Source organism: Tenrec ecaudatus, chromosome 14 (assembly GCF_050624435.1).
Source record: "Tenrec ecaudatus isolate mTenEca1 chromosome 14, mTenEca1.hap1, whole genome shotgun sequence".
In the NCBI taxonomy this organism is placed as follows: domain Eukaryota; kingdom Metazoa; phylum Chordata; class Mammalia; order Afrosoricida; family Tenrecidae; genus Tenrec; species Tenrec ecaudatus.
The window spans coordinates 119,386,405-119,458,493 of record NC_134543.1 but is presented as its reverse complement, the minus strand read 5'-3'; the positions used below and the strand labels follow the sequence as shown (position 1 = coordinate 119,458,493).

Sequence of the window (72,089 nt, the reverse complement as noted above, 5' to 3'; positions counted from 1 at the left end):
GATTGGGGGTGTACTTGGGACAAGATGGACGGATTCTAGATTTAGAATGGCAGCCTAACCTTAGTCATCCTCAGGCAGGTTTGACCTCTCTGGGGTCTCCTACAAGGAAACAGACAACTACTATCCTTATCAGAAGGGAGTGGACTCTACTTGTGGGATTAACAGTGATGTCTTCTTGCTCTAGATGGCTGATAGCTCTTAGGGAGAATAACCCCTGACCTACTTCTGATGACCTCTAAGTGTATAGTCATTCGCAAGCAACTAAGTTTGGCATATATTTGGGAGAGACAGCTTGGGAGAAATTCTTCTGTATCCCACAGCTAGGAATTTTGAATCCACCAAACTGGAACCATGAAAGGAAGTCTAAGCCATCTGATTCCATAAGGATCACAGGCAAGGAAATCTGTGGGGCCATTCTAATGGCCCCATAGCACATGGTGTCACTATTGCCATGATCTGGAATCCGTTCAAGAGCAATGGGACTGGGTTTGGTAAGTATCCTAGCTTCATGGTAAATATAAAGCAGAACCCCAATCTAACAACGCAGACTGCACTGAAGAAGGGTTTCTAGGGGTGGCCTTTGTTGGGAACATAGTGGGGTTCATCACATAGAGGGGTCTCTTGCATTCCTACTGTAAGGTCTCTCTCTCCGGCCTAAATTCCAACCTCAGTCCTTGGCTCCGCACGAGAAAGATTTCACGCCGAAGCCGGGCTCGTGATCCAAGTGAATTTAATGAGAGTTAAAAGAAGCTTCAGGTTTTACGCGGCACCCATAGGATTTCTTTGACTATGCAGCCTGGCAGAGACTGCCCCAGGTCACGCAAGGATCTCTCCTCTCTGAGACTACCAGACCAGCCAAGCAAGACCCTCTCCCTCTCGGTTCCTGCCTTTTTAAGGGTTCCCGGGGGAGGCGTGGTGAACGACCCCAGGTCGATCCCATTGGCTGAATTGCAGTCACCTGGCCCAGGTGGGCTGCTCCAGGTGTAATGGCCATCTGCTCCCACCAGTGGGAAAATCCAGCTTTTGTCCTTTGCTGGCTCTCCTGGGCATGCATGCGTAAATGGACTTCCCAATTCCCTAAGATAAGCTGCCTAACACTACCTGAGGGGAAGGAGTGAAGACTTCAGAGCAGAGTCTGAAGGGGTTTCTCAGGCTTTCAGTGCTAAACCCAGGATAGGCTTGAGCCAGGTGGAGTAGCTGACCACTGCACAACCCTCCCCGCTCCCACCCTTTAAACCCCCGCTTTCTTTTCGTCCTTGTGCTCGCTGAGAGGGCTGGCTGGGAGCGAGAGCGGGGCTCTGGAGGAATTCAGCTGTGGTAGTCTTGTCAAACGCAGCCCAGCAGACGTGGGAGTCCGCACCGTTTCCTGGAAGGTACTTACGAGGAAACACAAGGAAGCCTGTGTTTCTCGTTTATAAAGGCTCTCCAAATAGCCCAGTAGAATCCTGGTTTAGGCTGGCTTACATTTTTTATATATATTTCCCTCAATGTTTGTACCAAGTAAGAAATAGAAAACGAGTGACTATAAATCGCTGGAGTTTGAACCCAGGACCACAATCTGTAAGTCTCCTAAATCCTCTGCCTGGTGGGTCAGGCTTCCCAGACCATGGCACTCTACCTCCACCTGGTGGCAGTGTGCCTAAATTAAGACCCACTTCCCCCAGCCCCCCACCCCGCCCCCACTTCCACTGTGTGTGTGTGTGTGTGTGTGTGTGTGTGTGCGTGCCCGCGCAACAGCGCACTCCCACGTGCTGAGAGACACGTTTGGGAGGGAATGAAATCACATATATGTAGCTTTTATGTCAATGTGATGGTGCCTGTGTGGATGATGCCTCTTTAAGGGTGGGGCCTTTTAATAAGAGAGACGCTGGGAATCTCTCTTTCTAGTCCTTCTTTGACTTCCTGCTTCTGCCGATGGCACGTCTGGCTCTGCGGTTGGCAGTCCACGCGGCCTCCTCACCCTGGGAGCAGTGGTACCTGCCATGTACCTGTGGACCTTGGATCCACACCATTCTGTATCCACCAGTCTGGTCTCCAGCTTCCTACTGTGCCTCTCACTTCATCCCTTGGCAGTTGAGTGAGTCTGGAGGGGGCTCCAGCTAGCACCAGACCCACGGACTGGACTGGGCTGCCTTCCTGATTGAAAGTTCTTTCTGATACGTATATGAGTGCCATTGCTTTGGGTTCTCTAGAAAAGACAAATTTGTCTCGCATGCTAACATTGTCCTTATTGGAAATCCAGGGTCAATGTGGGGCAAACACTACCCACTGTCATCAAGTCCCCTGGGACTCAGGAACCTATATAGGTTTTCTGAGGCTGTAACTCTTTACAGGAGCTGAAACCTCATCTTTATCCGAAGAAGTGGTTGGTGGGTTTGAACTGGCAGCCTTTCCATGAGCAGTCCAATCCTAATCTAACAGTTCCACCTATAATTGTATGGAGCCTATGTAACCTTGATTGCCTTAATTTCTTACAGAAATACGAGAATATTGTGAGCAGACAATGTGAGGAGAATGCTTTGTAAAAATATCATAAGCTCATATAGATCTTATTAGATTAACCAAATAAGACTTGAAGGTGATTTATCCACCAGACACCGTTCCTCATATCCATTATCACATTCAATTCCAGTTATTAGACACAACAATTAGAAGTTCACATCAGGGGATATAATTGAAATTGTTTTTCCAAAAGCAAATCTTTCTGTTCCATATTCTCTCTTTATTTTGTTAATTCCCCAGCATCTTGAATAAGTGCTCAAGATTCATAGTTGTTTTGTTTTCAGAAAATTTTAGAAGCAGAAGATTCAACCCCACTTCTGCATTTTGCTACTTTTTGAGGGGAGGCCATTCCCTACAGCTCAGTGTCCAGCTCTGTAAAATTGGGATAATGCCGTGAAACCCAGGAAAGCTGGCACTCACGTGGACCACCTTGTTTGTCTGGGTCTCTCCCAACTTCCCCCCTTTGATGGGGGGCAGTCAGACCAGCGTTTTTCTTTCATTCTCATTTAGTGGAAAATGTTGAGCTTTCCTTCTCTGACAGGTTTCTGGCATACACACATTGTGGCGTTTGTAGGCTTTAGTGCAATTGTGTGTGCCACTGAAGAGATGGTATATGGACCAAACGAAACACAATGTGCACATGAAGAATGAGGTGGCGCTTGGCTCCCACTACCGAGCTCCCATTACGGAGCCAAAGGGCCACATTAGAAGGTCCTGGGGAGAGTGGGAGAAGAATGTGGACCACACGCACAATCATAACAAAGCAAAAATAAAAACCACAGTCTTACTGGTTACATAGAGACGGCTGGAACCCCTTGAGACCCTGACCTTCAGTCACCTCTCAGACCTACAACTGCACCGTGCAATTTTCAGTCAAGTGATAAGCAGTCCCATGAGCTGAGCAATAACCTTAGGTACGCGTATCTTAGAACAAAAGGGAGACATCACCCAAGAACAAGCTTCAGAAGGCAGGAGGAAGGGTTAAGAAAGGAGGAATGGAAATGGGAACCACAGGGAAGAAGTGGGTGAATGATGCTCTGCGGACTGCAATCCAGGCATGAGACAAAATGTGTATGGATTGTCGGATGGAAAACGGATTTGCTCCGTAATTTAAAAAGCAGCATTGCCATTTTATGTTCTTCATCTGCTTCATTCATTGTCTACCTTTCATATGCATATGAGGCAATTAAAAACCCATGGCTCCGATGAGGTGCACCTTCCTTCTCAAAATGAGTTCCTTGCGCTTTAACTCTTTAAAGAGATCTTCTGCAGCAGATATGCCCAATAGACTACATCCTCATACCCTCAGCATCCTCTTAAAGTTTGGTCCGTTTTCCACTTTCTGTTGCTGATTGTTCTGCACTCTGCCCGGAACTGTTCAGTCCTACCCTATAACCCAAAACGCATCAAAAGTCCGCTCTCACTTACTGACCGTCTTTCACAGAAATCGCATGATCTCAGAGAAGATCCAGTACACTTCCTGGCGTTTTGCCAGTACACGTCCCTCAGGCTGGCAGTGCACCAGAGGTCCACGTTGAAGCTGGAATGTTCAAAGACTTTACGGATTGGGACACAGAGGTACCCTTGAAAAGGTATATCTCAAAATTTTATATATAACGCATGTCAAATCTAACTGGTTTCTAATTACCTATATTCCCCCTTCTCTCTGTTAAGACACAGACTACAGAACTGTGTGTGCATGTGTGTATGTGTGTACAGGCACACATACACACTTTCCAATTTAAAGTAAATCCTGTCCTGTCCTTCACGTCATTTCTTCTTCTTTTTTAATTTTAAGAAATCATTTTATGGGGGTTCTTACAGCTCTTATAACAGGCTATGTATCAATTGTATCTAGCACATTTGTACATATGTTGCCATCATCATTTCCAAAATATTTTCTTTCTACTTGAGTCCTTGGTATCAGCTCCTGGTGGGAGGGAGAGGGGAAAAAAGAGGAACTGATACCAAGCACTGACTTTTTATTCAAAACAATTTTATTAAAAAGCTAAAAGTAATAAATGAAGAGAAACCAAGGGCGGGGTGGAAAGGGGGGACTTTTTACAAGAATCTGCATATAACCTCCTCCCTAGGGGATGGATAGCAGAAAAGTGGGTGAAGGGAGATGTATGATATGACAAAGTAATAATGATTTATAAATTATCAAGGGTTCATGAGGGAGGGGCCAATAGCGAGGAAAGGGGGAAATGAGGAGCTGATACCAAGGACTCAAGCAGAAAGCAAATGTTCTAAGAATGATGATGGCAACAAATATACAAATGCACTTGACACAAGGGCTGTATGCATGGATTGTTATAAGAGTTGTATGAGCCCCAAATAAAGTAATTTTTAAGAAAAGAAGAAGAGAAACCTGGAGTGTGTGGGTGCTCTGTTACTATCACAGGCAGATGGGAACTTGCCGGGGTCTCACTCCCTGACCCTCGCTGCCTCTTGCTCTCTCTTCAGATCCCATGGTAGAGTATCCCTGGGAGATACCCATGAAATCGATTTCCCTTTCGACCCCTAAGTCCTCCTCCCTGACAGGGCCTCTCCCCCCCCCTCCACCAGGTGAAGGCACGGGCCTGTCGCGGTGTGTGTGATGGGTGGGATGCAGGGCTTCTTGCTCAGGTGTCCCTACCGAGAGAGGAAGAAGAGTCCAGGGAGATGAGTGGGAGACGAAGAGTGTGACCCTCCCCACCTCAAGTGTCCTGGCCTAATGGTGCCGGGAGGTCCAGTCTTAGGTGCTATCGAATTCTAGGACAATCCCTTTTCTCAAGATTTCCTCCTCGCCTCCATTCTCCCACCAAAGTAAAGGGACAGGGGCCATACACACACGCCGTCTCTTCTACCTGCTCGGCTAATGTGTGATGTTCCTTTCATAGGCGAAGCCGCTCTCCCTTCGCTGGATTGAAGGGCTGAGAAATGTTTGGGGGTTGGCAGTTAGAGGTGGGGGTGGGGGAGGTGCCTTGTGGAGGGGTTGCTGGGTGGAGGACGCTACCCCAAGGGAAAGCATCAAGAGAGTGGGTGAGGTCCGAGCTGCGTCCCGTCCATCTGTTGGGCAGTGGAGGGTGAGCAAACATGGCCCTTGCGAAGAAGAGCGCAGCCCACCAGGCCTGGCACCAGGTTTACCCGCGCTGGGCAAGCCTCTTGTTTACCCCTTATCCTAGCCCCTCTCCCCCTTGGCACAGAGGCATGCTCAGGGGGGCCATGGTTAAAGGATTGTTGAACAATGGTTAAAGCAGGGGTCCTCAAACTTTTTAAACAAGGGACCAGTTCACTGTCCCTCAGACCATTGGAGGGCTGGACTATAGTTTGTTTTTGTTTTTAAAAACTATGAACAAATTCCTATGTACACTGCACATTTTTTTTTAAGGGTGGAAACCGACCCAGTCATGGACAGGGCGGCCTGCTGGGTCTCCTTGCTTTATTAGTTTCCAGGCGTTCCGTTCAGAAAGTTGGAGAGGGTGAGGCAGGAGAGGGTGAGGCTGCCACCAGGAGCTCTGGACGGACTCTCCTGGGGGCAGACTGGGCAGGTACAGACTGTGGGACAAGACCTCCCAGGCCCCACCGGGGACTGGTAGGAAGACCATGGATCAGTGGCTGCTCCCCCACACAGATGGAGACCAGGGACTCAGGGGCTGTGCCATGGGCCTGCATGCCTCAGCAGGTCACAGACCGTCAGTGTCCTGGTGAGCCTGGAAGGATTTGACCAGAGCGATTCATGCAGTGACCGGGCTGGAGCCGCTGACTGGGACTTGGCCTTGTAGTGGTTGCATCTGCTCACACAATTTAGGGGTCAGCACAGGCCCTGGTGAGGGCTGGAGCCCCTTTGGGAATTGGGGCTCATAGGGATGAGACCAGACAGGCAGGGAGGGGCCCCCAAGCTGAGGAGAGAAGCCAAGGGTGCTATGTCTTTCAAGACACAGACACCCTAAGACCGGAGTCCCAGCCTTGAGCCTCCGAGACCAAGATGAACCAGCCCTTGGCCCCGTCCTGGCACAGGGGGTAGGGTCATCAGGAAACACCGCCCCCCCCCCATCCAGCCCTCCCCGCCTGAAGGACAGTAGGCTGTAGTTCTAAAGGGGGGTGACCAATGCCTGTGGCTGATTGGGGTTGGGCTGCCCGCTTACCTCCCCTGGGAGGCAGATGTGCTGCCTTTAGGGATGAACTTCAGGGAGGTGCTGAATATTCAGAAGGGGGAATGCCTCCGCTTGGGGGGCCTTCATTGAGGAACTCGTGGCCAAGCCCGGTGCCGCATTTACCGCAGGACACCTAAAAGGCATCAGGCTGATTGCGCTCAGGCGCTTGGCCACGCGATCATCGTGGAGGGTCTCCGTGAAGGCTGGCGACGAGTGCTGTACTTGGAGCGGCTGGACCACAGCTCACAGCCGCACTTGGCACACACGTAAACAGCGGGTTCAAAGGGACTCTGGAAAGCCTCGCCCCCAGGGAAGCTGCAGAAAGACCAGTGCTACCAGGTTCCCATCCCGCTCTCACACTCGGACAGCTCCCAGTGCACCGACCCCACTGCATATATCTTATTTTGAAGTAAAAAACCAAAATGGACAAAAACACCCGGCGGGCCGGATAAATGTCCTCTGCTGGCCACAAGTGGCCCACGGACCCTAGTTTGAGGACCCCTAGGTTAAAGGCTCCCCAGCTAGTGTAAAGGTCGGCAGTTTGAACTCACCGGGCCAGCAGCTCCCTCTGGAGACCGAACTGGAGATAAGTTTACAGCCAAGAAAACCCATGGGAGGGGGGTGGGGGGGACCATGGGCGGGGCTTGGCAGTTACTTCTGTCACATGAACTCAATGGTCTAATGGCAACAAAAACCCAATGTTCACTGGATTTTGTGACGTGCATTTCTAAAATTCATTTTATTTTACTGGTTTAACCTTATTGCTGCCTTCGTCTTATAATGGATAGGGATATTGGGGGGTGGGGTCGGGGTGGGGGTGAGAAGGAGAAGGTTCAACTCTTCCCGCGGGGGGGGGGGGGGGGGTGGGGTGGGGGGGGGGAGTTGGGCTTCCATCATGGTGACCGACCGTGTTTATAAGCATTCAAAGTCAACGCTGTTGTTGTGCTCTAACGGCCTCCCTCCTCCTCTCTAGAATCGCACAGCATAGAATTTACTTCTTTGCTCCAACGCCATTCTCATCCTTGGAAAAGCGAGTCTAACACGGTGCCAGGATATGGGAACGCTGTCCCCCAGGCCACGGAGGCCCCATCGGGGTACAGTTCGAACAGGTTCTGAGCTACTGAGCCAGAAAAAGGACAAAGCAATCAGTCTCTTCGGCTGTGGACATTGCTCCTGCTGCGGAGGCCCCTGCTGCAGCCTGGGCAGGCACAAACTCACCTTCCTGGACAGCAGGCCTGGCTGCCCCTCCTGTTGGAATTCTGAAGCTTAAACTGCCGCTGCACTTGGCCACACTGGCTGGTAGCACCGCAGGACCACTTAGAAGAAATGTTCATACGTTCATGGGGCATAGCCCCAATCAAACTTGGCGTTAACCAAAAGACATATTGGAGAGAGTGGGCTCCCAGAGGCCTCCACAGAGCATGCGTTCGAGTCTCCAGGTCGCACCTGTCTTTGCTCTGCATCCTGACGAGCTCATGCACCTGGGCCACCTGCAGTGAGGCTGGCAGACACATGGCTAAGGTACAGTTTTTATTTCAGACATTTTTTTCACGTGTAGTTAAATCATTTTAGAGACATTTCCCTGTCTTTAAAACCATACGGTTGGCACTATTGTCTCATCCCACACCCTTCATGAAAGTCTAAATGGAAATTTGTCCCATGAAATTAGTGCCAGAAAATATTTTGTCTCTATAGATCAAATTCTGATGAGAAAAATCATATAATTCATCCCATTTTCCTCCAAGTCAGTTTAGAGTTAAATTCATTGTCCAAATTCTCAGGGCAGGTACTTGAGACATATTTAACTTCAGTTCCTTTGCAATGTGGGGTTGGGGCAGAGAGAGGTGGCTGGTTGCTTTTTAAAACTATCTATTTATCTATCATCTATTTATCTATCTGTGGTGGCATAGTGATTACATGTTGGGCTGAGATCTACAAGGCTGGCAGTTTGAAACCAGCAGGCTGCTCTTGGAAAATCAAAAAGAGGCAGTTCTGCCCTGTCCCGTAGGGTCACTATGAGTCAGCATAGATTTGACAACAGTGAGGTTATCTGTAAATCAGTCGATTGGTTGGTCTATCTATCAATCAATAAATCTACCGATCAATTGATTGCCCCCACCATTTGTCTGTCAATTGGTTGTCGTGTGGAAGCTTGTGTGCTGCTGTGAGCTGGAAGATACACAACCAGAATTTCAAATGCCCGCTGGGTCATCCGTGTTGAACGTATTTCAGTAAAGCTTCAGCAGACTAAGACAGATGAAAAAGAAAGACCTGGCGATCTACTTCTGAAAATCAGCCCCGGAAAACACTATGGACTGCAAGAGGATATTATCTGGAAAAAAAAAAGATCTGATATAGTAATAGAAGACTTTTGGCAAATAACAATAACAACTATATATCTATCATCCATATATATACATATATATTTGTCTCCATTCACCCCCCCATCCATTGCTATCCATTTATATGTATTTACACACACACACACACCACGTTTTACTCTAGAAGATCCACATTTTCAACAGAATAAGTTAGTTTAAACTTAGAAGTCCTTCCTCAGGTTGTGGAAGGAACAACGACTTCAAACTTCCAGCACTTTCTTTGCATGGTAACATGCACACATTTTCCAAACATTAGGTTGAGGTAGTTAGTCTATTGTGCCAAACTGGCAGATAAGCACATGTGGGGTTAATTGAAGGACGGAGAGATAAATGGCTCAGTGAGCCTCGCCTTTCTAGTTCTTGGGTCTCTTGTTTTCTCATGGTTGAGTCAGGGTGCAGCTGCCTTAGCCAGTTCCTGCTTCAGCTGGCAAGGCTCACTTCCTGCAAGACATCCCTGACGAGAAGCCACATGGACCTACCCTGATGCAGCCCTGGGTGCAGCCGTGTGGAAACCCCTGCCAGTGCTGAGATGCTTACACGTTCACTGACTCGGCTTTGCTCCTGCAGTCAGCATCATTGTATGTGTTTTGTAAGATGGAGGAGGACTTTGTGGACTGGTGTCAGACATATGGGTTAATGTTGGACTTGTGGGCTTGGGCAGCACTGGGTTGGGATGTTTTCTTGATGTGCACTTAACCTTTATATAAAACTCTCTCTTATACATGAGTTTCTGTGGGTTTGTTTCTCTAAAGTACCCAGATTCACACAGGTAACGAAGCCACGGGCTCCAGAAAGGCAGACTGTGACCATGTTCCACTTTCTTTAGAGTTGCCCTCGGAGGGTGGAGTCTCAGAGTTGTTCCAACCCAGGCTCCAACCTGACTCTGTTTGGGTGGAATCCCCCACTGTGAAGACTGCTGGGGCACCCAGGCCCACCACCCACTGGGGGTGGGGGGCTTCCTCTCCCCCTCCTGGAGCACTGAATCCTGAAGTAGTGCGTGTCAGCTGCGGCATTTGATGCGCCAGTTTGGTGGCAATATCTTGTCTGTGGTTCCTGTTGCCTGTATCCCAGCTCACATTGCAGGGTCTGCTCTGTGACTTTGTTGATGGTTCTATGAGTTTCCTGGTAGCTTGCTTGTGGATTTTGTTTCTGCTCAAGTTGGTCATATTGAATAACTATTACTTGCAACCAAGAGCTCTGAGTCATCTATCCTATAAATTAATTATTCCAATGGTCCATTGACTCAGCTACCATTTCCTGAGAAACACACTGTGTGAAGTTGGAATATTTTGATGTTTTATGGATGTGAAGAATTGAAGCTCAGGGAATTTAAATTTCAAAAATAACCCAATGTTTGATATTTAAAGTATTTTTTTTTTGCTTCTTTATGGTCCCCTAGCAGGCAGCAATGAGTCAACATTTTAATCTTTCTTGAGAATGTTGAAGTCTCCTTATTGGGAAAATGCCCATGCTCAACATCCTGGAAGTAGCCCACACAATTGAAGATGACGTTGAAATTTTTGCTCAGCAAGAATCTGGCTAGGACGGCCAAAGATGCGTTCACCAGGATGAGGAGGCGGATGTGAATGACATCCTGGGAGACTCTAAGGGGTGTTGGCTATCAAAAATCAAATACAAGGGGGCTTCAAAAAGTCAATGGGAAAGTTTCATCATCTCTAACTCCAGTTTTCCACAAAGTTTTTGTTGCCCCCTTGTGGAGTCTTTACTGGAGCAAGTGATTCTACTGAGAATCCAAAGGAGCCCTGGTGGCAGAATGGGCCATGCATTGAACTGTTCCGGTAAAGATTTAAAGTCTCAGAAACACAAGGGGGCAGTTCTACCCTGTCCTGTAGGCTCTTTGTGGTCATAATTGACTCCGTGGTAGTTGTGGATGCTGGTGGAACATCCAAAAGAGAAATACTTTTGCATCATAATTCCCTTGAAGCCAAGGAACTTAAGACCCGACTGAAACCTTTTCATGCCCTTCAAGAAAAAGAGTAAGACAGTGTCTGTAGCTGGTAAAAGATAAAGGCTCCAGTTCTCAAAGCTCTAGGGCAGATTAGTTGACATTCATTGATTGTTGAATGACATTGACCATACCCACGAGTCACTTACCAACATGGCTAGATTCCAAAGATGAAGTCATGATGCAAGAATTGGTGTGATGTGAAAATGGAGGATGACTACATCAGATCACAAAATGAAAGATGACTACATCATTACAGAGCTGTCGACTTGTGTCATTACATAACTTCCAGATTATCTACCTCCCAACATAATGTCCACTCTAATTGCTTCTCTGTTTGATTGAAATGCACCACTCTTGCTTCCTGGGCAACATCATTTTAGCGGTCACGTTCCTGAATATTGTTGGGTATTTGTTTAGTTAAACAAAAAGATTCTTTGCATTATTGAAAAAAACTTGTAATATCGCTAAGGCAGCAGAATCATATCTTGACCGTGTTGATTGAAAACCTCATTGTTTTAAATGCAGGGCTATGTCCAGGACAGAGCTTTAGATGTAAGAATGATTAGGTGTTCCGTTGTTGACAGAGAGCCTCGTGGTTTTAAGCCACCCAGAATCTCCTGGGGAAACAAGCTTCCAAAAGGTCACAGACTGGGAGCAGACTGGGACCCCTGCACCTGGGGTCATCATGAGTCAGAATGGAAATGACAGTTTATGACAACTGTATATCCAGGGCAGCAAACCCCCCAACTCCAAAAAGGTGGGCCCCTCCTCCGGAAGAGTAGCTTCAAACACACCAGCCTATGAATTAACCATCACTTGGAGTTTGCAGAAGACTGTTTTTCAAGCTCGAGAAACAATGAAGAGTGAACCTGTTTCATCACCAGCCCTTCTTCTCATAAAGAATGGGGGGTGGGGGGTGTCCACAACGGACACGCACTAGCATTAAGTCAAGGTCAGCCTCCCTCGGCCCAGAAGTGAAAACAACTCAAAAGTCTTTAAGAAGTTTGGATGAAAGCATTCTACTTCCTGCCCCGCCACTTTTTCTCACCTAACATTGTGTTTCCTCTTTTCTATTCCGACGAGTCTACCGTTGATTTCTCTCCTTCATCTGGAACAAAGCAATTTTTATTCTAAATATGTTGCAAGTTTGGTACAAGACATTCTAGACATCAGCTCCTTTTCTCCCCACCTATTTTTTGCTGACAATGAACCTCTTTTCAATGAATATCTTATGAAGGTAGCTCTTAAATAAAAGCGAATGTTATATAAAAAAGGCAAAATGTTATTTTCTACCTTGTAAAGAAAAATGTATCAGGGTGGAATGTGTTATTTATAGCCCAGCTGGAAGACCATGGCGATATAAATGACACTGGGCAGAGGGGAGCCAGAAAAGCTAAAGCCATCAAGTCAGGCTGGAGGGTAGTCTTTGTTGGCTTGTTGGTTTTCTCTTGTTGTTCTCTTGTCCTGGGGTTTGCTGGCTCACCCCTCCCTTTCCCCTCCCGCCCCCTTGGCCTCCTTGAAGAGTCTTTCTCCTCGGGATTGTTTATTAGACAAGAATAGAAGAAGAAGAAGAAAAACTAAAGGGCCTATAAATAGTTCCAGGTCTGTCTGCCAACCTTTATGTATGTTTTCTGATTGAGTCTGATGAGGTGTGAAGCCCTGCCCTCTGAGTCTGCAGTCTATTTTCGGGATTCCTTGGGGACTTTGTTGTTTTGCAACCTTGTTGTGCTGCTCTGTTGTGCCCCTTAGTGTTTTGCCCCAGTGTGGGTGGAGCAGGGGAGGGGGAGGTTGTTCAGACAGGTTGGCCTCATTCTTTACAAGAGGAAAAATTCTGATGCATTCACTCTTCCTCCTATTGAAATGCATTCTTCTCAGATTCACAAAAAAGTAGCTGAAGAATAACAGGAGTGAAACAGTTCCTGATATTTACATGTCCCACGTGGCATTTAGCTCATCCCATGCCTGCTAATAGTTTCATTTCTTTTCAAAAGATAGATTTAAGCAATAATGAAACTCATAACCTTCCTCTAGTTCTTAAACGCTGCCTTCACCCCACCCCACCCCAACCCCACAACTATCATGATCCCAATTCTACCTTGCAAACCTGGTTAGACCAGAGGATGCACAGGGATCTGGAAACACAGGGAATTCAGGACAGAAGAACCCCTCAGGACGAACGGTGAGAGTGGTGACACCTGGAGGGAAGGGTGGGTAGAAAGTGAGAACCAATCTCAGGGATCTACATATAACCTCCTCTCTGGGGGATGGGCAACAGGAAAGTGGGTGAAGGAAGATGCGGGGCAGTGTAAGATAAGATAAAATAATAATTTATAAATTATTAAGGCTTCATGAGGGAGGGGGGAGCGGGGAGGCAGGAGGAGGGGAAAAAGGAAAATGAGCTGATTCCAGGAACCCAAGCAGAAGGCAAATTTTGAGAATGATGAAGGCAACAAATGTATAAGGGTGCTTTACTCAATTGATGTGTGTATGGATTGTGATAAGAGCTGTATCAGCCCCAATAAAATGATATTTTAAAAAAAGATGGATTTAAAAGCCACCACTGAACTACTTCAATTAACTATCTGAATGAAAGAGTCCCTTCTCTCTGTTTGAAGTTCAAAACCATTTGATAAAATGGTCTGATAGGCATCCTTGCCCTCTGTGGACAGTTTTACACTCGGGATTGGGATTAGGGGCCATGGAGGCTGGGGTACATTCTAGAGAATGTGAAGTCACCGGGGTTCAATGTGTAACAATGACTCGCTCCTTTCAAATGCCGCTATTTCACGGAGTCTCTGAATTCTCGTTTCTCGTGTGCCTGTGCTGTGGAACTCTTCAGATTAGCCATCAAAGGAAGCAGAACCAACTATAGGCCTATGCTTGATTTCATTGTACAATGTTTTGTAAAAATCAGAAAGTAAGCCCCCAAACCTGGTGTACCAACTTCTCTTGACGTATTGGAAGACCTGGCAGCCCTGGTCTTGGATTTCTTCATGGGAACGGTTGCCTATGTCTCCCTGAGCCATTCACCCTGTGGTCTGCTACAGTCTCCTACGAGTCTCTGTTCTCTTCTAGCCAACCCGCTGCCTTCAAGTGTTTTCTTACTCACAGCAACTCCTACATAGATATTCTGAGACCATTCATTTTCACAGGAGCAGATCCTCATCTTGCAACCTTGGGACGGCTGGTGGATTTGAACCACTGACCTTGCTGTTATCAACCCAGTGCCTAAACCACAGTGCCACCAGAGATCCTTGTCTTATATCCAGACAGCTTTATTTGAATGGCTAGCTTCTGAAAGTCATTCTGAGTTTATAGCTACGGTAATACAGTTTCCATTCATTTCTGTTGACTAGGATAGTCAGGATGTCTATAAAGTATTCATTGCATTCAGAGTGGCTTACAAGGCATTTCTCACTTCATTACCTGATTCAGGGCTCCCCACAAACCCTTGGGAAGTTTACTTGCCATAACCCCTGTAGAGACATGACTCTTGAGCTGAGAGAGACTATGTAACCTGCCCAAGGTCACACAGCCTGAAAAGAGCAGCGCCAGGATTTGAACCAGTGCTTATACTGCCAAAAAAAAACTGAAGCAAAAGAGAAGGTGAATTAAGTGTGGGAGAAGGATATATGGGGTTTGACTGAAATAGTTTCTTCATCTTTGTGTATGTCTGAACATTTTCATAATTAAAAATTAAATATTTGTTAAGAGCTGGAAAACTAGAGAATGTTCAATTGCAAGTATTGATGGCGAATTTCCTTGGAAAGCAATATATATCTATATATATATATATATACATTCCATGGTAGTATATTAAAGGCCGTGGATTAAAAGTTCCAAGTACTAAGACTGAAATACAGATTTGTTCGACAATGGCTTTGGGAGATGCCTTATTCTTCACTGGCCTCAGCAGCACAACGAGGGTGGGGAGAGAGGAGACTGAACAAGGTGTCTGGTACCTTTACAAAGAAAAGATCAGTTTCTTTTCTTATGCGCCCTCTGCTGGGCATGAGCGTGAGATTTGCTGCGCAGGTCAATTCTGATTTAATTTAAGTACTTACGGGGAGGTTACCCTGTACCAAAGCATGGTGAACTCTTGGTTACTTGGTAACAAGATCTAGATTAGTGAGGACTCTCTGATTACTCTTAAGCAGGCGTGAATATCTAAAGTAACTAAAGATCCCATTGACAACAAAATCATCAAAGAATCAAAAATATCATCCTAATATTTTGGGATATAATGAGTTAATATTTATTTAGAACTGCCCACCGTCTTAGGTACATTGTCTTCTTTCATTTCTATTTTCTCCTTAATGTAACCCTCTGGAGGTTAGTGTTCATGATCTTTACTTTGTACAGGGCAGAAGGTTAAAATCAAATCCCCTGATTTTCCAGGTGAAGAAACGAAGGCCCAGAGACATTAAATGACTTACCTAATGCCCAGCAGAGCTCTAAGTAGAGACTAGTCAGTGAGCTTTCTATTGCTTCATTTAGCTCCTCCGACTTAAAATCCCGCTAAGAAGATAGTGCTCATATATATCTCACTGATGCTTAGAGTTTTAAAGTTGAATGAGGCCTTGGAAGCAATCGCGTCTGACTTCCTTCCTGAACAGAAACTTCTCTCTGCACTCCTGATGGTGGGTCCTTAGCCACTGAGTGGAGACTCGTCTCCGGTCCTACTTTTGTTCTCTGGAGCCGTTCAGGATCTCTCTGAGCACTCTTCTCAACACAGCTTTCCAAGAATTTGAAAAGAACTCTTACAAATCCTGCAAACATCAGGTCCGAACTAAAGATCCCCAATTTATTTAAGTCTGTCATGTTATACACGATTTTAGAGGAAGACTCAGGAGAACACTCGCTGTCTTCCTCTGATGGCCTCCAAAGATGTCCCGCCACCAAACCTCTGGCCTGCATAGAATATGACAGAAATGACTTCGTGCCAGTTCCAGTCCAAGATCTCCCCACACACACACACCCAGGGGAGAGCTCAAATGCAGTCCCCCATGACCACAAACTATGCAGTCGATTTTCCCACATTTTGGGGAAAACGGGGCAGCACACCCAAAGTGCAATGGATAAGTCTCGTCCTGGGAAAACCACCTTAGGTACCTCCCCTGCCAGCTTAGGTATTGCAATCCTACATCTTAAGAAAGCCTGGATACCCCATCAAGGGAGAGACTCAGTGGAACAGCTCCAGAGGGTGAGATGCCACATGGAGAAAGTGGACCCAGGGAGAAAAACTGAGTTGTCAGTCAAGTGAGAGAAGTCACCTTGATGTTCCAGCCCAATGGCCTCCAGGGTCCTGTAGCTCCAGTGGTCAACTGACTGCCATTACAAGATAGAGGCCACGGGAAGCCAGCAGAAGACCCGGCCAGCTGGTCCCAGCCAGTGTTTGGAATCATAACAAATAATACGTTTTTAGAGTTTTCCATGCAAATGGTTAACATGCTCAGCTGTCATCCCAAGGATTGGATCTTGGAGTCCTTACAGAGGTGCCTCAGAAAAAAAAAAAGGGTTTGGTGATGTATTTGAAAAAAAACAACAGCCTTTGAAAATGCTTTGGAGCACAGTTAGACTGACACAGAGGAGGTTGCCATGAATCAGATTTAACTCAATGGCCACTGTTGTTTTTTGTTTGTTTTTAATTTAGAAGTGGTTTTTAGCTGGCCCCACTATGAGACACAGCGACCCTCACTGACCCATAGTGCTACCGGAGACAACACTGGAGACACGGGGGACGGGGGGGGGGGGAATTTTGCCCAATCTGACCCCAGTACACTGAGACAAATCACTAAGGGCACGCAACAGTACAGCAAGGGGAGCAGAGCAGCAAAGTTCCCAGAGAATACCAAAAATAGACTATGGGGCCAGGGTGTGTCACCTCATCAGACTCCACCATAAAAGACTCCTAAAGGTCAGCAAAGAGACCTTGAACTATTTATAGGCTTTTCTTTTGTCATTGTTTTGTTTTGTTTTCTTTTGTTCCTTTGTTTTTCTCGGTCTTGTTTTTGTGCATATTGTTATCTATGCTTGTGTATCTAGATTATATAGGTGGGATACACACTCTGGAGGGAAAAACAATAGGATCGATGGTTCCTAGGGGACAGGGGGAGGCAGGGGAAAGAAAATGGGTGTTAACAAACCCAGGAACAAGGGAACACTAAGTGATCTAAAATCAATGGCAAGGAGGGTGTAGGAGGCCTGGTAGGTCTTGATCAAGGGCAATGTAACTGAGAGGAATTACTGAAACCCAAATGAAGGCTGAACATGATAGTGGGACAAGAGAAAAGTAAAAGGAAATAGAGGAAAAAACTAGGAGGTAAATGGCATTTATAGAGGTCTAAATATGGGCATGTACATATTAAATAAATTTATACATGACAATGGGGAAATAGATGTATGTGCATATATTTATAGGTTTAGTATTAAGGTAGATGGGCTTTGGGTCTCTACTCAAGTACTCCCTCAACCCAAGAACATTTTGTCACTCCATGATGCTCACCTTCCTGACATGTTTGCTGAAAAGAAAGCAGATGCATAACCAAATGTGATGAAGACAGCTGATGGAGGCCTGCTATCAAAAGATATGTTATTTGGGGTCTTAAAGGCTTGAAGATAAATAAGCAGCCATCTAGCATGGAAGCAACAAAGCCCACATGGACGAAGCACACCAGCCTGTGTGATCATGAGGTGTCAATAGGATCAAGACCCAGAACAAAAAAAATCATATCAATGTGAATGAGGGGGAGTGTGGAGTGGATCCCCATAGCCCATCTGTAGGCAACTAGACATCTCCTTACAGAAAGGTCACGGGGAGGAGACGAGCCAGTCAGGGTACAACATAGCACAGATGAAACATACAACTTACCTTTAGTTCTTTAATGCTTCCTCCCCCCTCCCGTGCCCCGCTATCATGACCCCAATTCTACCTTACAAATATGGCTAGACAAGAACCTGTACAAGGGTACAGAAAAAAGCTGGAAACACAGGGAATCCAGGACAGATAAACCCCTCAGGACCAATATTGAGAGTAGATATACCAGGACGGTAAGAGAAAGGCAGGGGGAGAGAGGGAGAACAAATCACAAAGATCTACATATAACACCCCCCCTCCCAGGAGGATGAGCAACAGGAAAGTAGGTGGAGGGAGACATTGGACAGTATAAGACATGAAAAAATAATAATTTATAAATAATCAAGGGTTCATGAGGGAGGGAGAGGAAAAGGAGGAGCTGATACTAAGGGCTCAAGTAGAAAGAAAATGTTTTGAGGATGATGGTAACAAATATACAAATGTGCTTGATACAATGGATGGATATATCGATTGTGTTGAGTTGTATGAGTCCCCAATGAAATGATTCTTTTAAGTTGATTTTTAAATGTCATCAGATAACTAGTATTCTTCTCAACTAGTATTCCCAGAACAGAGCTAGGTCTGTCCAATGCTAATGGAAGGCACCCGGTGGGTGACACATGGTTCAGAGTTCTGCTGCTAACTGAAAGGTTGGTTGTTTGAACCCAACAGCAGCTCCACGGGAGAAAACTCTGGTGAGGTGCTTCTGTCACCATAGGCAAAGCCTATGGGGCCATTCGTTTCTGTCACTTTACGTCCAAGTCCACTCAAGGACATCTAATAACAACCATGACAACGCTGAAGAAACGATACCATTGCTTATCCTGACAGTGTGAACACAGCCCTGGATTTCATTAACATTTTAGAAATCACAGCATCAAATTAAAATGTGTTGCCAACTATAAATCACTGGTATCTTTCACAAGACTATTGCTAGGCGGCTTCTCTCCAATTTCTTCCTAAATGATGTTATGAAACTAGATAAAAGATTTTCTACCTGATAATGTTCATCTTCTCTGTTGTGATTCATTATTCCATCTTGATGAGATTTTTAAAATTAGTGCTGTCATCCAATGCTATAATTATGCCTTGTGTCCTCTATAATTTGATAAGCATGCCATACACATTTTATTCAAATAATTGATAACACTGTTGAACAGGATGAGGCAATTTCAGAATCCTTTGGCAAGACACCAAAGGCCTCCCTGGGAGTAAGGGAGGTTTGGATATATTCATTGAGGACCACTTTTAGGCAATGGTCACTTCAACTCAAAATATCTCTAAATATGTCATTCAGCGTAATAAATACCCCTGGGTGTTCTCCAATTTCTGCAATTGGTAGGCTGCTTAGATCTCCCTCTGAGGGCAGCTTTGTCCCCTTGACTGAGCAGCACTTGAAGGGAATGGTCTTTCTGGCTTCGAATCTGTCCAACTGGGCAGTCCAGAAAACCACTTTGGAAAATTGGCTCCACATGACATTGTGGAGAAGTTGCCTTATTAATTTCAAGGTATGCCGAGTTTATAAAATGCAGCACGTTCCTTGGCGGTGAGAATGGTGAGAGCTTGTCTTGCTTGCTTTGCACGTTCCCTCAGGAAAGATCAATCGTTGACAAAGGACGTCTTGTTTGGTAAACTTGAGGTCCGATGAAAATGAGCAGAACCCTCAATGAGATGGGTGGACACAATAAACACAAGAATGGACTCATCCATCTGGGAGGTCACTGAGATGGCACCGCGCCCGGCAATGCTGCATTGGTAGACATCTAGTTGCCTGAGCCAGAGTCGGCTTGATGGCAGCCAACAATGGCAAACCTAATATTTGGTTGATAGTCTTTTTTCTTACCTTTCAAGGCAGCAAATGTTGACATTGAGTTTGGCATAACTAGCTCATGAAGGTGCCTACTGGACACCACTTCCTTCCCGCCTGGTCATATACACTTAGTTTTAGAACATGAGTAGCCCAGTTTGGTAGTCAGACACATGTAGATGGAAATCCTGCCTATTTTTATTGTGGACTAAGGCAATTTACTTAATTTCTCTGGGCCTCAGTTTCCTCATCTGTAAAATGAGGAAATGCTTTCTTTATGTGCTGAGGAAAGCAAGATAATGTATAAAAAGCATTTTGCATGGTGTCTGTCATATCATAAACACTCAATAGATGCTGATTTTTATTATTATTAGTTTATGTGCTGTTATGATAAGTTGTTACTCGGTCTGTCCTTTCTAAAATTGATCTTTTTATTTGGAAATTTTGAAGAGTGTGTGCCTGTCTCTAGTCTTCTGGCACTATGTCAAAGAATAAAGCAAAAGTACAAATAGCACTGCTTACTGTCTGTCAAGGTTACTCATCTGTCCAAAGCTGTAACTCTTCCGTTTTGGGGTTCTAATGAAAATATTGTTTAAACTGTGTCCCCAACCCCTCACGTGACACACACCTGTTGTGACCCTCGTATGTTTCACATGGCTCAGTGCCTTTGGGGCTCCAACTAGCATCAACAGCCCAATCGGGGTCACCCATTCTTTTGCTTGAAAGTAGCATGTGCAATATTTGGTGTGGGTCTGTCATCATCAAGCCCTGGTGGCAGAGTGGTCACATGTTGGGCTGCTAACCATGGCAAAAGATGGGCTTTCTGCTCCCATAAAGAGTTTCAGAAGCTCACTGGGGAAGTTCTACCCTGTCCTATAGGGTTGCTACGAGTCAGTATTGACTCCATGGCAGTGAGCTTGGTTTTGAGGTTTTTTTTTAAGTCATCATCCAAATTGGTTTGGACTCAACCTTGAAGTCATTCAACCGTGCCAGAATGGTATAGAGAACTCATCAGCTCATCAGGATCCAGGATAAGGGAGCAGGAGTTGAGAAAAGTGGGAGATGACTTGAGTCATGGGGGAACAATGTACAAGGTAGGAAATAGAACAGAATCATAGTATCAAGGGCCTGGGTGCAAACTTACAGCGTGTGTCAGTCTGGGCACTTTAGAGAAATAAATCCACAGAAATGCTTGTATAAGAGAGAGCTTTATATAAAGGTTAAGTGCACATCAAAAAAATATCCCACCCCAGTGCTGCCCAAACCCACAAGTCCAACATTAACCCATATGTCCAACAACAATCCACAAAGTCTTCCTCCATCTCACAAAACAGTTGCAATGATGCCGACTACAGGAGGAAAGCTGAGTCAGTGAATGTGTAAACATCTCAGTGCTGGCAGGGGTCTCCACACGGCTGCTCCAGCACTCAGGGCTGCATTGGGGTAGGTCCATGCGGCTTCTCCTCAGGAAGTGAGTCTTGCCAGCTAAAGCAGGAAACTGGCTAAGGCAGCTGCACTCTGGTTCGACCATCACAAAGCAAGAGACCCAAGAACTAGAAAGGCAAGGCTCACTGAGCCATTTATCCCTCCACCCTTCAATTACCCCCACATATGTTTATCAGCCAGGATGGCGCAATAAACCTTACAGGGCCATCAGAAACTGCCAAACCCAAGGTCCTTATATCCTCACTTTAACATCCATGATGCTATATTCTGAGTCTGAAGTGTTAGGTGGTATCAGTCATGGAAGGAACTAGACTGCCCTGGTGGAAAGCTAAGCATGATACTAATATGTCCAGCAAAAAATTCCCAAGACTACCGACTCTTTTTCATCCCGTCCTGTTCTTCCTGATGATCCTAAAATAAGTTCCAAAAAGCTCTGACTTTGCTGAATTTTGTCTTTTGAGAGTTGATCTGTAGTAAAGCTGGTCAGAATTCATCTGATGCCCTTCTGTCTGCAGGATGATAGTATTTGAAATTTGGGTCACCAATGATTCTCTGAGTACTTAATAATTTGAAGGTAGAACAAACTTGATAAGAAGAGGAGAAAAAAAAGAAAATGATTAGGGAAAAGAATGTACAGATGTGTTTTATACAATTGACGTATGTATATGTATGGATTGTGATAAGAGTTGTATGAGCCCCTAATAAAATGTTTAAAAAAAAAAGAATGGAGAGAGAGTGCAATTGTCAGTAACATCAGGATGCTCTTAAGCATCACTCAAAAGCTACCCACATTTTTAAAAGACCAATATAGAAGATATTAATTTGTCTTAAAGATGGGGAAATATATCCCACCACAATCCACCCAGAGTTGATCCCTACTACAATTTCGGAGTGTACCTTTCAGCAGTACATTGACTGGGAGCTTCCAGAGGTTGAGGCTGAAGTCAGAAGAGGACATTTCAGATGGATCTTGGCTGAAAGCAGAGAACACTAGAAAGATATTTATTTGTGTTTTATTAACGACGCAAAGATATTCGATTGTGTGGATCATAACAAACTATGGATAACCTGGAGAAGAATAGGAATTTCAGAACACTTCATTGTGCTCACACACAACTTACTTCAGGAGGCAGTTGGGGAAACAGAATAAAGAAATACGGCATGGTTTAAAATCCGGATACGTGCATATGGTTGTATCCTCTCACCATACTTATTTAATCTATGCTGAGCAGATAACCATAGAAACTGGTTTATATGAGGAAGAGTGTGGGATCAGAATTAGAGGAAGGCTTATTAATAACCTTTGATATGCTGATGACACAAATTTGCTTGCTGAAAGTGAGGAGGATTTGAAGCACTTGCTGATGAAGATCAAGAATTGCAGCCTGCAGTATGGATGACAACTCAATGTGAAGAATACCAGAACTCTTACAATGGTACCAACAGGTAACGTCATGATAAATCTAGATGGAAAAAATGACCTAGGATTTTGTCTTGCTTGGATCCACAATTGGCGCTCAGAGAAGAAGCAGTCGAGAGATCAAGTGATGCATTGCTCTGGTAAATCTGCTGTACTAGACCAGTTGAGAATATTGAAAAATAAGGAGGTTACTTTGAAGACTAAGGTATGCCCTACCCAAGCCATTGTCTTGTTTTTTCTTTTTAATAACTTTTTAGAAGCTCTTACATCCTTTAGCACAATCCATACATTCATCCAGTGTGTCAAGCACAATTGCACATATGTCACCATAATCCTTTTCAAAGCATTCTCTTCCCACTTGAGGCCCTAATATCAGCTACCCCATTTCTTCCCCCTCCCTTCTCCATCCACCCTCCCTCACGAACCCTTGATGAGTTACAGATTATTATTTCCATAGCTTACATCATGCCCCTCACCCATTTTTCCATTATTCACCCCGCACCCCTGGGAGGAGGTTCTAGGTTGATTCACCCGTTCTGCCTCCACCATCCCCTAATCCTACTGGTACCTCTACTCTCCTTGTTGGCCCTGTGGGGTTTATCTATCCTGGATTCCCTGTGTTTCGGGCTCTTATCTGTAGCAGTGTGCATGCTCCGGTCTAATCCAATTTGTAATGTAGAATTGAGGTCATGATAGTGGAGGAAAGGAAGCACCAAAGAGCTAGAAAAAGTTGTGTGTTTGGTGCTATATTACACCCTGACTGGCTCATCTCTTCCCTGTGACCCCTCTCTGAGGAGATGTGCAATTGTCTACAGATGGGCATTGGGTCTCCACTCCATGCCCCGCCCCCACCTTGGGTATGGTTTTGTTCTGGGACTTAGATGCCTGATACCTAATCCCATTGAAACCTCATGATTACACAGGCTGATGTGCTTCTTCCTTGTGGACTTTGTTGCTTCTGAGCTAGATGGTGACTTTGTTTATCTTCAAGCCTTTAAGGTCCCTGATGCTATATCTTTTGATAGCCAGGCACCATCAGCTTTCTTCACCACATTTGCTTATCCACCCATTTTGTCTTCAAGGATCGTGTCAAGAAGGTGAGCATCACAGAATTCCAGATTGTTGGCACAAAGTGTTCTTATGTTAAGGGAGTACTTGAGTGGAAGCCCAATGTCCATCTACAACCTTAATTCTTAACATAAAGATATGAGTACATAGTTCTATTCCCCTCTTGTTATATATGTATTTACATGTGTACATGTATGTATTTAGGTCTCTATAAATGTCCTTTGCCTCCTGGTTCTTTCCTCTATTTCCTTTTACTTTCCTCTTGTCCCACCATCATGTTTGGCCTTCATTCTAGTTTAGTAATTCCTCGCTGCTACACTGCCCTTGATTAAGCCCCACTTGGCATCCTACTACCTTCCTTCCATTGACTTTAGTTCACTTGTTATTCCCTTGTCCCTGGGTTGGTTAACCCCACCATCTTTTCTCCCACCTCCCCTTCTCCCGTATCTCCCCAGGACCATTGGTCGCATTCTTTTCATCACTGAATTATCTTATCTAGATGAACATCCAAGCCATAATATTTTCAATTGTCTCAAATGCATGTGGTAGTTGGACATTGAATAAGGTAGAATGAAGAAGAATTGATGCATTTGAATTAACGTGCTTGCAAAGAACATTGAAACTACTATGCCCATTGAAACACAAACAAATCTGTCTTGGAAGAAGTACAGCCAGAATGCTCCTAGGAGGCCAGGATGGTGAGACTTCATCTCATTTCCTTTGGATATGTCAAGAGAGACCCTTCCCAGGAGAAGGACATCATGCTTGGTAAGGTAGAAGGGCAGCAAAAAAAGAAGATCTTTGACAAGATGGATTGACACAGTGACTACACCAATGAGCTCAAATTGTGAACAATTGTGAAGATGGTACAAGATCCGGCAGTGTTTGGCTTTTTTGTACGGGGGGGATGGCACCTAACAACAATAACCTTTCTCATCTAGCTTCTTTCTCCTTCCCTCCTTCCAGCTCTCTATCCCTCTCTTCTTTTTCTACCCTTTCTCTCCTTAACCCTCAAGCACAACACGTTGTTATACTCCTCAACCGTTACATATTATCACCATTTGCTCAGCCTTGCTGTTTAAATTATTTCCCCCTTCATTCTGAGTCTTCTGTCCCAATCTCCACTCCTGCTGGTAGCCATTCTCAAAGATTACGCTTGTGGGTTTGCATGCATAATGGAAGAACACATGCTATTTACATATTTCTAATGGATATAAATGGTATTACGCTTTAGGTCCTCTTCTGCTTCTTATTTTTTTTTAATGAAAACTTTAACACTGTTTCTTGTGATCTATTTATGGTGCTGCATGGCCATCTGTTTCGGTTCTGTGTTCCATAGCCTGCATTTGCCATATTTCATTTATCTGTTCCCCGAGTGACGGACCTAGGCTGCCTAAAGCCACACAATAAACATCCCTGTGCATATGTTCCTGTGGATCTGATGATCAGCACTATCTAGGCAGGAGCGAGACTGCTGAGTCACAGGGAGACACATATTTAATAATACTAAGTGCTTCCAGGTTGCCTTCCAAATGGCCATCACAGTCTCTCATTTTATTGAGGAATCACTCACATATCATAAAATCCACCCCTTTAAAGTGTACGATTGAGTGATTTTAGTATGTTCAGGGTTGTGTAACCATCATCACCATCTAATACCAGAATGCTTTCATCGCCACCAAAAGAAACCCTGGACTCATTAGCAGTTGCTCCCCATTTCCCCGTCCCCAGTAGATTGGGAGCCACCAACCTGCTTTGTGTCTAAATGGATTTGCCTATGCTGGGCATTTTATATAAAAAGAATCCCGTAAAATGTGAAGTTTGCGCCTGGGTTCTTTTCTATTCCCAAGGCTCGCCTCAGAGGTGGCGTCTATCAGTTCTTCATTCCTGTTTCTGACTGGATAATGGTTAACTGCATGGAGCCAGACACCATTTGGTACACATTTGAATTGTTTTCGCTTTCTCCATTGTGTTTAATGCTGCTGGGAACTTACACAGTTGTGTGTGTGGCCCTAGGTTTTCAGTTCTCTGAGGTGGATTTGCAGGGTTCTTGGGTAACTCTGTGCTTAATTATTGAGAGACTATTTTCCAAAGCTGCTGTACAAGGGCTCCAATTTCCCCCACATTTTCATCAACTCTTGCTTTTGTCAGTCATTGTTTATTACAGCCATCTGAGGAGATACAAATATCTCACTCTACTTTTGATTCACATCTCCCTAATGAATGATCAGATAGATAGTTAGAGAGAAAGGCGCGGCTTTTTACTTCTATTAACAAAAACTCATGGGCCCCTCTAGCCCTTCCGAGAAGGTCACGGTGAGTCGGCATCAGATCATGGCGGTGAGAATGACTGGTCCAAAGAACCCTGGCAGTCGAGTGCATTACTCATTGGCTGCTGCCGCACAGACTGAAGTTCGAAAACCATCATTAACTCAATGGGAAGAAGATGAGGCTGGCTGCTCTCGGACAGTCTCAAACATAAAGGGGCAGTTCTGTGCGCTACAGGGTTGCCATGAGTCAGCCTTGACTTGATGGCAAATGGCTTGGACTTTTGGTCTGGATTCCTCAAGAAGAGAGTACTGGGGAAGGCTCCACAACTCCACCCTCACTGCCCTGGAGCTAAGACCGGCTCATACTGACCCTGGAGGGCCTCCGTGAGTTTCTGAGACTTGACAGGAGTAGACACTCCCGTCTTTCTTTTGTGGAGCAGCTTGTGACTTTGAACTGCTTGGCTGCTTACCCAAAATCTGGCAGTTTGAATCCACCAGCTGCTCCTGGAGACAAAGATATGGCAGCCTCCATGAAGCTTACAGCCGTGGAAAGCTTATGGGGCAGTTCTATCTGCTCTGCACTCACAGGGCGAATAGGAGTCGGGATCATCTCAACAGCAATGCGTTTAATTTTTGTTGTTGTTCTAATGACTAATGTGAACGTGACATTTTTTTCATATACCTATGGGCCATTTCTATATGGTCCTTGGATAAATGCCTATTCAAGTCCCTTGGTCATTTTTAAGTTGAATGGTCTGTCTTTTTAACTGTTGCATCATAAGATCTATGTGTATGCGTGTTATTTGCAAATATTAGATATATAATTTGTAGATATTTTCTCCCATTCCGTGCATTGATTTTTCACTTTCTTTTGTGGTATCCTTTGAATCATAAATGTTTTTAATTTGATGAAGTCCAATTTGTTCATTTTCCTTTTGCTGTTTATACTCTGCAATAGATATAAGAAACGATTTTCTCACCCAGGTCAGGAAAATTTATGCCTATTTGTTCTCCTAGAAGTGTCAGAATTTCCACACTTGCATTTAAGTCTCAGATCCATTATAAGTTCAGTTTAGTATATGTTGTCAGGTCTGGGTATAAATTTACTCTTTTGCATGTGGGTGTACATTTGGCTCAGCATTATCTGTTGCAAAGACTATTATTTATTTCACCCATTAAATTATTTTAGCACCCTTTGAATATCAACTGCTGGTAAATGTTAAGGTTTATTTCTGAACTCTCAGTTCTATTCCATTAATATATTTATCCTATTTTTCTTTTTATTGAGTGGAAGGAGTATTTCATATATTCTCCATGCAAGTCTTTTGTTAGGTGTAAGCTTTGCAAGTTAATTTTTCCTAGCCTTTGGCTTGCCCATTCATTTTCCTAAGATTATTTTGTATTGGAAAGAAGTTTTAAATCCTGTTGACATACAAGTAATACGGTTTAATGATTCTGTGTTCTTATCTGAAGAAATTTTTGCTGGTGTAAGGTTGAAAATATACTCTTTCGTGTTTCTTTTCCAGTAACTTTACAGTTTTAGCCTTGATGCTTAAATCTGTGATTCAGACTGGATTCATGTGGTGGCTTCATGTTGGTATGGAATAGGAGTCTACTTGTTCAGTACCAGTTGTTGAACACATGTTTCATTCCCTATGTGATAGCATTCTCTTCAAGTAAACTTGCCAAATGAGCGTGAGTTAAATTGTGGATTCTCTATTCTACTCCATTGACTTATTTTCTTTATGCTAGCAGTGTATTGTACTGATTGCTATGTTTTTATAGACAGTCTGGAGATGAGATGGAAGGTATTTTCCAACTTTATTCTTCTCTTTTAAGTTTGTTATGCATCTTCTAGTTCTTTTGTATTTCTGCATAAACTTTAGAATCGGCTTGTCAATTTCTACCAAAAGAAAGCAAGATTTTAATAAATCCCTGCTGAAATTGTTATTTTAAATCACATAAACTCTGCAAATCACTTATTTATCAATAGACTCTTTTTTGGGGTGTGTGTGTGATTATTTTGGCAGCTCCATTAGGCGACCAAATAATTTGGTTAGTTTCTTTATTAACAGTCATCTCTAAAATTCATGAACTATACATGCTCCTATAAAAGTCTTACGGCCTTAACTATAAGAAGAGACTAGCTAAAACGAGGCAGTCATACTATTAGGGTTACTCAACCACCAGAAAATACATATACTGGAATATTTCTCTTCAATGTCGAATTCTTATATATAAGCAAAGTAGGTGTGTTAGTCTTGGTACATTAGAGAAACAAATTCACAGAAACTCATGTATAACAGAGAGTTTTATATAACGGGTAAGTGCACATCAAGAAAACATCCCAACCCAGTGCTGCCCAAGCCCACAAGTCCAACATTAGCTCATTTGTCCGACACCAATTAATAAAGTCCTCCTCCATCTCACAAAACACACACTATGATGCCGACTGCAGAGGGAAAGCCAAGTCAGTGAATGTGTAAGCATCTCAGCACTGGCAGGGGTCTCCACACAGCTGCTCCAGCACCCAGGGCTGCATCGGGGTAGGTCCATGTGGCTTCTCCTCATGGCTGTCTTGCAGGAAGTGAGCCTTGCCAGCTGAAGTAGGGAACTGGCTAAGGCAGCTGCACCCTGGTCCGACCATCAGAAAGCAAGAGACCCCAGAACTAGAAAGGCTAGGCTTACTGAGCTATTTGTCTCTCTGTCCTTCAATTACCCCCACATGTGTTTATCGCCAGGTTGGCACAATAAACTAACTACTTCAGTAGAGTAGGCATCTGAATTCGTAAATGTGAAATAGTATTGGAATTCCACCACCACCAGTTGTCATGGGTTTGGTCTGACTCATGGTGACCTCCTAAGTGTCAGCGTAGAACTGCCATCTGTAGGGTTTTCAATAGCTGAGTTTTCACAAGTTGACTGCCAGGTACCTCTGGGTGAACTCAAATCAGCCACCTTGGAGTTAGCAGCAGAGTGTGTTAATAGCTGACACATATTAAGATGAGATTACATTCAGAATACTGTTACATGTTTCACAAACACTTTTTTGGGCATTTCCAACAACCACATCGAAAGCAAGCTCTGATGTCCTTCTCATCTTACGGATGATGACACTGGAGTTCTGAGGGTCAGGCAGCAGCTATTCAGCAGTGGGGAAATCCAACATCCAGAGTTCAAACTCTCAGGTACTGGCCACACATCCTCCAGCTCATGAGCATGCAGGCTTCCTTCAGCGTCTCCCCAGGCTCTTCTGAAAACCCCTGGCCCCGCTGCAAACACCAATCCTTTGTCCTTGGTTTCAGGCTAAGAACAGTCTCCGGCGGTGGGGGAGGGAAGGGTTTGTGGACCTCTCTTCTCTATGATCCACAGAAGTGATTTTTGGATAGAACTCTATCACTTGTGAGATCAGACTCAGAGGAGCAGCAGACAAGAGCAGCCAGCAGAGAGCCATCAAAATGCTCTATTGAGAGCGGTGACTTTAGCAAGTGGCTTTGTCCTTCATTCGACGTTTGGGTCAGGGCAGTATTACACCACTTTGGCATTTACTAATATTTGAACAGTTTCAAAATATTGTATGTTTTCAAAGGACTGAGAACATGCAAGTACATGAACTGTTGTTATTCGTTTCTGTCCAGCTGATCCCAATTCCTGGTGATTCCATGAACTGCTCGGTAGTTTTCTCAAAGCTGTGACCTTTGTCAGGCCTCACCTCAGCCGGAGGTGAGGACCTCACTCCAAATCAGCCCCGAGTGGATTGGAACCACCAACCTTTCTGTTAATAGTTGAGCACCACCTAGTAACTTCTACTAAATAAGTAATAAGGAATCGAAAATGGTTGAAAGTACAAATGAATGAGAAATACCCTCCCCCAAAATCTGCAGTTATTGGGTTTAGTAGCTTAGGAATGTCTAGGTTTTCTGTTCTCTTGGGTAAATTAGGTCTGGCACAGGGCTGCATGGGTGTTAAATACTTGGATCTCTCTTCACAGCATGCAGGAGCTTTTAAAACACAGGCATTTTGTAGCAGGTGCATTTCCTGATATCACAATACTTACTAAAAGTATTCTCCAAAATCTCCAATAAATCCAGGATTTCCCCCCTGCCTAGATATAATTTCACTCCTGCAGATTGCTACTTTCAGTAACAGCAGACAAATGGTTTTTGTGTTTTGTATCCTGTAAGATGAAAGTGTGCTGCAAACATCTTACAGGCGGGAGAGGCCATCTGTCCCAGTACAGATTCATAGCCTGGGAAACCCAAAGGACGGTTCTACAAGATCTCTCTGAGTCTGAATCTACTCAATGGCAGTGAATTGTGAGAGTCTGATATTTAACGATTGTTGCAATGTTCTCCGGAATGATTAGGCATCCCAGTTAATTGCCTGTGTTCAGACTTTACAGAATCCACACTATTGCACACATGAGCTACAGGCAGCCTCTATTGGAATTGTGGATGCACCTGGCTATTTGATGATTTTAAGAAACTATGGGTAATTATTTTTATGTGCTTTGATGATATTGGAGTTGTGTTTTCCTTTAAAAATAGTCCTTATCTTTAAGTGATACATATAAAATAGTCATAGATAAATGGTATCATGTCTAAGATTATCTTCTAAACTATAGCTCCCTCGGAGGAGTAATAAGCAGCAGAGTGGGTGTAGGTGAAACCGGATTGATTGGGTGTTGGCAAGTGTTGAAACTAAGTGATCAGGGTTGGATATCACTATACTGTCCTCCTTACTATTGCTTATTGATGAAATCTTTAATAAGAAAAACGAAGGCATTAAAGACTTTAAACTATAATGGAATCCATAGGAACTGGAGGTGCAGTTTCTGAACAGCACATGAAACCAACATGGAGGGTGAAAGTGGGGTGCAGAACCAAGAGCTGATGACCTTGTTGCATGATTTTCAATGATAACATTACAATGACATTAGTCATAGTAGCATCAGCCTTTACAGTTCATACTTATAAATATATACCATGAGCCTAGAGGTGTTCTAAGAGTTTTGCACTTGTTGTTTCGCTGTTCTTATCCCCACTTACTCCCCAGAAATCGAGGCTATGAAACTCGATGAGTCCTGCTCCTAGTCTATTGAGCTAGAGGAAATAGGATATGAATGGAGAGTCGAACTCTAGGGTCCATTCATTCAGCACATGTTACCATGCTCCAGGCTCTGTTCTCAGCACAGGGAAATGAAAGAGAAGTACTGCCCACGTGGGCTCTCATTCCAGTCGGAGGAGACAGACACAATCTAACAAACATAATATACAAGCTATTTTAGTGAAAGTGATAAGAATGTGGAGACAACACAGCAAGGAACTGGACAGAGAGTGAAAGGGTGATCAGAAAGCCCCAAAATAATGGAAACCTTTGAGCAGACACTTGAGGGAAGGGAGATGAAGAATGTCAAGCAAGAGAAGCCTCAAGGGTAGAAGTTCTGTGGCCGGAGATTGTTTGGTGGGTTCAAGGAAGCTTTGGAGGCTGTTGTAGTTTGGTTTTGTAGTGGTACAGAGAGAGTGAGAGAGCGAGAGAGAGAGAGAATAGATAGTAGACTTTTGTCAAGGGACTGGCTCAGGCAATGGTGGGGCTGGCAGATCCCAAATCCAAAGGTCAGGTCAAACACTCCTGTAGGTTTGTTGACATGTCAAAATCTATAGATGAAGCAAGACAATGGAGTTGGGTCCAAAGAAAGAGAGAGAGAGATTGAGCTGGGACAAAATAGCCTTTTGTATTCTGGGTTCAGGCGACACCCCCAAGGAAGCTCCTCTTTCAACAGTATCACCCAATGGGAAGTGATTCCATTCCACTCCCTGTGTGGAATAACAACCATTCCCGCGTCAAGCTAAACCACCGAGAATCAGGTTGATACATGAACTCAACCACCACAACGTCCTTTTTCTCTGAGTGAGGCAGGAGCTATTAGACTGGGTTTTGAGCCAAAGCAAGACCTTATTTAAGGCTCACCTAGGCTGCTGCCTTGGTAATAGCCTGTAGAGTGACAGGTAAGTTAGGGAGACGTTTCTAAGACTCCGGTGAGACACACTGGTGACAAGAGTTGGGATGCTGGCTACATTTGGAAAGTAGAGCTGATAAAATGTACTGAAGGGCTGAAGTGCCAGACTGGGCCACCCTTTGTTCTGTTGCACACAGGGTCGCCATGCATCAGGGTCATTCAAGGACAACTATCAACGGCATGCTCTTAACCGCTGGGCCACTCTCAGCACCCTTTATACGAACCGTTGCAGTTGTGTGCAATTATAAACCAAGAAATTCTCCCTTCCTGTCAATGTAAACACACAGCAGTTTATCTGCTGGAGGCTCACAAGCCAAAGGGAGAGCATCCCGCTGAGAGGAGGCTCACTGGTGTGGGTGCCTGGCCTTGATGCAGAAGTGGGGGGAGGAGGGGAGAACCCAAAGTCCCACACCCTGGGGAACCACTGAGCCTTGGAAACACTGAGACAGTCGGTGGTCGGCCTCAGACCTCTGTCACTTTTCCCTTGAACTTGCAGCAATTTATCCATTGCCTCTGTGCTTTGAGTTTGTGGTGTCTTTGTTTTTTCAATGGGGATATAAAGATGCTGGGCTATCTTGAGAGTCTCTGAGATACTGATGTAACAGTCGTGCTTCGTAAACTGTGAGACACTATGCAAGAATAACGTTAACAACATGATGGGATCTTTGGAGTTTATGGCACCCAGGCTGCAGGGCCTTGCTACTTCTTCCCAAGAGCTCAGGAAGCCTCTTTACTGCTTGTTGTCTCTAATGGGTGATTCAGGGGGAGGAGGAGGAAGAAGAGGAGGAGGAAGAGGAGGAGGAGGGAGGAAGGCCGACCGGAGACAATTCCCACAGCTGTGAGCTGACTTCTGGGAATGTTCTCATAACCTGAAGGACACCCAAAGCTTTTCCTGGTCCCTATTCCCACTCATGAGCCAGTCTGCCTTCAGTCCTGCCCCTGAATCCCATGGCTGGGAAGTTGAGGGCAGGGTGAGGAAGGAATCATCAGTGAAACTGGGTGAGCCAGCAGCCATACATCTCAGCTTTCACAATACCCTTAGACTTCTGCTGAAATCATCAAGAAAAATATCCAGTTCGAGTACTATCCTTTCTCATATGAATGCAAGTCATACAATATAATTGTGAATTTTATTATATGTATTTGTAAATGACAGAAGGAATCCGCAAAGGCCAAAGGGTCCATGGATTACACTAATTTGGTTCATTGATTGATGCGCTGGAGTCCCTGGATCCTGTTTTCTTGGTCAACACGCTTGACTTCTGACCCAAAGGTCAGAAGTTTGAGTCCACACAGAGGCACCTGGGAAGAGAAATCTGGCCAGCTATTTTCCAAAAGCCAGCAACTGAAAATGCTATGGAGGACAGTTCTCTTTCTGATCCACATGGGATCACCCGTGTATCAGAATCAATGGGTAACAATTGTGTTGGGGTTTTGGATCCATACTCTGTGTATATGGGGTCCCCTTTTCTCTCATCAGGCGATCTAGGGGCATAGTGGTTATGCATTGGACTGCTAACTGCAAGGTCAGCAGTTTGAAGCCATCAATCACTCTGTGGGGGAAAGACAGGGCTTCCTACTCCCATAAAGAGTTACAATCTCGTAAACCCACAGGGTTGTTCTGAGTAAGGCAGGGAGTTGTGGTTTTCGTTTTCTTCTCTCTCTCTCTCTCTCTCTCTCTCTCTCTCTCTCTCTCTCATTGATTCACGGACAGCCTCTCTTACATATGGACCACACCATTTCTAGCAACTCTGATAGATATGCTAGTGTTTAATACATCTATATAATTAGTTATGTATTGTTTGTACTGAGACTTAAGAGAGTCAACCCAGCAAGCCTGACATTGCTCCTATCCACATAGCGTGCAGTAGAAAACAGGATATCTCAGAGACTACATATTCCTGGAGAATGGATCTGAAACATCTGTTAATGACGCTTGGTTGGTTGAATGAGTCTGTTTCACTTATCTAATTTATTTGTTGAGAAGACTCTGTAAAATCACCTGAGGTTGAACTAATATGACCGTTGGGAAGCTCTGTCTACAAAGCTTATACAAATACTCATCAACAACTTCTCCCAGGCCTTTTATCAAGGGTTTTCAATGTGTGAACCTCTGTCCTAAAGACTCAGCTCCCCTCCCCATCCGATGTCTCCGCAGAGACAGCTCAGGGGCTGTACTTGGGATGGGTAAGATTGGAGCAAAGTAAATCCTCAACCCCCCGCTCTATTTATTCATCAAAAATCTGATTTACTTGTGGGTGCCACATACAACTTTATCAGGAAGCCCGGTTTAATGACGATTAAAATGGACAAACCACTCTATAACTGGAAGTTATCATTCTGTTTTTACCACAATATAGCGGAGCAGTGACACACTTTAAAGTAAGACGTGTGTGTGTGTGTTGTGTGTGTGTGTGTGTGTGTGTTTGTTAAGGGTCAGAATCTTAAGCATAACATTAAACAGAGTCCACCAGATGTGGACTCTGGTGCTGCTGTTAAAGAAAAATGCCTTTCTCATGAGCTGACAGTCTCAATCGTTGGGGGCACCCTAACACATGCCCTTGTGGCCAGTCTGACGAGTGCTGTCACCAAGTTTTTCAAGTGACAAAAGGGCAGGGGGGAGACCTTAACATCCTAACTCTCAAATCGTCTCGTGTTTAAAAAGCAGGTGAGTTGGCTCCAGCTCTGCAGCTCCAGAAAGAGATGCTTCCACCTCTTAAGCATCCCCCTGGGTGAGACCCTGACACAGGCAGCTGCCTGTAAGTTGGGAAAAGAGACAGGAGCTTGTGTGTGAGCACCTGAGCCAGAGAACATTTTTTATTTTAAAAGGATCTTCCTGGGATTCATTTTCATCAGTCTGCATTTCCTGCTCACAATCCCATTCATTCATCGTCAAGTGGGGGTGTACAGAGCACCTGCAGATTGGGTTGCCTCACCTCTGAGAATCGTAATCCGCCTACAGGGGTTGTTCCCTGTTTGTTTGGTTCCTCACTTCCGGGCACAGTTTGGACTGAGGTGTAGGGTTTAAGCTCTCTTCCTTCTCCACCCGCGTTTCTTCACACACGGGCTTTCAACCCACACACGACTGATATTGCCAGACCAGGCCAGTGTGTGGCTGCCCTGCACATGGATAATGATGATAAGTATCTTCCCACGAACCATCAGTTTCACCACCTGAGCGCCTAGTTGTAACCATCAAAAATGTTTCTAGATATTGCCAAGTGTCCCCTCGGAGAAAGGAGGATCCACCCCCAGTGAAGGTCACTGCTCGAATCTGTGAGGATCTCCAGACCCTGAGAATGCCACTAGGAACTATCTGCTCACCACCCAGTAGGCTTCTCAAAAGATCCTTCAACCCCCGTGAACCAACCAAGTCAACTTTCTTAAACTTTCATAACTTTCGTAAAATTATGTGAGCTACTTACCACGGACCCATTTCGCATTCATATACCTTAAATGCTCTTGTGGGCATTCAAATTTGTAGACAGGGTAGACACCCCCTCAGCTAAGTGTACGTAGCAGTATTAATGTTTAGAAACACTTTTTTTAAGCAATCATTTTATTTCAAAAAGGAAATGTCCAGAAAATATTTTCAGAAAATTTTTTTTCTATGCCTGCAGATTGTAGAACACAGGCCTATGGCAGGCACTTCACATTTGCTTTCTGTTGTTCTGTTATCACAAAGCAGCTGGGAACTGGATCTCCTGCTTGGCTACTTGGCAGGTTGGGTAAGGTGCACTACCTAACTTCCCACGGCTCTCCAATGGTTTAGGCTGAAGCTCTGAGATTTGGAACTCACGGAGGCTCTCTTGATCAAAACAAGGTCAATTCGAGACCTCCACAGGCAAGAGCTTGCCCCAGAGGAAACTCTCAGACTGGAATGTTTGGGTTTGTCAAGGAAGAAAGGTGAAGATGGACCAAAGCTACTCTCATCTAGGAAGGGAGGGCTTCTGGTCATAAAAATATGATCAAATTGCTATCTCTTCCCCTTGTTACTGATTTAGGAATTTCAGGAATAAACCATACGATAAAGATCTTTAAGGAGACCTGGTGGTTTGGTGTTTACGAGTTGGGCAGCTAATCTTAAGGTCAGCAGTTCAAAACCACCAGCCAAATGGGGCTTTCTACTCCCGTAAATTGGGTGGCAATTCTTGGCAATTCACAGGGGTAGGCGATTCTCAGTCTTGGCAATTCACAGGGGTAGGACTGCCAGGTCCTACAGGGTCCCCATGGCTCTGTCTCAACTCCATGGCAGGGAGAGTTGTTTGGTATAAAGATCTTGATATTTGGGGATCTGGGAGCATTATGTTTGTCATTGTTAGGTGCCATTGAGTAAATTCTGATTCGTAATTACCTTAATTACCCTGTGTCCAGCAGACCAAAACACTCAGTGCTCCTGCACCATCTTCACAAACACTGCTTGAGCTTGAGCCCATTGTTGCTGCCACTGTGTCAATCCATCTCCTTGAGGGTCTTTGTCCCACTTCACCAAAGATGGGATATACCTCAAACTCACTGCCATTGAGTTCCCCCCAACTCATAGGGACCCTATGGGATGGGGTAGAACTTAAAAGGAGTAGAAAGGCTTATCCTCCTTCTTGGAGCAGCGGGTGGTTTCAAACTGCTAATCTTGTGGTTAGTAGCCTAATGGTTAATGCACTGGACCACTCAGGCGCCTGGAGCGAGGTGTCTAGAAAGTGTCAATGTTCCAGCAGTTGTCACTCCAATTCTCTTGTAGCCAGTCAAGACCAGCGGACAACGATCCTTCGCTCCTGGAAGAGGTACACTAACGAATGCTCAACCTTCCAAGTGACCTTAGACAATCCACTGTGCTTCCCTGAGAGTCTCTTTCTTCACTTCGAAAAAGGGGCAGCATGGCATTCGCCTCAGGGAGTAAGTCCTCGTGAGAATTAAAGTAGATAATATAAATGGGTGAAAGTGCTTTGTGAGTTGAGAAGCCTGTTAAGATGATATAATCTCTCTAGGGACTTCCACCTTGAGGATCCAGCAAACCCAGCAAGTGTCTGTTTTTGCTTCTCGAGCCTGTGTAGAATAATGGATGAGTACAGTCATTGCCTAAACTTGACAATGGCTGTCCTCAAGTGGGCAATTAGGAGAATATACTTGATGCATTTGTCATGGCTGAGGTTATGATTGTATTTTAGGCTATTGCATATTAAAGAGAAGGAAATTAGTCCCTGCCCTCTGAAATGCAGAAGAGCTAGAGATTAATTTGATAAATGACGTCCATTTAGAAAGTTCTATTTGGTGTCCCAAATTTATCTTGTCTCCTGAGGTCGCCGAGTGTCCTAATGTTCTTATGGTTTGCTAGCTGCATGCAATTACTTCCTACATTCCTAGGTTTGGAGAATATCGCTCTTGATGTAAATACAGTTGTACAACGTAACCAGGGAGTTAACCCATTAGCTCCCGAATTCATAGCTATATAAACTGAAACCACTATTTGGTCTTAACATTTCAATTTACATCTTGGTTGGCACTCAATATGTAATCACTGTGGAGACTGAACACAAGCCTTTGGTTTGGTGGCACTGTTTCCTACATGGCATGCAGCTCAGAGCATCCACTGACATCCATGGTCCAGCTTCCAAGCTAGTGTCGCTCACCCGATAGTAAGAATATCTATTCAAGGGGGAAAGCTGGGGCACGTAAGCAGTCTATTTCAGTGGGCAATCAGTGCTATTCTGGGGGTAACCTGGTAGAAAGAGGTTAGTGACTTGAAACCTTCACGCGGATGTGTTTTCAACCAGATGTCCCCCGCTGTTAGCAGGAAGGGGAGCAGAGATAAAAAGAATGGTTGCACCCCAGTCTTCTGCATACACAGGCCCCTGGGTGTCATCCTCCCTGAAGAGATCACCAGCACAGGCGCTTTCACGTCGAGAAGTAAGCACCGCATTACAGTATAACACTAAGTTCATGCTTCTCGGGTTTCTCCTCCAGGGGTTCTGTCTTGAAGCCTGCATCGGCAGCATCTGGGTGATGAATTTCAATGAGAAGAACATAGACGAGTCCTCCAATGACAGCGCCAACCATGGGGGCCACGACAGGAATCCACCAGAAGTTGTTTCCAGCTCTGAAATACATTTTAGAATTAGGTCATGCTATTTGTCTACCTCCTCCTACGACTGTCTAGTTAGGCAGCCTTTCTCAGGCTCACAGTTCCCTTTGGCTTCTGCATACACGGTAACTCGGCTACCATCAGCCTACACTTTCCAATATACTCCTGTTTTCACGTCATCGTCCCCACTGTCCAATCACAGAGCCTGTGAGAGTACAGGCCCGATGCCTTTAACCTTCGGAACCGTGGCCTCTGGGATCCTGGTCAAGACTGAGGGCACTTTGGGTGAGTTCCGGCCAATGGACGGCTTTTCTCACAGCCTGAAATAATGATGTCTGGAAATGAGGAATGAAAAGGAGAGGTTCGGGAAGTAGATCCCTGGATCTGTAGGGGGACTCATAAAATAAAGAAAAAGGAACTGTTTGTCGGAAGAATGAATGAGTCGTTAAAATCAAAGGTGGATATGTGAGTTTCCTGAATAACAGTTTAAATCAGAGATTACTTTTAAGTTACAGCCCAAAGTAGAAGTTTTTGTGTCGTGATTCTCTCTCTTCCAGAAATTAAAGGTATAGTTCTGGGGGAAACACTCTATTTTAGTGAATTGTCATGTATTTTGTTTTGTTTTGTAGAGGGTAAGCCCATTTAACTAATCCAGTACAAAGAACGCCTAATGCTCAGGAAGAAGTAAAACTACGCAGTATAATATTTAAGGAAACACACATTGGAACTAGAACTATTTTTTTTTCAAAGCAGAGGAATGAGAAACACAAAAATATAGCTGGCGCCGGGACCCGAGGAATTGGACCTGCAGAGTGTGAAGAGCTGGTTGTGTTCTATTGTGCCAAGGACATGTGTCTGTTCTTTTTATCATGATACTTTGTAATTACACATGTGTTCCATGCTGTCTTTTTAAAGTCAAGGTTTAATTAGAGAAGATAAGCACTCACTCAGTCACTCACTCAGTCAGTCACTCACTCATTCACTCAGTCACTCAATCACTTTATTGGGGGCTCTTACAACTCTTATCACAATCCATCCATCCATCCATTGTGTCAAGCACATTTGTACATTTGTTGCCATCATCATTCTCAAAACGTTTTCTTTCTACTTGAGCCCTTGATATCAGCTCCTCATTTTCCCCTTCCCTCCCTCATGAACCCTTGAAAATTTATAAATTCATATTATTTTTTCATGTCTTACACTGTCCAAAGTCTCCCTTCACCCACTTTTCTTTTGTCTGTCCCCCAGGGAGGGGGTTATATGTAGCTCACTGTTATTGGTTCCCCATTCTCCCCTACCTTCCCCTTTCCCTCCTGGTATTGCTACTCTCATTATTGGTCCTGAGGGGTTTATCTGTCCTGGATTCCCTGTGTTCCAGCTCTTATCTGTACCAATGTATATTCTCTGGTCTAGCCAGATTTGTGAGGTAGAATTGGGATCATAATAGTGGATAGAGGAAGCATTAAAGGAAAGTTGTATGTTTCATCGGTGCTATGCTGCAGCATGACTGGCTCTTCTCCTCCCCGTGACCCTTCCGTAAGGGGATGTCCAGTTGCATGCAGATAGGATTTGGGTCTCCACTCTGCACTCCCCCTCATTCACAATGCTATGATTTTTTTTGTCCTTTGATGCCTGATACCTATTGACACCTCATGATCACACAGTCTGGTGTGCTTCTTCCATGTGGACTTTGTTGATTCTGAGCTAGATGGCTGCTTGTTTATCTTTAAGCCTTTAAGACCCCAGATGCTCTATCTTTTGATAGCTGGGCACCATCAGCTTTCTTCACCACATTTGCTTATGCATCTGCTTTGAAGTCTGCTGGGAAAGTGAGTATCACGGAATGTCAGTTTAATAGAACAAAGTGTTCTTGCATTGAGGGAGTACTTGAGTAGAGGCCCAATGTCCATCTGCTACCTTAGTACTTGACCTATAAATATATGCACATAGCTCTAATTCCCCATCATCATATATAAATATATTTGCACATGCACATGCCTATATTTAGACCCCTATAAATGCCCTTTGCCTCCTAGTTCTTTCCTCTATTTCCTTTGACTTTCCTCTTGTTCTACTATCATGTTCAGTCTTTATTTGGGTTACAGTAATTCCTCTCCATTACATTGCCCTTGATCAAGTCCTACCAGGCCTCCTACACCCTCCTTGCCATTGATTTTAGATCTCTTATTGTCCTCTTGTCCCTGGGTTTGTTAACACCCACTTTCTTCCCCTCCCTTTCCTTCTCCCATGTCCCTCTGGGACCATTGATTCCATTGTTTACTCCTCCAGATTGTTTAATCCCACCTATCTTATCTATTTAGACATGCAGAGATAATAATATGCACAAAAAAGACAGAGAAACACAGCAACAAAAGAAAACAAAACAACAAAAACCAATGACCAAAAAACCCTGTAAATAGTTCAAGGTCTGTTTGTTGACCTTTAGAAGTATTTTCCGGTAGAATCTGATGGGGTGACATGCCCTGGCCCCAAAGTCTATTTTTGGTATTTCCTGGGGACTTCATCCATCTGTTCCCTTGCTGTTCTGTTGCATACCCTTAGTGTTTCGCCTCAGTGTGGTGAGGTCTGATCGGACACAAGTCCCATACTGTGTCTACAGTGTTGTGCCCCGTAGCGCTAAGGATCAGTGAGGGATGTCGTGTTTTGTAGTGGGCCAACTCTATGGTCCTCTCTGTGGGCCAGGATGTGCTCCACTCTCTGTTCCTCTCCCTTCATTTGTTCCCATGTGCTCGGATCAGAGAAGCCCCTCTCCTTGAGCTGTGGCTTCCATGCTGTCATCTGAAGTGAGTTCTTCTGCGGGGCGGGGGGATTGCCCATGTAGTTGGGATTGGGGCTGGCCCCTCAACCCTCTCTATTGGTTCCCTGCTTCATGCAGGTATACTACATTCATGTCTCGGAGCACCGGGTTGAAGTCGGCTGATCTTGTTTGAGCTTCAATTCTTCTATGTACAGGGTCCCTCCCTCCTGAATGAGCCTACCCAGTTGGCCTCTGACCCCATGTGTTCTAGAGTAGAACTGTGCTCCTGGGGATTTTCAATCGCCAATTTCTAGAAAGTCAGTGGTAGATCTTTCTTCCCAGGTTCCTCTGAGGGGCCTCTAACCTCTAAATTTAAATTTAGCAGCTGAGTTCATTAATAGTTTGCATCATGTTGGTGGTGCATGCGGCTAAGTTTTTGACTACTACCCAAATTTCATCAAATCCTACAATGAGGTCATCTGCTTCTGGAAAGGTTTACAGTCGTGAGCACACTGAGCAGCAGCTCTGCTCTGTTGTACAGACGTCCTGTCCTGTGAATCAGAATGGTTTCCTGGTTTCCGTGGCAGTGGGTTTGTTTTCTGAATTTTGGATGGCATAGCACAGTGATTGCAGCAGACACTAGATGTCACTCATACTGCATGGTAGCGGGGACGTTGCAGCTTTGCAATGCTTGGGTCCCCTTTCCCAAGCCCCCAAATCCAGAAGGGCTTTTCTTCGAGAAGCAGAATAGAAAGTGACTGACACACCCATCTAGCTTTAAGAGCCTGGTGATTGTCTGGAAAAAATCGTCACGTGAGTGTAAGCTACCTTGTTTGGCCCATCAGTTCCTTTATCCCGTCACTATTTTATGGCAAATCCGTCACTATTACTTAACAGATTCAGACCTCAGACATCTGCCAGAACACACGCCTGCCTTTCCTTCACCGAATCCCCTTCTGTTTACTGAGCTGAACACTTAGTGCCAGGGCCCCAGTCATAAACCATGGAATTCAGGTGCGGTTACCTGCCTTGGACTAGTCTGACATGCACAGAGTGGTCATCTGCATGCTCTGAGTTGAGGGTATGCCAGGAAAATCTAGTGGACGGCCACAAGGACAACAATTGTTGTTATTAGGTGCCACTGAGTCAGTTCCATGGTGACTGTCAGTCCATAGTCAGGCCCATGGTGACCTTATGCGCAAGAGAATGAAACACTGCCGGGTCCTGTGCCATCCTCACAATCGGTCCTATGTTTGAGCCCATTTTTGCAGCCACTGTGACAGTCCATCTCCTGAGGGTCTCCCTATGCTTTGTTGTCCCTCTATTTTACCAAACCTAATATCCTCTCCAGGGTCTGATCTCTCCTGACATTTGCCAAGTAGTTAAGATGAAGTCTCTCCATCCTTGTCTCTAAGGAGAGTTCTGGCCTTAATTCTTCTAAAGCAGATCGATTTGTCCTTTTAGCAGTTCACGATACTTTTCAATATCCTTTGCCAGCACAATTCAAACACATCGATTCTTTTCTCGTGTTCTTTGTACAATGGCCAACATTCACATGCATATGAGGCAACTGAAAACGACCATGGCTTGGGTCAAGGGCGCTGCAGTCTCCAAAGCAACACCCTAGCTTTTCAACTGTTCAGCAGTTACCTAGTGCGGTGCATCTTCTAATTTCTTGACTCCTACTTCCATGGGCATGGATTGTGGACCCGAGTGGGACAAAAGTCTTGACAGCTTCAACCTTTTCTCTATTTATTGTGCTCTTACCTACTGTGCAGTTGGGGGGACTTGGGGCTTCTTTACTTTGAGTCATAAGCCGTTGTGAAGGCTTTAATCCTTGATCTTCATCAGCAAGTGCTTCAAGTCCTCCTCACTTTCAGCAAGCAAGGTTGTGTCGTCTGCCTAGCACAGCCTGCTAATAAGCCTTCCCCCAATCCCGATGCCACATTCTTCTTTACAGAAGCCAGCTTCGCCGCTGATTTGCTCAGAATACAGACTGAGTCCGTATGGTGATGGAGTAAGTAGTACAGGGGGAGGACGCAACCTTTCCCGCCTTTCAACCATGCAGTAGTCCCTTGCTTTATTCACACTACTGCCTCTGGACACACGCACAAATTCCACATGAGCACACTGAGGGGTTCTGGGCTTCTTATTCTTCTCCAGGTCACGCCCCGTCTGTTATGATCCACGCAGTTGAATGCCCTGGCAAAGTCAATAAAACACGAATAAACAGTTTGCTGGTATTCTTTGCTTTCAGCCAAGCTCCATCCGACATTAGCAATGACAGCCCTTGTTTCGTGTCCTCTTCTGTCCCTGGCCGGAACCTCTGGCAGCTCCCAGTTAATGTACTGCTGCAATCATTGTTGGATGATCTTCACCAGAATTTTACTTGCCTGTGATATCAATGATATTGCTCCATAATTTGTGTATTCTTATGTGATATACACAATTTGTGTATCACTCTTCTTGGGAATGGGTACATATATGGATATCTTCCATCAGTAGGCCCACTAACTCTCTTCCAAATTCGCTGGCATAAATGAGTGAGTACTGCCAGTGTTTTATCAGCTTGATGAAGCATTTCAATTGGTGTTCTACCAATTCCTAGTGCCTTGTGTGGGGCTAGTGCTTTCAGAGCAGCAGGAACGTCTTCCTTCAGCATCATTGGCTCTTGCTAAGATGCTACCTCTCGAAATGGTGCAATGTCAACTAGCTCTTTTTGGTACAGGGACTGTATTCTCTCTATTTTCTTTTGCTGCTTCCTGCATCCTTCAACATTTTCCCACAGAATCTTTTCGTATGGCAACTCAAGCCCTGGCTTTTTCTTGAGCTCTTTCAGTTTAAGAGATGCTGGGCCTGTTCTTCTCTTTTGGTTTTCTAATTCTAGGTCTTTGCAATTTTCTACTTTTTCTACGCAGCTCTTTGACTTTATCATTTCTTCTAATTGCTGTACCTATTTTGTGATTAAGAACGTTTCCGTTTCTTCTGACATCCACTTTGACCTTTTCTTTCTTTCTTGTCTTTTGAATGTCCCTTTGCATTCTTCATAGATGATGTTTTTCGTGTCCTCTCAGCTCATCGGGTCTTCTGCTATTAGTATCATGTGTTAAATATGGACTTGAGGTGGTCTCCGAATTTAGGTGCAATAGACTCAGGTCATATTTTGGCTTGTATGGATTTCTTTTCGTTTTCTTTATTTTTATCCTGAACTTACCTATGAGCAATTGATGGTCTGTTCCACAGTGAACCCCTGGACTGATTTTAGCTGCTGACATTGAGCTTCTCCAGTGTCTCTTCCCACAGATGTAGTCAGTTTGATTTCTGTGTATTCCATGTGGAGAAATACATGTGTACAGTTGTCTTTTGTGTTGTTGAAAAATGACATATTTACTATGAACACGTTGTTGGTTTTGCAAAATTCTTCCATGTGGTCTCCAGCTTTGTTTCTGTCACCAAGTCCAGATTTTCCAACTACTGTTCCTTCCTCTTTGTTTCCAACTTTTGCATTCCAATCACCAATAATTATCAATGCATCTTGATCGCATGTTTGATCAATTACCGATTGAATTTTTTAAAAGAATTCTTTGACTTATTTGATGGTTCATGCATAAATTTGAATAATAGTAGTATTGATTAGATTTCCTTGAAGGAGGATATACCTCCCGTCACAGATAGCATTGTACTTCGTGACTGACTTTTCAGTGTCCTTTTTGACAACAAACGCCATGCCAGTCCTCTTGATTGTGTTAATCCTGGCATCGTAAATCATGATTTTCCTATTTGAAAAAGCCAATGCCAGTCAACTTCAGCTCACAAATGACTAGATATCAATTTTCTATGTGCTCCCTTTTATTTTTGACCACTTCCAATTCTCCTAGATTCATATGACACACATTCCAAGTTCTGATCATTAGCAGATTTTTCCAGCTGTTTCTCCTTGCCTTGAGTTGTTCCCATCGGTAAACGAAGACCCTGAAGACTCCACTCCCGTAGACTCCCGTCAGACTCCGCTCTGAGAAAGCAGCTTCTCCTCAGCGACATTCTGAGTTCCCTGACACGAGTGGCCCATCCTCTAGCCCTCTTTCGGACACTATTTTGCTTCCATTCATTAGGCCTTGCGTATCCGACAATGTTTCCAGGCTATGCATAAGATTCTCAGTGGCTCCTTTCTCCGAAGTGGGGAGCCAACATCTTCTTCGTGGGCTCTGTTCTTAGTCTGGAAGCTCCACTCCTTTTCACTTTGGGTGGCCCTGCTGGCATTTGAAATACCAGTGATAGAGCATCCATATCAAAGCAACAAACAAGCTACCACAGTATGGCAAACTGACAGAGAAGTTGAAGTGTACAATCCTTAGAGAATCATTTATTTGGGTGAACTATTTAACAGTTAATAGTGCCCCTTAGAGCCTTCAAGCACTAAGCCATCAACACCTTAATGTGAATTAGTGGGGAGAACTTTGGTGGGAAACATCCTAATATGGAAGGGAGAGTAAAGAATGAGACAGGCTCTATTGAACTCCCTGTCAGTCCCTGGAACCTCAATTCCTGATCATCCTTCACTGCTTGCCACACAGAAACAATGAGAGCCTGAGAATATCTCAATCTTGGTTTTATCTGAGACCTTGGATGTAGGTCTAAGCTAGGATATCTGCTGAAATGTTTAGTCTAGAACCCTAAAAACACATGGCATTCTAGGGACACTTGGAGTGACTGCTTCCCCTTATAGGTCTTTGGGGAAATCTTTTGACTAAGAAGGGGATCCCGGGTGGCATAGTGGTTACACACTGTGCTGTGATAGATGAGGTCAGTGGTTCTAACCCTGCACTTGCTTAGAGGGAGAAAGACTGGGCTTTCTATTCCAGTAAACAGTTATAGTCTTGGGAACTCACAGTGGCAGTAGTACCCTGGCCTATGTGTCAGCATTGACTCAGTGGTAGTGAGCTTAAGAGATTATTTATTTTTACTATGAATTACCAGTGAGTCTAGCTCTTCTTTAACTAGGTTCTGCTCTTCTTCTCTCCCAATCCATCCTACAGAATAATGCCAGATTATTTTTGCTAACGTGAAGCCTGTGTAGCATGTCTAACTTCTGACCTGAATCCTTTGCTTTTTCCAATAGCCTACAGACTAGGGAGTAGAAAACCCAAACTTTCAATTCTGGGGGTCCAGCTTCTCCATGATTTGATAACAACTTCCCTTTCCAATCTTCTTCGTGAACCTTCTCAGAACAGATTGCTTGTGATTTTAACATTTTGTGTCGGCACACAGGGTCCTCTTTGCCTGAGCTATCTTCCCAGTTTCCATCGAAATGCTACCTCCAACACTCGTAGAACTGGAGCTGCTTCTGCCTTCTCTCAACTTCTAGACTTAATTAGCCAAACCCCTTTAATAGCACTTGACAATTTCAGCCTAATATAGATGCTGATGCTATCCTCTTTAACAAGAACATAAATAAACCAGTGAACGGGCAACAACTGGATCTTTATCTTCATTAGCAAGGCATTGGTGTCAGTTATTTTAAGAGCTTTTTCCCATGGGTGTTTGTATGACTGAATAAGTGAATGCACAAAGAGAGATGGTCCTGATGACCATGAGGGCCATGGTTTGTCATCAGGTGGCCCAGAGTTCTCTCATAACACGAGGTCTTCTCCCATATACTTATAAATGCAGAGAAAGAACAGGCGATGTTTGTCCATATTTTGGAATCATCAACACTCTTAGAGCTTTGGATGAGTTCAGGAGGGGAGCAGAGCATCTTGGACATTTTTGTCCAGGATCTGTATGAAGTGATCGGGAAAGTAGCTGCCGAAAGCAAGACTCTGACAGGTCGGAGGGCTGGTTCAGGGTTCTGGGAATAAGACCTTTGGGTTGGTTCTTCATTGGAAGAGGACAAGAGAGCCTATCTAGTTGAGGACATGTTGTTCAACTTTTCTACGCTGTGATGATCATGCATTCTAGGGTTTCTTAATCTTCGTACTATTGGCATTTGGAACTTGTGGTGGTTGTGAGGGTCTCTTTTGGGCATTGTAGGAGATTTAGCCTCATCCTTGGCCTCTGCTCTCTGGTTGCCAGTAGCAACCCCTAGCAAACAAGGATCTCTCCAGATAGTGCCGAATGTACACTGCGGAGCGAAACCATCTGTCTGGGAATATTACTACTCTAAACCATGGATTGCATAGTCAATGCTGCTTAAATCACGTTAAACCCCTTACCTCCTAGGACACACCTGGCACGTAGCATTTGTTCATGCATTTCTTTAGTGCATAAACCATTTACTAAGCCTTTTCTTGGGGCCCGCCCTATTGGTGCCCTTGTAGAGATGGCAATGAACAAGCTGCCCGCATTCCTGCATCCATGATGCATACCCTGTAGAGCAGTGGTTCTCAACCTTCCTAATGCCAAGACCCCTTAATACAGTTCTCATGTTGTGGTGACCCCGAATGTGGGTATATCTGCATGTGGGAAGACCCGCCTGGAGATAGAGGAGTGGTGTCTCAGTTCCTAAGACCATTGGAAATATGGTCTTAGGCGACCCCTGTGAAAGGGTCGTAGGACCCCCAAAGGGGTCTCGACCCACAGATTGAGAACCATTGCTGTAGAGGCTTTCCATGAGGTCGTGGTGGGGATATGAATGGTGCCAGCTACTTTAACAGCTTTTTCCCCATGCTGATGAAGGGCAATCGAACTCTCATTTTAATAAAGTCATCATATGTACGTGACTGCACGGGCAGCATGTAAGGCTACGGATGTCCTTTCTCACAGCAAACCATAGGCTAAAATTTGCTCACACTTGCTTTTTTCCCCTCCTCTTTTTTCACATCGTAACTGGGTTTCCTGAGGAAACTTTCCCACAGAGAGCCAGGCTAGGGATAGGCCACTGACTTTGGGTAGAGAAAATTAGGGGAGGGTTCATGGGGAAGTTTGTCCTCGGGGGGTGGTGGTGGTGGTGGTGAGAGTGGGAAATGACTGTGTGTGATTTCCTCAGTGTGACCTGAGGTAGAAAGTGTGGGGTTGGCTGTTTCTTGTGAGGTCTCACACTGAATAGCATCTGATTCATCCATCAACACCCAATGTAGCTTGCACTTCTCCAGTGACACTTTCCCCACGTTCCCACACAGACCTCAATGGGAACGCCCCCTGCACTTGATACATTGCACAAGGCACTTGATTCTAGTCCCTAGGACACGACCCTTCCTCTATGCTTGTCTTCATGAAGAGGTCACTGAAGATAATGGGCGCTACAGCCAAGGGTGGCGAAGAAGCCAGATTGTGGCCGACTATCAGAAAGAATAGCGTGTGAGGTCTTCAAGTTTGTCTTCAAGCACATAACCACCTGACGGAGGTGTCAACTGAGTGCACATGGAGGAAGCACACCAGCCTGTGTGATCCAAGGATGATAAGTAATAAAATCCAAATCCAAAGGAGAGATTTTATCAGAGCTTAAATTGTGGACATCGGATTTGCCGAAGGCGATGGACGACAGTGGAAACCCAAAATCCATTTCCAGGGTCTTTACATGGATGAAGTCACCGATTAATCTCCTCTGATCGTAGTTGAGGGATGTGAATAGCCTTTCCGTCAAACAAAAGTATCATAAACATCATCATGTCAGGTGCGGTTAGGTTAAAATGTGACAACTGATCATCTGATCTTTCTGTTGACCCATTCTAAATGTGTTCTAATTTTTAACACTCCCCGCTTTTTCTCGATGGTGTTTTGTTTTTAACTCTGGCTTATTGGTTTATTACTGTTAATCTTTTAGTCCCCCTCTGTTCCCTTTCTTTCATTCTTTTTTTTTTTTGGTATGTTTTCCAGAATATGACGACTGGGATGGTGAAGCTGTAGAGACAGTCCCAGATTAGGGGCTCACTGGGGGCGCAGGGTGGGGGAGGGGGACTGGAGGAAAATGAGGATCTAATAATGAATACAAGAGGGAAGAAAATATTCTGGAACTGATTGTAGAGATGATTGTACAACTTTTTAAAATATGACTCTGGGAATGTATGGTATGTGAACAATATGTCAATAAAACTGTATTAAATTTTTAACATAAAAAAACGAATAAAAGCGTGCATTGCACAAGGTGAGGTTTCATGTGACCTGGAGTTTTCCCTGCCTCGCTGCCCTGTGCCCATCGCACAGGTAAAGCTGACTACAGATCAGTGGAATGAAATCATCAGTGGATGAGCCATAGGGAGTATGCTTCACCCACCAGAAGGCGTCCTGGAGAGTAGCAGAGCATGTACAGTCTAACCCCACCTGTGCCATCAGGTGGATGTGTGGTCCAGTTGTGTGACCAAAATACACTCATAACATCATATAACCATTGATGAGATGCTGATGATGCTGCTGCTGCTGCTGCTGATACGACACAGGCTTACAATTCGTCTGGAATGAGCCAGCCACCATTCATTTGCTCTCTATCTCTTCTATTTTCTCTTTTCTGTCTCTGTCCATATCCGTCTCTGTCTATCTCTCTCACATTTTCACATATGCATACAACAAAACACCAGTAAAACGGTTCCACTTCTGACTACAGAATATCCTTAATTTACCCCCACCCCCTATGAACTCTCCTCCACACCCAAAGTCAAAGCACTACCTTCCTCATCAAAGCACAGCTGGTATCCTTCTCACCCCTCCTCTGCTCTGCTCTTACTTACGTGAAGACATCCGACCCCCATCCTGCCAATGCAGTGAATAATCTGGGGCTCAGGTCCCGAGCTGGGTTCATGGCGCAGCCACTGTTCAGTCCCAAAGAGGAAGAAATGACAATAATCAGGAGGCCAATGACAACAGGCTCTAAGCCTTTTGGGACACCCATGTTTCTGGAGTCAAATATGGCAAAGACAATCATGAGGAGGAACATCGTGGAGATTACCTGGGGGGGGAGAACATATGCAAGGAATTTAGCTGGTTTTCCGTTTTTAAAAAAATCTAAAAGAGATGAGCATGTATTGGAAGAGAACACTGCAGCGGAGTGTTCTTACTACAGCAACTAGAAAAGGAGGTGCCTCTCATATGTTTTCCCACTTACAGAGAAGTTACCCACCCAAAGTCACACACAGAGCAAGTGGCTTCCAGTTAGGACCAAGAGAGTCTGGCTCCAGACACTGTTACCTAAACTGCAGCACTGTACTGCTAAGCTACTACCTGGCCAAGTAGAAAGACCTGGAAAACAAATGAAATGCTTGTTCAAAGTAGGGGGGAAAGCACTGCAAGACGTCCATCAATACGCTGGCAAATGATACAAGTAGAAAATCTTAGAAAAGTGAAATTCAGAAATAAAAAAGTTGGAAAAACAGTACAAATGAAAACATGCAAATAGTAGCAACTTTTAAGAAAATACCAGCTTTCTCTGCTTTTCTAGGAGAATGGAACATGATGATTTTTTTTTTGGCAAGGGAAATTTAGCTACATACATTTTAAAAGGGAGAGTTTCAAAGTATTCAATACTCTGACTCAATTAGATATTTAAGAACTATCTCGTAAAAATAATCTATGAGAAAAGACACACAAGATAATTATGTCCGTGTCAATCAAATCAATGGAAACATGTTTACAGTGCTGAAACACACGGAACGTGATGCTGACTCATGGTAGCCATATCTATGATTTCTGAAATGATGGCCCTTCATAGTAACAACCAGCTTCATGTTTCAACCCTGGAGTGACTTGTGGGTTTGAAGCACCAACATGGTGATTGGCAGTTCAAGTCCCAGCCAATGACACCTCCGAGGCTCTTGGAAAATAGAAGCCATCTAAATATTGAACAGTAGGAGGGAGGCTAACAGTGCTGTGGTGTGCCTATTTAGTGTTTATTATATGGTCATTTCAGTAGCCCCGGTGGTGTGGTGGTTCTGTGTGGTACTGCGATCCACATGGTTGGCAATTCCAAACCAGTAGCAGCTCCTTGGGAGAAAGACTGAGCTTTCTGCTCCCTTAACGATTCAGTGTTGGAAACCTGTGAGGGAAAATTCTACCCTGTCCTATAGGGGGTATGAGTTGACCTGGACTCGAGAGCAGTGAGTTTTGTTTTATGTAGTCCTTATAAATAGACATGAAAGCTATGTTGTAACTGGAAAATGTTTTGATATTAAGTGAAAAATACATAAAATTATATGTACATTATGTTTTACATGTAAAAACATACACAAAACATAAGCAACATGAAAAAGTATAAGAAATCACAACAACCTTGTGAGATGGTGAGTGAGAGACAGTATTCATTCTGTGTTTTCTAAACTTTCCAAGCCCTTATTTAATCTCACCAGCGGTGCCATTAAATGCTTACTGTGTGCCAAGTTCTTCCTGTACTTCAGCTCCTTACAACTTCCTGATGACACCAGGAGGCTGTTGTTGCTATGAGGTGATGTTGAGTCAAGTTCAACTCATAGCAAGTCCACATGATGGAGGAGAATCGCCCAGAGGGCTTTCGGGGCTGTAATCTACAGAAACACATCACCAAGTCTTTCTCTTGTGGAGATATTGGGCAGAGTTGAATCTCCAACCTTTAGGCTGGCTGCAGAGCCTGTTAAACATTGTTCCCCCAGGGCTGGCGATACAAGGAGGAAACTAGAGTAGAAAGAGTTAGGCATGTGCCCAAAGGTACACAGTTTGTAAGCAGAAGAATCTGGATGGATAGCAGGCAGCTGATTTTAGAGTTTGAATTCTTCACCATTTCATCTGCTTCCCCAAACAATAATACTAGCATAATTTGTATTCAGAGAGATATGTTTTCTCCCATGAATGCCTTTCTTCAAATGTCCTTTTGCCAACTTCTCCAGGCGGAGTAGAAACTTTTGTTGCCTTCTGACCAAATTTGACTCTTCCCTATTATCCTAAAAGACATGGATGCCAGACCCTGAACTTGAAGAAGGAATGCCATGGAATTCCTCTTGATCTGATGGGTGCTCCATCAGTCTTTATTGGTTGAACGAAAGTTTATGGATTAAATTATTTTAAATTCCTGGACCATTTCATAATCTTAAGGTAAAGTAGCCTATGCTCATGGTAGCCAGGAGTTCTGTTGGGTGTCAACTGACCCACAATTAGCATTTTTATGATCTCCTTCCAAAGTCCAAGGAATGCAAGGGACTTCTAGATAATTTTCTTGGGGATTAAAAAAAGAAAGTGGAATCACTAAGAAGTAAGGGCCCAGTGAAGTTGCAGTTGTTGTGGGAATAAAGATCATCTAACAAGAGGGATAACTCTCCATGAACCTGAACCTCCACTAACCAGAAACCAGGGAACCTCCTTGTGGCGGAGGTATTCGTTGATACTTCTGAAGCTGTAACACTGGGGAATTCAGTAAAATTTTATAAGGTTCCATCTTCAAGGGAGGGAAAGAGGTCATGGCAAGGGTAAAAAAATAATAATAATTTGTTGACTGTTCATTTATGTCCCGGCAATTTCATCGCCATAATGATGCTCTGAGGTTGGTATCATTGATTCCCTTTATCAAAAAACTAAACTGAGACTTCAACCGTTTTTGAGTAACTTGTTCGAGGTCAAACGCATGGTAAGAGGCAAGACTGGGATTCGATCTCAAATGCTCTTCTCCCTATCATTCTCCTTTCCTTGTGGCTGCCAGCCCTCAGCCCTCCTGTGTCAGGGGTGCTGAGGAATGGGGCAGAGGCCGCATCTGTCCTCCTACAGCTCCCATAAGGTAAAGGAGAATCCCACTCTACACCCACGCAAGGCCGACTGGTACAAGGCAGAGGTCAGACATGGCCCCACTCTCCACCCTTCTCAACCTCATTCTGACACCTCCCTTCCTTAAGCACTCATCTTCTCTGCTGGGTTCATTGCATTTCCATCAGAACTTACAGATACGTCTCAGGACTGTGGGGTTCATTAGGGAAGCTAACGGCTGCAACATGATAAGGATATGGTTCTTTGGTCGGTAGTGCCTCTTCTGAGCCATGCTGGCATCATGTTTCTCTGGGCCTTGGCCTCTCGGCCACATGGTCCTCTGGCCTCTGCCTCTGCGGGCCAGGAAGCCCACCTGCCACTTGGTCTCATGACCTTTGGTGTTTCTGCTGCAACTTCAGACAGGGATCTTAGCCCCCTTCTGCGAGTGGCTCATCTTCCTTGATGGCCATAGGATTCTCTCCGTCTGCTTCTAGATGGTACTCTCATACCAAGTTGTTACTGTTGTTATTGTTATCAGGTGCTGTCGAGCCCATGCCACCTCCTAGTGAGCCTGCATAAAACAAAAGGAGGCACTGCCCATTCCTATGTCATCTTCACAATTGTTATGTTTAAGCGCCTTGGTGGACCCACTGTGTCAATCCATCCTGTTGAGCATCTTCCTCTTTTTCACTGCTTCTCTCCTTTATGGAGCATGATACCCTTTGGCAAAACTGACCACTTCCCTGCATCTGTGTTTAACACATCCTGTTGGCATGGTATCATGGTATCCTCTAGCCATTTGGTGGGAATTACAAAGTCCTGGATACCCAAACTAAATTTGCTGCTATCCAGTTTGTTTTGACTTATAAAAAACCCCTATCAAACTAAAACAAACATTGCCATCAAATTGATTCTGACTCACAGTGACTCCGTAGGACACCAGAGTCCTGCCCCTGTGGATTTCTGAGGCCATACATCTTTGCAGGAGTAGAAAGCCTCCTCTTTCTCCTGCAGAGCAGCTGGTGGGTTCAAACTGCAGGCCTTGTGGTTAACAAACCCAACACATAATCCACTAGACCACCAGGTGTCCTAGCAATCCTATTGAAGAACTATATTTAAGTAATTTCACTTCACCACAGAAGATTTCTGGGGCCAAAGAAATCTCAGAAGGCGCTATGTCTTTCCACGGTCAGAAGGAACCAAGTGTTTTCCTAGGGCCTTGTGGAGCGGAGCAGAGTGGAGGGAAAGGACACCGACACTGCGACTTTACGTCAGTCCTCCATTCCTCAGAGCAGCCTGAGACTAAGAGAAAGTGAGTCTGGGTCCGCATCACAAGGAACAAATACACGTGCTTTTTCTGAGACAGTTGATTTTCGTCCCTTCCTTCCTTCCTTCCTTCCTTCCTTCCTTCCTTCCTTCCTTCCTTCCTTCCTTCCTTTCTTCTTTCCTTCCTTCCTCCCTCCCTCCCTCCCTTCCTTCCCTCCTTCCTTCCTTCCTTCCTTCCTTCCTTCCTCCCTTCCTTCCCTCCTTCCTTCCTTCCCTCCTTCCTTCCTTCCTTCCTTCCTTCCTTCCTTCCTTCCTTCCTTCCTTCCTTCCTTCCTTTCAGTGGAAACGGCTTGGACTCACCTGAGGCATCTCCTCGAGCCCACCTTATTCATTATAAGACAAACTTGACCTGAACTTACCAGAGCATAGGAGTGCACAGCAACTCTGTACGTCTTGTCTAGCCCCAGTGTCCATACTGAGGCACCCTGAGGCCCTGAGTGACCCAGCAAACATGCAGGCAGTTGCGCTATGTGGCGCGATCTCTATGCGTACATATAAGGCAGGGGCCGTTCCCACCTCCCCCTGCCCTTCCCGACTGCCCTGAGAATAAACTCCTGCCCCTTACACAGCATTGCTATGAGTTGGGTGGGACACAGTGGCAACCGCAGACAGGCCCCTTGCCCGCCTTTCAAACTATGGGAAATTCCCACGCACCGTCCGAGTGCGTATCCCTGCTCTCCATTCTCGGCTTGTGTGAAATTAGCTCAAACCCTCCTTCCCCTTTGGTTCTTTACATTCGGAACCACCCTCTCTTGGAGAAACACGTCAAACACTCCAGTGTTGAATAAGACTCATGGTTTTCATTTGACTATTAAGCTTTTATTATGGAAACTTCTGATAACATTTCTTTCTCTGGGACTTGTTCCTATCTTCTTAACTCATCAAGGCGCTCACTGCTGTAAATTCCTAGATGTGACCCCTAACATTCCACTTTCCTATCTGATGGTGTTCTGTCTTGCCTCGTTCCTTTGTGCTTATGTAATTGTTCTGTCCCTCAGCTAGATTCTAAATGCCTGGTCAGATACGCTTCATAATGCACTTTCCTCACATTATTTAATTTGAACCTTATTAGTAGTAATGATGAGCACTAATAGCCACTCCATATTACGCATGGAAAACCGGGGAACCAAGGAATAAAGCCATGCAGGACATTGAGGACACCACTATGATCGGAATGTGAATGGTCACACTCTGAATTGTGTGTCTTTAAAAATGCTCTTGTAAGACTCTCAACCTACAGACGCAGGACTGAGCACACAGTGAGAGCTCAATTGACGCCAGTTGCCTATTTGCTTTGTTGACCAACGTGGAAACAGAAAAAAGGCGGAGGACATGAGGGCATCCGTGTTTTCCTCCATCATTAAAAGGGAGAGGGACACAATTGGCCAACTACAAGATTCATGTTTCACTCATGCCCGCTCCAACCTGCCCATTGTCATCACAAGAGGAGCTCTGAGTGTTTGCAGAAGTTGTCCGTCCCTCCTTCCGTGGTCAAGCTAACCAGTCGAGTCTGGAGCTCCGTAAGGAGGAAGAGTCTTGGTTTGACAATGTTGGTCCTACCATAAATTGATCGCAATGGTTGTACTAATGGAAATGCCACAAATACTTGGAAACGCTACCAGCTACCTTGAATGTTTGGATAGGCCCATGCCTATGGGGAGACAGAGAATGGGACACCCCAGGCTCCACTACCACACTGCATACTTCTTAAATTGAAACAGAAATGTCAGCTCTTGAGACTGTCTTACTGCAGCAACCACATGGACATATCAATAGTGAAGTGAGCCTTCTTTGCCCCTGCCAAGGTCAAAAGGCCCCGCTCCTTTTCTGGAGCTTAATTGATGTGAAAACCGTGTACATAGTAAAGAGAAAGCAGAAGCCTCTTTCAATGGGGTCAACTTTTGCAAAGGTAAACATTTATCAAAGAGAGCTTGGGTTTTGCCCAGTGACCTTTGGCTTTGGAATCTCAGCCTTTCTTTCTGATCGGCCTAGAACGTACCCTTGACTTATGTCCCTCCACCAAAGTCGGGTCTGTATTAAACGGTACTTACTTGGTCAGCAAATGCGTTCGCCAGGGACAGGTATGGAGCAGGGTATGTTGCGAAAATATGTGCGGTTGCATTTTCTCCCACGACGAGCAATTGTCCACCAGCAAAGGACATAAGTCCATCTATGGAAGACAGAGCTCTACTTCATTCGTGTTTTCTGGGCGGAGTAGAGGGAAGTCAATGTGCTGAACAAAGACAGCCAAACACCGAGGTGCAGCTTTGCACAGCAGCATTATTTGCCTCCCTCCATTTCATAATAGCGGCAGAGCTTCTCAGGGGAATTAGGCCTGGGGCTGAGGGTGATGGGTCGTCGGTAGAGAGCCCTGGCTGCCCCTGATGGTCCATTGAAAATTTGGACCAAATTCTAAGCCAGTAGGTCCTGGGAACCAATCTCCTTTGGCAGAATATTTGGAATTTTGTAGACTGGCCTAAAGCCAATGTAGGAGTTAGTTCTGCTCTAGGGGATATTCATAATTCCCAAAGGGATCCCATCAACCTCTAACATTACTCCAAAGTATGAGGATTCCGGGCATAGTAAAGATGTCTCCTCAGCAAAGACGGGCCATCTGCAGCATAGACGGCACTCTTGCCCTAGCTGTTGCCGCTCAGAATTTCTGGGTTGGCCTGACATTCCTCTGTAATTCTCTGAGACTGTAATTCTTAGCAAAACAGTTTCGGGAGAGAGGCTCCTTCTAACAATGCAGATCTCTCAGGCTTTGTTCCTAAATCCCAGTTTGGAGGACTTCGATGTGAGGGTCAAAATGTACTGGAACTTACCTTGGGTGACACGGAGTAGTTGTTCTCATGACACCTCAAGGTTTTTAGTGTGAAAGACATTAGAGCCACCTGGTCAATTCCCTCGGGTTTCAGAGAGAAAAACGGATGCCACATGGGTCGGCAGCTTTCCCTGGTTCCGTCAGAACTCAAGGCTGGGTCTGCAATCACCAGTGCATGCTTTCCCCACAAGAGTTGCTGTACAACGGGAGCCCTGGCAGTTCCGGAGGAAAAGGCTGGGGACTCCCCACCCAGGTCCCTGCTGTGCCCCTTGCTTCGGAGACTTTGCCATGGTCCTTTCTAAACACTCGCAACAGCTCATCTCCCAAACAAGCCAGAGAACGCAGGGACGAGGCCACTGGCCCATGGCTTCCTTGTTCTGGCCTTGTCTCATTCCTTTCTGACAAGTGATTCTGACTTTCGATGTCTGCCCTGCTCTCGGTACCTTTCAGATTTGGGGGCCCCACTCACCGTAATAAATTCCAAAGAGGGTGGCTGCCCCCACGAAGGCTCCCAAGAACTGGGCTCCCACATAGAAAGGAAATTTGTGCCATTTCATCCGTCCGAAGAGACACATGGCAAACGACACGGCTGGGTTAATGTGGCCGCCTGCAAGGAAGAGGACATGCTGGGAACGTTGGAGGGCCAGTCAGGGAGGGAGCAAATCATGCAGGAGCCCTTATCTGGGGCCTCGGGCAGAGAAGATGTGTTAGGCTGCGGTGTCCAGAAAAACCAAACCAATGACACTCATGTCTGTCTGAGAGGCAGCTTTGTATCAAGAAGTAATTTTATATCAAGAAGCATCCCCGTCCAGTCCAACTCAAGTCCCTGGGTCTGAAGCTTGCAGGAGCCCTCTCCCCTCATGTAGCGGCAGGCAAAGAAAGGATCAGAAAAGTGAATCAGAAGCAGGGAGATCACAGGCTGGTGGGTGCAGACTCGCATGGCCCGAAGATCCGTGGGAACATGGACGAATGCTGACAGAACCCAGGGTCAGTGGCCCACCTGGGGCCATTCCTGGAGACAGACATAGAACCCAAAGAGGCAGGAGGCAAAGGGAAAGAGCAAGAGAAAGGGATTGCCAGTGTGTCTCTCATAAAAAGCCACATGCCCAAGGAGGCGGCCTAGGCTATCACCTGACTGGCAGGTTGAAGTCCACCCGGATTTCCACACACCGGTATCAAGTTGGCATAAAATCTAACCACCACAGAAGGCATGTGAGGTAAAGAGGCTTGTGTTTGTACATAAATAGACCCTACAGTGTCTGAAAGGGTGGTCACGGAGAGAAAGCCACTGGCGAGGCACACCTGGCCCACAGGTGGATTGTTGCCCAGAGGCAACCACGGTGAGAGGTACAAGGAGAGCATAAATAAACATCTCTGATCAAAAACACCTTCTTCCACCCATGGGAGATTTATTTCTTTTAAGAAACGTGTCTCTCAAAGTAAAATTTTCTGTAGGCAAAAGGTTTAGCTACCTTACCAACCGAAACCAAACTCACTGCCATCGAATTGATTCTGTCTTAGAGTGGCTGTGGCAGTTGTATTTATGTGAACTTGACCTTGCGTGCATGTACAGCAGTGGAGTCCAACCTCTCAATCAGGCCACACCTCCTTGGGGGTGGGGTCTTTTCTATTAAAAACAAAACAAAACCGTAAGAAACCCGCTTCCTCTCTGCCCCTTTGCTCTGCCCGCTCACTGCAACTCTGTACCTGCCTCGAGCTGTGGCCCATGTGGACCGCTGACCCTGGGAACCAACCTATATGCTGTTGATGCCCTGCCATATTTCTACCCGCCTTAGGTCCATGCATTCTGCACCCACCGGCCTGTGACCTTCGTGCTTCCTGCTTCACATTTGTGCATCTTTGGCCTGCAGTTTTGTGAGCCTAGAGAAGAGGCTTCTGACTAGGCTGGGATGCCTTCTCAATATCAAATTGCTTCTTGATATGAAGCTCTTCTTATACATATATAGGTGGCACTGGTAGTATTTCTCTAGACAACCCAGTCTAACACAGTGGTCCATACTGTTGCTTTTCTGGTGTTTTTTCATTTAATCATTTTATTGGGGGTTCTTACAGCTCTTATCACAGTCCATACCTACATCCATTGTGTCAAGCATATTTGTACATACGTTGACAACACCATTTTCAAAACATTTTCTTTCTTCTTGAGACTTTGGTATCAGCTCCCCATTTTTCCCTCCCTCCCTTCCTCCCTCCTTCATGAACCCTTGATAATTTATAAATTATTATTATTTTCATATCTGTCTCCCTTCACCCATTTTTCTGTTGTTCGTCCCCCTGGTGGGTTTGGTGGTAGCGAATCATAGATCATTGCATTTGGTTCCCCCTTTCTCCCCTCCCCTTTCCCCTACCCTCGTGGTATTGCTACTCTCATTATTGGTCCTGAGGGGTTTGTCTGTCCAGGATTCCCTGTGTTAGAGTGTTTATCCATGCAGAGTTCCTGGGACTGGAAATCTCTAAAGGAGTGACCGCTGGATTTGAACTGTTGGTTCTGTGATTAGCAGCCCACTTCTTTGCCCAGCGTGCTCCTGTGCTACTAAAACACAAATACTGTCAATGGGTGGATTCAATGGACAGAGATTCATTGTTCCACAGTCCAGGAGGCCAAACGTTCAAATCAGGATCTCGGTCACATTGAGTCTTTCCTTATTGGAAGTTCCAGGTGTTTGCTTCCTTGGCGTTTCTTTCTTGAAAACAATCCTCACATCCATCTGTCTCACCCTGTGTATGTGCCTTAGCGATGATCTGTTCCGGACTTTCTGTAGCTCAGAAGTGCTTAGGTTTAGGATCCACCCCATACTGGTATGATCTCATTCATATAGAAAAGAAATTCCTACTTCCAAACAGGATCACACTCACAGGTACAAGATCGTGGAATTCAAGACATTTGCAGGGTGGACGCAATTCAATCTCCAACAGCTTTTTAACCCCTTATGTCAGTGAGCACCCTGAGCTAGGAATTGATTCACCTTACACCTCCCCAGTTACGTAGGTGTTTGAGATAGTTACATAAGCTGGTGTCAATTTGGGACTTGAGAGGATTAAGAGTGAAGGGGTGGAGTCTAGTCTGTTAACTGGGTCATAGTCAATGAGGCCTCTGTATGTGCATGGCCCACTCCTGAGAATTCTGGGAACTCTTGTTTTTCCTCCTTGGAGGTAGGAGACACTGTCTCTCTCTGCTCACTCCCTTGCAGACTCTCTACTGACAAGTCACTCCCTGGGAGATGCTCTACTGCCAAACACATGGTGCTATGCCCTGGGATCTGTAGAAGCCACATGTACCTACCCTGATGCAACCAGGCCTCTGGAGCCAGAGAAACCCTGTAGAGACCCCTGCCAGCACTGAGATAGATGCTCACAACACCACGGGATCCAGAAGACTTCCAACCCCCTGGCCTGTGATCTTTCTGCATTCTGCATCATTGCATGCATTTCAAGAGTCTGAAGAGGACTTTATAGATTGGTATCAGTCATAAGGGTTAATATCAGACTTGAGGACTTGATCTGGACTGGTTTGGGATATTTTCTCAATATTCAACTGCTCTTGTATATAAAACTATTTCTTACACACATATGAGTGTGTCTATGGATGTGTTTCTCTAGTCTACCTGAACGAACACAGTGTTTGATATAGGAATGTTGAAGAATTAAGTCATTAAAAGTCTTTATTCTGGTTGCCCAGATTACCCAGGCCTGTCTACAAAGAGGGGAAGTCAATTGGGGTTCTGAGAGGCTGTTGGGAAGGGGTCTGCCACAAAGCAATGACTAAGCAGGGTTGAGGGTGGTCAAAGAGCTCCGAGGAGGCAGCAAAATGGCATCCTGACTACTTTGGCTATGGCAAAGTGCCTTCTAGAAATTGTTCCCTGCAGAGATGAGTTGTCATTCTTGGTTTCGCCCAAGGACCAAGCAGAGCTTGCTACCGGGTGTCGTTGAGTGAGTTCTGACTCATGGCGACCCTATACAAAACAGAACCACCACTGGGGCCTGTGCCATCCTCACAATGCTAGAGCCCAGGCTTGCAGCCCCAGGGTCACCCTGTCTCTTTAAAGACCTTGCTCTGTGGTGCTGCTGCCCTCTACTTCACCAAGCAAAATGTCCAGAGCAGAGCAGTGCAAAGAATGCTGATATCTGAGCCAGAGAATTCTGCAATCCCATCTTGACTCCACCAGGGTGCTCTCGGGCTGTTCATGCGCAAACCCTGCCTGCAGCTGGAGCCCAGGAGAGCCTGAGGGAAAGTTGAATGTGAGCAGGAGGAACCCTTTCGAGTCCTCCTTAGTCCTCACTGAGGGGCAAGTAAATGATAGCCAGAACTTTAATATCATATCTGTCGTTAAGCAAGAAGAGTGTGGTGCCTTCTCAATACATTTGTTTTAGTTCTGTTAGGCTATGTCTAGAGCAACCACCATAGTCTAGGTCCAAATTGGCAGCCTAGCACTTGGTGTGGGACACTGCAGAAAGAAATAAGGCATTCTGAGTTCTGGATGACTGGATTTGATTGTCAGACTATTGGCACATTCTCAAAGAGCGGAGTGGGATAACATCTTGGCAGTAGAGTTATGTAGTATATTTAAAAACCAAATGCCAGCTGACCTCATCAGTCTGTGACCATCAAACAGGATCGCATTTCCCTTTCTGCCCGATGCGCACTGTTTACTTTTGGAATCTTTGAAGGGGGCCTCAGATGTGCTGCCCATAAACCCGCGTGTTCGCCGCAGCTCCATGAGACCGTCCCTGCTGTCACAAAGACCTCCCCCTCGTTTGGCCTGAGCTTGCTGAGGTCCTACCCATGTGAATGCCACCGATGGGCCAGTGGTATTGTCCCACCATGGTCCTAAAGCTACCAGTCCTCACAGGGCCAGAATGGTGCTGTGAACAGAAAAAGTAAATGGGAGGAGAAGGACTCTCTTTCCAACCCAATGCCACATTTTCCCACCTGTTTGGAGTCTTACCACTGTCTCTGATGTATCATTTAATCTGATTTGGGCTCGCCCTCAGAATCCAACTTCTATGGAAAATGCCGGCTTTGTCTGCCTAGCCGCAGGAGTTTAAACGTGCTCCAGAGGCCTGCGGGAACACTCCATGCCTTCTTGTTCTAGTCTCCTGCCTGCCGGTCCCTGCCCTCCTTCCTCCTGCTGTGACTACAGAGACCCCTGGGTGCATCAGTGGATGCAAGCAGATGCCAAGTAACACCGGCAAAGAGTGCTACCTGCACTGGTAGGGCCTGGGACCCATTTATCCTAAACAAATATTGGCAATGTTTCATGCAGGGTGTTATGTGGAAGGAACACATGGAAATCACATCTCCACCTTAAAAAAAACCGAAAAGAAGGAAAGCATGGTTCCTGACGGCCCCAGGGAGTGAAGATCGTGGGAGCTTACCAGGCACGGCAAGCAACATTCCTGCGTGGCTGCTTTAAGCCAAGAGTCTGTCATACGTGTGGTTTGAGGCGGCACTCTAGTCAAGCCCGTATTCATGGCGCACATATTCTTGGGCCTCACTACCGGTTTACCTTACGGTTGGAGGTACAGTGCTAAGAGCACAAGAGAGGCTGGGTAATTGTGCGCACGGAAGCACTGCTCATGTCAAACAAGTCGTCTTGACATGACAGGAATCAGTGTAACATAGCACCACCCAAGGATCTGCATCTAGAAAATGTCTAACACCGGCCCTCCTGCCCAAAGAGACTCCCAGAAGTCTAATTAGTCATTCTGTAGCACCTTGCTAGCAGCTTTTCTCATCAGGAAGAGGACTAACTGCACCTTGCTCTTCCCGAGGTCTTCCCAGGTGTTATGCCTCTACCTGTAAGGTTCCTCCGTCCTAGATCACTCAATGGATAGTAAGAGGGACAATCTTTGCTAGGCCTTGTTAATACCTGGAGGACATCTAGCAATTCACTTAATCCCCCAGGAACTCTAGTTTTCTCAGTAAAGAGGAAATAATTTAACTATATCAGGTGTTGTTGTGAAGGGGAATGGAGACAAAATATTACCACTAGGAAGAGTGCCCAGCGTGAAATGTTTGCTCAGGAACTTTTTGAACCCTGAGTGGTGCAATAGTTAATGCGCCCTGCTATGGACAGAAAGGGGAGACACGGGAGTTTACCCACAGGATCTCTGTAAGAAAGGTCTGGCAACCTACTGAAGGAACTGAAACATCACCACCACCACTCCCGCCGGAAGCCCGAGAGCATAATTCTCCTCTGATACCCTGACACATGGGCTCACCATGGGTCACAATCAACATGATAGCAACGGGGAGTTGATGTGTTTCTTTCCTTATCACCAACAGCTGTGCCTCTGCGCTCTGTCCCCAGAGTAGGGTGAATGAATTAGAGTGACTTTGATAGCTGGGTCACATTCCCCAAGTTCTCAAACACCATGAAATATCTTCCTTCCACTTGGCTTCTCAGAATTTAGAGAACATCTTCTAATCGTTGGTCCATTTCTTAGGACAGAATTAATCCCAGACCATTTGGAAGAGACCTGCACTTTGCAAGATACCTAGGCTGTCTTTTGTTTCTGTGGTAGAAACTTATTTCTGTGCAGTGACTTTCACTGAGCTAGTCGTGAGAAAGAACTTCCAAATGTGGGGTCGAACATGTAACGAGGAAGAGTGCAGTTCAGGGGAATAATTTAGGAATCAGTTCTAACCTCTCACTCTCCCTCCTTTGCCTCAAGCACTTTAGAAATGTTCTGAAATGACACCGAATGCCATCAAGTCAATTTTGACTCATAGCGACCATCTAGAAGGGTTTCAAGGCTATCAATCTTTATGGGAACAGATAATCTCCTTTTTCTCCCTTTTAGCAGCTGGGAGGTTTGAACCACCAACCTTGCAGTTAACAGTCCAGTACCTAACCCACTGTGGCACCTGGGCACTAGGTACATTTTAAATGTCAAGCTAGCACATTGGGATAGTTATATTAGCAGTACGACCATTTTCCCCACGACTTACCAGAGACACCACCAGTCACGTAAATGGCCATGACGACAGCCATTGCAAATCCAACATTGACAGTGACAATTCCTCCAAAATGCCCTCGACTGAGGATGGCTTGGGCAACAGAGCCACATCCAAGGACCTGGAACGAGAGGACAACTCACTAAGTTAGTGAGGATGCTCAGAGTCAAAGACACCAAAAGTGACGGCAGCAAGATTTTTTTTTTTAAAGTACACTTGTGAACATGGGCTGGCTTGGGCTTCAGACTAGAATGGTGCACAGTAGATTATACTGATCTGGCTCTGCAGACCGAAAATGGCGGCCCTGGGGTTGAATTAGGCTTGCCGGCAGTGTTTGGCTTGCCTTGCAGCGTGTGACTCTCCCCCTGCACAGGTATTAATTAGGTCTTATCAGGCAAAATGTCTAGGTTTCTGGATTTTTAGAATTCAGATAACAAAGGTCAATCAAGGCTTCCTATACTGTTGTAGAAATACTACAGACTCTCTGGCTTTTGATCATCAGTTGTTTATTTTAGGCAGTTGGATCTGGCAATGCCAGATGATCACCTGAAGCACAGTAGCAGGTGGCTACCCCTTTATTTAGAGGTTATGTGCTCTGGGTGAACATCCAACAGCCATCTGGTAGAAGTGACCAATTACCCCCTGGACAGCAGAGCCCCATTTGAGTTTCATAACGACAGAAGAGCAACTACCTTTGGGGAGAGGGTCAAGCAATAAGTCTTATTTAAAGTCAGGAAGAGAGAGCATCCACAAAAAGGTTTCAGAAATGCGTCTCTTTAAGGGGTCATAGGAAGATGAAGGATGTGAAGCCTTCAGTGTTGAAACGGAAACCCCTGTCGATTCTACAAGCACAACGCAAAGTTCTGCCACAAGCTTCCTGACAATGTCCCCTTTGAGGACGGGGCCTGATTGAGTCCGTGTGTGGGGATCCATGCCTGCCGGCGAGCTGGGCTCACCCTGGACAGCAAGGCCTTTGTGTGTTCTGCTGGGCCAATCACACTGGCCGCTTTGCTTGTGGCCAAGGCAATGGGAGCCACTCAAGTGGTAGGGACTGATCTGTCTGCCACAGGCCTCCAAAGAGTATGAAATAGCCAGGAAAGTGGAAGACCTGCTGGGGTGCAAGCCAGAAGTCACCTCCGAGGGCCCCATCCAAGCTGGCATCTGCACGTCACGTGGTACCCGAGATGACACTCTGCCCCTCGTGCACGCAGCCACCCAAGAAGAGGACGTCAAGGGCGTGTGTGGATACTGCAACGCGTGGCCCATGTCAATTTCCACGCTTTCCTCCAACTCCGTGAAAGTTCACCCATCGGTTTCCTCTGGAGAAAGCTCTGGACATCTTTGAAAGATCCAGAAGAGATTGGGATGGAACGTCATGTTCAAATGTGACCCCAGTGAGCAGGATCCCTGATGTTAATTGGGCTCTGCCCTCAACTTCACCCTGTCAGCTTTTGGGGGTGGGCTATGAATGGCCCGGCTGGGTGGGGGTGGAGGGGTGGCTTGGATACAGAAGTTTCTTTTGAATGATAAGAACCATAGAAATAATTGATTAGGGCATGGCACCGCATCACACTTGACTGGAAAGCACCCGTGAAGGAAAACAAACAGATCCTGAACTATTCATACATTTATGTGTATATGTGTGTGTGTGTTGTTGTTGTTGCTGTAGCTATTGTTTTACTTTCTGTTGTTGCTTTGTTGTACTCAATCTTGTGATGGTATATAGCATGTCTACCTGGAAGGGATAGGCGGAATAAACAAGCCAGAAGAGAGAACAACGGGACGACAGTTTCGGGGAGTGGGGGGTATGGGGGCAGGGGAGGCGGGGGAAAGAAAGAGGGTGTTAACAGGCCCAGGGACAAGGGAATAACAAGTGATCCAAAGTCAGTGTCTAGGAGGGTGTGGGAGGTCTGTCAGGGCTGGACAAAGGGCAATGTAAGCGAGAGGAATTCCTAAAACCCAAATGAAGGCAGAACATGATAGTGGGACAAGAGGAAAGTACAAAGGAAATAGAGGAAAGAACTAGGAGGCAAATGATAGTAATAGAGATTTAAATACAGGCATATAAAGATGTAAATATATTTATATACGATGTGGGGGAAATAGATATATGTATTATATTTATAGGTTGAGTATTAAGAAAACAGATGGACAGTGGGACCATCCACAACTACTCCCTCAACACAAGAACATTTTATTCTAACAATTCATCCATCTGAGATGCTCACCTGCCTAACATGATCACTGATGACAATGGGTGCACAAGCAAATGTGGTGAAGAAAGCTGATGGTGCCCGGCTACCAAAAGATATAACACCTGAAGTCACTGAAGACAATAGGTGCACAAGCAAATGTGGTGAAGAAAGCTGAGAGTGCCCAGCTGTCAAAATATATAGAATCTGGGGTCCCATAGGCTGGAAGATAAACAGGGACCATCTAACTAAGAAACAACTAAGCCCACATGGAAGATGCACAGTAGCCTCTGAGATGACAAGGTGTCTAAGCGATAGGTATCAGGCAGCAAAGACCCCCCCTCCCCACAAAAAATCATAGCATTGTGAATGAGGGGAGTGCAGAGTGGGGACCCAAGGCCCATCTGGGGGAAGTTGGACATCCCCTTGCAGAAGGGATGCGGGGAGGTGACAAGCCAGTCAGAGTGCAGTGTAGCAACAATGAAATATAAAACATTCCTCTAGTTCTTAAATGCTTCTCCCCCCCCCCCCCGACTATCACTATCTCAATTCTACCTTACATATCCGGCTGGACCGGAGGATGTACACTGGCACAGATAGGAGCTGGAAATATGGGGAATACAGGACAGATGAACCCCTCAGGATCAGTGGTGAGTGTGGCAATACCAGGAGGGTGGAAGGAGGGTGGGGTAGAAAGGGGGAACTGATTACAGGGATCTACATGTAACCTCCCTGGGGGACGGACAATAGAAAAGTGGGTGAAGGGAGACATCGGACAGTGTAAGATATGACAAAATAATAATTTAGAAATTATTAATGGTTCATGAGGGAGGGGGAGGAGGAAGGAGTCGGGGGGGGAATGAGGAGCTGATGCCAGGGGCTTAGGTGGAGAGAAAATGTTTTTAAAATGATGAGGGTAATGAATATACACATGTGCTTTATACAACTGACGTATGCATGGATTGTGATAAAAGTTGTATGAGCCCCCAATAAAATGATTAAAAGAAAAAAGAAGCAAACAGAAAGCTGTACACAGTGGAGGAGATGTGCCTTAAAAACACACATGGGGATTGTCTGGGGGAACGTGCATCCGAATGAGCTGTTCGTGCTGAGCAACGTCCAGCCAGCAGTGCAGAGCTTGGTAGGCAGATCCCCAGCACCCCCTTCTCCCTGGAGCACAGGGGTGGGGCAAGGTTGGAAATCCATCGCTGGGTGCCTGTTTCCATCTTGATGGAGGCCAGGTGGAGGGTGATGCTGTGAGCCCCAGCATCATCGGGACCTAAGTGTCCCAGAAGCTGACTGGCAACCATTGGCAGACGAATGGCAATGTACACTCACAGCACGACGCTTCTGGACCTAGAGGGGCTATTGGACTGAGGACAAAAGGAAAACAGAAAAAAGGACTAACCTTTCCGGGTCCAGGATAATTTCAAACTCAATCAAACAAAACCAAACCGCAGGTCAGAGCAACTTACGGCCCCAAATGTCAGCGTCCCCTCATCCCTGTGTGACGATTGCTTCTTCAGATCCTCAGAATTCTCCCAGATTTCATTTGCAAGGTGAAGAAACTACGCCCCACCTGCACGCACTGGCAAATTCAGTCCAGGGAAGCCTCTGTAGATGCCCCTGTCACTGGGCACCGGGAGAGCCCTCCCTAAGGTCGTCCTTGGGAGACTGCGGGGCACCACTTTGATGTGCCCAGCAGGGTCTGGTCCGGTGAACTTAGCTCTCCTACCCCGCCGCATTAGCTTCCCAGCCAGGGCTCTTGTTTAAACTCACGGACAAGTGAGTCCACTTCCTTCCAGCTATTTTAAACAGCAAACCTGTCCCTTCCTTATAACTGGTGGAGACTCTTGGTCTCTTTCTGTTTGAATGACAACTCCGAGTCTTATTGCAATGGTGGAATTTTGGTGATAAGATTTGGATCTAAGTCACACTGTGCCCATTTGTGACTTGGAGATGGTTTATCAGGAATGAGGATACAACAGCAGCGACACAACTCCATGTGCAGCCTTTAATCTCTAACCTCCCGTTGGGGTAGACGATGGGTCTGGAAGGTTCTGGTTCTCTTGTGGCAAGAAAGACTGGTCAGAGCCTGGAATTCCTCAAACCCTCTCAGGTAATAAATGATGACTGTGGGCGGGAACAGAATGTGAAGGAAGCCTTCTTTTAGGAAGATAAGACCAGGGCTTATGAGACATAATTAACTCAATGTCAGTGGTTTTGACTTGTGTGTGTGTGTGTTAAGCAACAATAGAGAGATTATAAGAGAATACAGTCCTCATTCTTGAGAAGGGAGTCACTCAGAGGAGCCTCCTCTCCTCCTGTAATCATTTGCTTCTTTAATGAGTCACAAAAACAGATGCCTGTACGCACAGCATTCCCTGCCCCCAACCTTTGCCAACGGTCTGTCTTTCCTGCAGTCCTACAAATGACTCCACCTCTCTTGGCACGCCTATTAAGTTTATGTGACTGTATCATTTGAACATAAACTAATAGTAACAACAACAAATACATATGGAATGTCATCCATATTGTACTTTCTATGAGCTTTCTACTCCCTTTCCTGACACCCCTCCCTTAGTTTCCCCAATAACCGAAGATTTAGGCCCTGTTACTCTTATCATATAACAGACATGAAAACCAAAGCTTACAGAGGATAATAGAGTTCCTACATTCACACAAGTGATGGAGCCAAGATTGTATCACACATAATTTTGAAGCCTGGCTGGTGAATGAGCCAAGAGTATATAGGCATGTGTATAGGCCAGGCATTCTCACATCTATCACCTCAGGTGCTCCTCCCAACACTTAATCCCCATTGGAAAGAGGATTCTTAGGAAGACTGAGTGAGGAGACAAAAAATCATGCAGCTACTAAAGTGGCAGAGTCTGAATCTGGCGACAGGCTCTCTGACTCCGAATGCTGTGTTCCTCCTGTGGCCACGATGGCTGTCTTGCATGGGTCTCCTTGTAGCCGCTGTTTGGACAGACTGCATATTTGTGCATAACTTGCCAGTAGTTAGTTTTTCAACGAGAAAATAAAGCATTCTCTGCCACCACAGAAATATTCACAAAGAGCCCAGACGGGAACATGGACAGTCTGGGTTAAAGGAAGGTCATGGTGGCACGCAGCCTGAGAGCCGATGAGGTGAGTTCAATCACTCTTCAGGAACCAGCTGTTCTTTGGAAGAGGATCATTTCTAGGGCAGGCTCATCAAAAGTGAGGAATCTGAGATTTGTGAAACAGGTGAATGGGCAAGTGGCCAACCTCAGCGCTCTCCAAGTTAAAGAGGGTACCAGGAACCAACTCAGATCTCAGAAATAAAAAGTAATGAAGCCCCATTATTTCTATTCCACTGAAAATGCAATGCTCCCCTTCAACCTGTCCCAAATAATGCTGGCCTGGCCAAACCCAAGAGGCCGGAATCAAAATTAATTAAATATTCATTTACTAAGGCGTGCCTGTTTATACTGAGCGTGTGGGTGTGTGTGGTGTATGGATTGGGTGCTGCTGAGGACCATTCTTCCTCTATTCGGAATGGCCCCAAAGCATCCAGTACAGATGACGATCAATGAAGATGAAGGGGACCTAAGAGATCCATCTGTTTCTTGAGTTCATTACGCACTTGCATTTCTCAGAGTGTGTTCCTGAGATCTCAGTCCCATGAAATCCTCTACAAAAAAGAGGCTTTTGTGACTAAATACATCTGGGGACAACTATCTATTTTGTGTCTTTTTTAAAGATTTAGCGCGTTAGTCTTAAAGGCTGGATCATTTCTGCAGTTAAAAAGACTATTTAATTTGATTCCCCGTGATTCCCAACATATTTGAGAAGGACTGTATATTTTTCTAAGTTAATTGTTATTAGCATCTTATTGAACTTGCATACTTTAAGGACTTCTTTTGAACAACTCCAATAAACACTTGGAAGGACTAAATTTCCATGGGTGTATTCCTTTACAAAAAGCCACAGTGTGTGTGTGGCAGGAAGGGTGTGGGGGGAGAATACACATGAAGATGTAAAGCTTTAGTAGTCAATAAAATATGAGAAATTTGAGAAAAATAGGAGACAAAAGTATTCAATAAAACATGAGAATCCTGAATCCTCAGTTTTGATCCATATTCTATTCGTTAGAGTTAACTAGCATTATTACTTTCTGGTATAACCTTTAAAAAATGTGTACGTGTGTATGTATTTATACAAATTGGGAGTTTGTTTATGCGTACTGTTCTGGCTTTTAGAGCAGTGGTTCTCAACCTGAGGGTCGCGACCCTTTTGAGGGTCAAATGACCCTTTCACAGGGGTCGCCTGATTCATAGCAGTAGCAAAATTACAGTTACAAAGTAGCAACGGAAATAACTTTATGGTTGGGGGGGCCACCAGAACATGAGGAACTGTATTAAAGGGTTGCACCCTTAGGAAGATTGAGAACCACTGGCTTAGAGAGTTTCCCTTTCTCATCTGTTGGCATGTACAGATGGCTTCACTATCTTTTATGATGGCTACATAGGTGTCCATTGCATAGATGCTCCTCCGTTTCTTCAACCAACCCCGTTAGTAGATGTGTTTGCTTTGGGGGGCATCTCCTGATAAGAAAGCATAACATTCCAGAGTCTCATGCATGTGGGCAGATTCTAGACTGGAAGATACTAGCCATTCAGATCATGTATGCTCTTGACTGGCTACTTCAGGCCCATGCCGTGGCACAATGAACCAACTTCAGGAGGCTGTTGTCCAAAATAAACAACCCAGAATTTCATGAGCAGATTGCTGTGCAAGTGTAATAAACAATTTGTAGATTGGGCAGGGTTTTCACACCAGGTGGACCAGTGCTTTGATAAACTAAGATTTTTCAGGGTACTTATATGAAAGTTTACCAAAATCTTTGAACAAGTTTTAAAATTTGTTGACAATTATGTTAGAAATCATAAATCTTATAAGAGAGTGGTGTGTGTTCAACAGTTTTAAGTTTAAATAGGAAGCTTGCTAAATAATTACAAGGTAGTTGTGGTTATAAGGCCTCTAGAGACTTGGAAACAGGATATGTTTATTGATTTTCTGTTATTTTTTTGATAGTGTAGGTTTGGAGTGGAAGTTTATAAATAGTGGGATCGTCCTCTTTGCATTTCCTACACCCGATCATCTAGCTTCAACACTGTAGGAAACAAACCAGCTATGTTTAAAGGTTAGATTATATTTCGAAGTATAATATGGACACTGAAAGTTTTTTGTAATTATTCAGTACATAGGTGTGTAACATTGAAGAAGATGGCTTTTAGTGTCACAGGCAAAAGAAACCTTTCTGTTTTCATAAAGCGAAATTTGTCATTGTACTTTACAGTGTGAAAGGGTGGGGGCATATTTTGCTGACATCTTTTCTCTTAGAGCATGTGCTCGGCTTTTTCAGGTTTGGTGAATTTAACAATTCCAGCCCAGACAGGAAATCATGAGCCTCCTAGATGTACGGAGGAAGGAGCCCTGGTGGAGTAGTGGTTACAAGCTGAGCTGTGAACCTCAAGGCCAGCAGTTCAAAACTGCCAGCCACTCCCCAGGAGAAAGATGAGGTTTTCTACAACCATAAAGAGCTACAGTCTTGGAAACTCACAAGGGCAGTTCTACTCAGTCCTCCATAATCATTAGGAGTTGTGATCAACTAGATGGCAGTGAGCAGGCTCCTGTTCTTTGAGATGTACGGAGTATCCCTCATTGCTGAGGTGACTCAGCAATTTGTTTTCTTTTTTCTATTTCTATTTTCTATCAAGGCATCTTGCTCTCCCAGCCCTTCCCTTCATGCTTATCTTTCTGACCTGACTGATGGGTCAAGTTCCCCTCTCACTCATATGTTCTCCTTTCTCTCTTGTCAAGTCATAAGAATGTGTGGCAATGGACTTGGGCCACTCGTAAGCAAAAATTCTCTGAAAAGCAGATAACAAAAATACTTCCCCTTGAAAAATAAGTGAAACTAGCTTTGCTGTTGTGGTTGTTTTTCAAAATTAAAGCTCTGAGATCAAAATCAAAGTTCTATTTGTCAGAGTCGAGTGCTTTTCCAGGAACCTGAAGTCCTTCTGTCAGTTCTTTAGAGTGACCTTTTGGTCTTTTGGAATCCTGAATCTATTAGTCTGGACCTTCACTTCCAATATGAGGAAACTTTTATGGGGGGGCTACTTGCTTACGTAGTTATGGCTTACTTAAGGGCTGACAACTTAAATAGGACTAGCCTTATGTGAAGGCAGAATGGAAACGCTCAGTCTTTCCAAGCTACACGCCCTTTTTGTGAGAAAGTCATGTGTCCCACTGAGGCAGGCACCTGCCTTCACCAAACTACTTTCTTCATCAGGATTTCTTGCAGTAATCAATTCTGGTTGGTGATGAACCTGGGGAGCCTCACAGAAGCAAATACAAACCTGTTCTAGAAGA

At 45.0% G+C, this 72,089-nt stretch overlaps 1 protein-coding gene and 1 pseudogene across 1 annotated transcript; both read right to left on the bottom strand.

Moving 5' to 3' along the window:
- Nucleotides 1-15,970: 15,970 nt before the first annotated feature.
- LOC142426919 (U1 spliceosomal RNA) lies at nt 15,971-16,124 on the bottom strand (annotated as a pseudogene).
- A 21,669-nt stretch (nt 16,125-37,793) lies between these two features.
- On the bottom strand, nt 37,794-63,529 carry AQP9 (aquaporin 9). Its single transcript, XM_075531825.1, has 5 exons — nt 63,472-63,529; nt 56,968-57,105; nt 55,726-55,844; nt 49,378-49,595; nt 37,794-37,971 (listed from the first exon to the last, which is right to left on the bottom strand). The coding sequence occupies exons 1-5, from the start codon at nt 63,512-63,514 to the stop codon at nt 37,794-37,796; spliced, it is 696 nt and encodes a 231-aa protein (XP_075387940.1). The 5' UTR covers nt 63,515-63,529.
- Between the last annotated feature and the right edge of the window lie 8,560 nt (nt 63,530-72,089).

Excerpts from the sequence above, each read along its gene's own strand:
- AQP9 (XM_075531825.1), bottom strand. The coding sequence starts at position 63,514 with ATGGCTGTCGTCATGGCCATTTACGTGACTGGTGGTGTCTCTG. Across the intron at positions 57,106-63,471 it reads CGTGACTGGTGGTGTCTCTG|GCGGCCACATTAACCCAGCC; the intron begins GTAAGTCGTGGG and ends TCTTCCTTGCAG. Across the intron at positions 49,596-55,725 it reads CGAACGCATTTGCTGACCAA|GTAATCTCCACGATGTTCCT; the intron begins GTAAGTACCGTT and ends CTCCCCCCCCAG.